Below are 60,782 nucleotides of genomic sequence, written 5' to 3' on the forward strand. Positions count from 1 at the left end.
TTTTCCATTTGTCTGTTGAATGTTTTCCGTTTTTTGCTTGTGTTTTGCTGCTTCGTCTCAGTGTTTACAGAAATTTTTCAACCGATTTCCGAGCGTATACTTTCTACTTTTTGATTTCCCAAATTATTCACAAGGTTTAGAAGTTGAAATTTTTTATCCATGAAGGATTGGACCAACATACGAATTGAACATCTCTTTACATCGAACCGCTGTTGTGCACCGTACCTTAAAATGCCATGCATGTTTTGGCTGAGTAATGTCTAAATTTCAAGCACGGAGTTTTGCATTTTTCTACATTTGCGAAATGCAGCTTTGTTTCTATAGGAGACATGCAACGTTTTTTTTTCAGAATTATAGAAGTTGATAGTGATAAGTTTTTCTTAAAATACTCAGCTTTTTTCCAAAAAAAAGTCTAAAAATTGCTCACGCTCTAATTCGATTTTTTGGGGCTTGAAATTTTCTGATTTTTCTACGCCAAGGTTCTTCGCTCGAATCCGGTCTAGCACTTGTTTGTAAACCTAAAATAATAACAATTGTAAATTGATCGGTCTATGGGCTGTCTGCTTATGGTTTGTCAGCCTAGTTCCCACATTTTTTTTTTCAATTTTACTTATGATAGAGAAATTTTCATTGAAATTGAAAATAATTTTTGATTCTTTGGTGTTATTTGTATGGTTAAAAACTCGGAGTTAATTTAATATTTCTTTGTTGATTTTTTATATTAAAAGCTTTATTCGTTCTGAACAGTCTCGGCCTATGTTTTATTGGTTGAAGGACCTATTTTTCAGTCATACGAAAAAGAAAATAGATTTTTCAACCTATTGCGTGTTTCCGAAGAAGGAGGGCCGTAAAAATTTGTAATTTCAGCTTAAAGTTTTTAAACAATAACATTTTTTACAGTTTTTTGACGCAATGGGCATTTACCTAGGTGTTCTCGGGTTTTTTTTTGCTGCTCGATTAATTTTTTTGAATACTTATTCGTTGCCAACGGCTATTTTGTTGAGTGTGCTCGTCTCAAAATGAACATCATTCGCGACAAAAACTTGGAAAATTTTGTTCATGTAAATATTGTTTTTACACAAGCAATGCTTGTTATAGTATGAACTATCTTTTTTTTTCAACCGAAGTCGCAAATATTGTTCCGACGCAAATATTGTTGTGATAAATTGTGTTCATTTTGAAAGTTTTCATTTTGATCAATAACTAGCTATTAAGTACAGCCAATGCGAAGGATTTAAACACAGACTTTTCTTGTTCCGACTTTCGTAACGAAAGTAACGGAATATTTCTGCTCGGGTGCTTTCTTCCAGACAAATTTCGACTTTTGACGGGATTTTTAAAAATCATTCAAATAGTATTGTTGTCCTGAGTTTAAATTTGGAAAAATATTTCACCTGTGATTCGCCTCTGATTTCGTGAAGTTATGGGGACATAAAAGTTGCCATTTTGGGCAATTTGGGACAACGAACGCGCGATATTTTTCTCGCTATTAACGCGTAAGCGGAGATTTAATCCGTCAAAAAAATTGTTCCAAATTGGTTGAAGGAAGCTTATTTGCCATAATTGATTTGTTACTAGGAGCGAAATTTATCACTTTGTATTTAGTATGGCGTGTGGGGGAATTATTTTCACAAAAAATCTCAAATAAAAAAAAACATTTTATTTTTGTAACATTTTTTTCATGTTATTACTGTTCCATAGGCTGCTCTATAAATTGAGGCAGTTCAGTTGGTAATTTTCTTTTTTTTTTCAAATTAGCTGGTACTGCTAATGCGTCATAATTGGAGTGCGTCACTTAAGAAATTTTGTAGACTCAAAGTTTTAGTCATTCAGTATTTCACAGTAGCGTTATCAGTCATATTTTGCGCTTGTGTATGCGAAGTGCAACTTCGCTTCTGTGTAAAAAATTTTCCCCAAGTTTTTTTGGTATCGCAAGTGGTACAAGCCCGGTTTCGCCTTTGTGTTTAGTTCAGTTATTTCTTCTTTTTGAAAAGAAAGCATACTCCCTTATCGGATAGCAAAATTGTAAATCTCATGAAAAACATGATCAACGTCTAGTTTGGACAATTGATTTTAGTTTTAAGATTTTCCAGAGGAATAAAAAATGCCTCATGATCCAAATTGATTTAATTGTATCAAAAAGTGCAAAATATTTTTTTCGAGAAATTCAAAGCTTTTTCGAGGCATACTTCGTTCTCAAAATTTTTCAGACAGCAAGCCTGTTTTCGTTGCTTGCGTTCAATGACAATTTTCCAACTGTCAGTTGGATGTATTATGCCCTTTTCCACTTTTCATACATGCGAGCTAGCGAGCGTATCGCATTATTATGACTCACAATCGCAAATAAAACTGGTCATTTGGTGACACTTTGCTATAATCACGATTTGAAGCATTGAAATTTTTGTAGCATATCATATCTTCTCCTCTTTATCTGTGGCTTGCGCTTGCTAATTCTGTGGCTTCCGCGACTGAGAGAGGAAAATCGAGAATTTAAGTCTTGAAGTCTCAGCATGGAATCCGACCCATAGCAAATTTGTTTGTTTTTGACTTATATCTTCTTTTTCTTGTTTCACTTATAGAGTTGCTTTTTCTCGCTAGTGTTTGCAAAGCGCAGCTTCGCCTCTGAGTAAGGTCGTACTCGGATTGTTTTTATATTGAAAAAGTTTGAGTTTAAAGAATGCGACGTCAAATTAAGACAGTTAGTTAGAATCTGCTGGTCGGTAAATGACGAAAATGTTTTTTTTTCTGATGAACCGTAGGAAACTGAGTTCTAACTCAGCAAAAGAGATTGGAGCCCAGTTTCGTTGTGTCAATAGTAGCCATATCCTTCCGTTTTCAGCATCAAACTTTCATTTCAGAATTTTTTTCTTAAAGTTCGTATAAGGGAGCGTACTTTTGGCGTTTTTATCTGATGCAAGGATGACAAATCTCAAAAAACGTTCGTTCTTTGAATATGCGAATTTATTGCCGCTAAGTTGTTTTTGTCCGTTTTATTGCCGAGTTATGAAAAGCCATCCAATTCCTTAATTATTTACGTAACTTAAAATTCTTATTACCCGTACAGTTATTCAACATTAAAAAGATATAGTTTTTCCAATAAAAAATTGAGTTCAAGTTTTAAATTTATCAACCGTAATTTTCTTTCTTTATTAAAAAAAAGTAGTTTTTCCATTCAAACACAGACTGTTTAACCGATTTCTTCAAAAACGATCATTCATTCTTAAACGCTTGTCGGTAGTAATATTTAATAATAGCATCTTCGATGGTAAAAGTAATCAGCCCTTTTTGCAATCGAAATTTTGAACTCAATCTGGACTCACTTATTGCGCTTTTTTGCTCTTTCTCTTACGTTTTTTAAAAATGCTTATCAATCCTATTTTTGACTCAGAATCCTGGACTTGTAGAATGATATGAACGATTCGTGCTAAAATTACTCCAGCAGTAACTAACCCGAAATCACAATGATGAACCTCTTAAACTCAATTTGGATATTTGAATTTACTGAAAATTTACCAACGTATTTACCAAAAAAATAAAGCAAAATGTTTTCGTTTTCGATCCAAATATTCGCGAAGTGATTTTAAAAAAAAAAGATAAATTCGAAAAAAATATATTCAGTAAATTCAAATATTCAAAATTGAGTTTAAGATGTTCATCATTGTGATTTCGGGTTAAGTTCTGCTGGAGTAATTTTAGCGCAAATCTGTCTCAGTCGTTAAGTCGAATGAAAAGTTGTTATCAATGACTCTCATACCTTTTCGGTTATGAAGTTAGTTTCCGCAAACAGGTGCAGCAATTTTCTTCTTGTCTCGGATATATCTAATTTGGCACCTTAAGTTTTTGCTCAAATGGAAGACTCAGAGAAGTAAACAATGCGTTGTCGAGAGAATTATCTATCTATCAAATATTCGGCTGGCTTTTTTGGCTTTCTTTGTCTATCCATTAAGTTGAAAACCGTTTTGATATAGAGTTTTCACGGAATATAAAAGGTTAGTTTTTGTGACAAAAGTAAATTGCATATGCTCTTGGGCCGTAAAAGTGGGAATTGAATTTCAATTTGTATAAAACTTTTTTCACTGTTATCGGTAAGACAGCTGCATTAAATATCTTTCAATGCTTTTTCCCTAGAAATGTCATAAGTTTTTTTTTTGAGGCTATAGCGATGGTCATATTTTTTTGGCACTAAACATTTAAATTTTTCATTTTGCCTACACTATTGTAAGTACTGCAACCAGGACCGATCTATGCTTTTCTCGAGGCGGGTGGTTTTTCAAAAAAAAATTCGGAAATATTGCCGATCGTTTGTTTAGGTCGACCAAATTGGTTTTCCCAGCTCTCCCAAAACACTATATAGACCCTATTTTGGCTAAATTTTCTGTCCCGCAGGCGAATTTAAGAAAAAAAGAACAGGTAAAATAGGGTATCAGAAAGCAATGTTGAATTAGTTTGGAGTAGTTTCGAGCTATTGCTCATCAGCATCTTAAATTCGAAACATTGAGCTTGAAAAAGCAACAAATCCATTCAAATAAAGAAAACAAAATCACAAAAAACACAATAAATCTATTCTGAGGCGAACAATATCCGCACATACAGAACAAGATGCATCGTAGTTTGATGATTAGAGGGCGCCTGCGATACTCCTCCTTGGTGTTCAAAGAAGGCTCGATTTTTTAAATGTAGAGCACTTCCAGGTTTTCCAACTTCACTGTCAATGCTTCAATCGAGAATAGACATTCGTTCGTGAGCCTGCCTCCCTCCACAATCCTGATTATGTCTAACCACTGGTTCGGCAGGCATCAGGTGCTCAGAAATTCATGTTTTGCAATGTCGAGCCGTCTGGCTGACTTAGCGAGTCTGACAACCAGAACGCTCAATTTGATAAACCACACGACTTGGCCGTTCTTTTGACATGGGTGACTTGAGGGACGGCAAACACGTCCTCAGTTTCGTAGTTGTAAATACATTGCTTATTGCACTGCATTTTCGAACACGTTTGCTCAGTTGGTCTGATATTCTCCCTCGGCATTGCAACAGCAACAGTCGACGCGTAGATCGAAGTATAACAGTCTGCGTTTCACCGTCTCTGATTATCTTCTCCAGTGTCTCCCGTAAAAAGAAGCCGATGTCTGTGGGCTCGTTGTATCAATCCGTAACACAAAAAAACCAGCACGCATTTTCGTGAAGTCAAGAAAAAGTAAAACGGGATCCTGTTCTCTCTCGATGGTAAACTCGAGATGATCAGGATCCAGCTTGCTGGCACGTTCCAAGAAGTTGTCAATCTCCAACTGTCTGGCGCTGCAAACATCGTCCATGTAACGTATAAACAGCTTGGCCGGCAAAGAAACTGCCGTCAAATTCACAGTAGACGACCCACAGCCGCAATGTCAAGAGCCCGTTGTAGCTCATCGAATCTCGGCACAGTTTATAAACCAGAACATTGTTGATGATCCCAAAAAGCCCATCGGTTGCACTGGATATAGCCACGACGAACCTTCTTACCTCACTGCCCATAATGTTCCTGCAACGCAGCCACCACGCCGTCAACTGTCTGAGGGGGTTCAACTTGTGAGTTCTCAACTTCTAGACCTGACAGACTAGATTCATAAGAGCACATCCAAATCTTAGCCAGGTAAATAGCGAGCTTTGATCACATAGCGAGCCCATCAGTTTGCGTGTACCACGTACCGTCACAGAAGAAGCAAATGATCTTCTTTGCAAACGTCGTCAGCGTGACGAAAGTGTCCTCCCCAACATTCGGGATGTTATCCCTGTATAAACAAGATGTGCCACCATCGGCCTTGAGCTTTTCACATCTAATTAATGAGTATACAAGCTTTTCACATCTAAAGAGATCTGCGCCTCGTCAGCATCCAACTTAATAGACAAAACTGTTGTCTTGATGAACACTGTTGACGTCTCAATATTGGCCTCTGTCAATGGAGACAGCCAAGAAGCGATGTCGTTTGTCAAACTTTCGTAACAGCTGCCTGGAAACGAAAGTACCAGTCGCAAAGGAACAGCTTGTGGAGTTTGGCTATACTATAGAGACTGGCAAATTGACCACCGGTGTCTCACTTTCTCATACAGTTCTTGTGAGATCTTTCCGTCACTCTGCGGCCCTTTCAAGTTTTAGTTGAAATCTGGCTGGACTTCCAACACCATGTCCTTGCGTGATCGCGGAAGCACTTTCTTGAACTGAAGACAGTTCAAAACTTTCAGAAAACTTCGGTCAGGTCAGTCAATCATAAACGGATGTCTTAAACAGTACCAAAGAAGTACCCTTTTGGTCGCCAGTTGGTCGAATCCTTGAAAGGCGTAAGCTCTCCCCGCCTTAAATCTGCTTCTGGCTGTAACCAAGAAGTTTGAAGAAGGAGTTTCTTTCCAAATAATGCTTTGGTTGAAGTTTGAAATACCGGTAACTAGGACTGCCAGGTTTTTTTTTTACATACACTCTGTTTTTTGGGCGTTCCTCTCGTGAAGCTCTTTCGTTTTGATAGTTTTCAAAGCTGAGTATGAGCATAGACTGGAAAAATATGCAAACAACCAGTTTCATTTTTGCCATAAGTGTAATCCAGGGCAGGAGCGGTCATGTCATATTTTCTTGGATTCAATGGGAGCTTTGAATGGTGTTTGAAATGCTATTCTGAAAACTTTGGCCTTTTTTTAAGGTCAACCAAATTGATTTTACGAGCGCTCCCAGAATATTATAAAGACACTCTTTGGATAAAACTTTTCGCGCGCAAGCAACTTTGTGAAAAAAAGGTCAAAAATGCCGTTTTTTTCCATTTTTTGAAAAACTTTGACCAAAAATCAGCTTTTTTTTTGGCGCGCGCTCCCCTTCAAAACTAGTAGATATTGGCGCCTCTAAAAAGTTTTCGGTTCGGTCGGCCGAAAATGTTTGTCATAATTGTGGTGAGGGGGTCGAATTCCTGAGGTGGAAGGCGACCGCGCCCATCCCCCTCCTAAATCCGTAAATCCGCCCCTGCTGGTGTCAGATCTAGTTTTGAACAAATTTCGAAACATTTTTGAGCAGATTTCGAACGTATTTAAACAATTTTAAGGCTTTTTCGAACAAATTTCGAACATATTTGAAATTCTCTGAACAAATTTCGAACATACCTGAACACTTTTTAAACTACCCTGCGGAATCAAAGATTAAGGGTTTAACCGAGAAAAGAAACCAGTTATGCGAATTTTCCCTGTGCAAGAGGCCATGCAGTGCGTTTTGGAAAAAAAATGGCTGTAGAAAATGTCTATTTTTAAAATTTTGCACGATTTTTGAGAACTCGATTTTTTTTTTCAAAACTAACCTGCTGATTCTGAGAATAGCAGATGTGGACTTCGTAAAAATCCATTTTTTGTAATTTCTACCGTTTATAGAAGTTCCATCATTTCTCTCAAAAACTAAAAGCTGAATCTGATATTAAGTGTTGAATCTAAAAATTACAGTGTGGAATTTTTCCCGGATAAGAGGCTATTACCATGCTTTAGTACAGAAAAGCTTGTAGTTTTAGGAAAAACGAAACTTTAGAGTGTCTGATTGTTTTTTGGAATCTTTTTTACTTTGTTTCGAAAACTAACCAGCGATATCTGGGATAAAGAATTCAATTGAAAGAGCGAGTAGTAGTTTTCTGCCTTAAATGAGCGGCTAAACCCCTACTCAAGCAGAGAAATCATTTGGGTTTTGTGTAAAGTCCAATTTTATGAAATTTTGAAAACCTAAACTTTTCCGTATCAGTACAGTATATAATTAATAATATTAAAACCGGCACATCCAACATTAGCTGGGCCACTAGTTTACTTCCAAGCGACCATGGCGCAGATGCGAGGACGTGCGAAACTTTGCTGCTTTGCATTAGCAATTTTATAGAAACTTTAACTGCTATATTGGTGGCTAGTGTTAGTAAAATTACAAGCGGTCGGGAACAGAAGTGAGAACCGAACACTTCTAATCTCAACAAAAATAATCTCTTAAGTGTTTTTTTAAATGTTTTCTTTTTTCTATTCCACTTTATTTTACCTGTTTAGAGCTCTTTTTTGCTTTTTCCTGGCTTGAGTTTGCCAAGCGCAGTTTCGTCTCTGTGTATTTTTTTCCTTTTTCCTTATTTCACTTTGTTTTGCCTGCCCGGGTTAACCAAAATTTCTTAACATACAATTTCCTTATATGGAAAACTTCTTACCATACAATTCCATACAATGTCATACGTACGGAAATGTGTATGAAATCTCTACGATAAACTTTTCATAAATGAAAATTGTATGATAAGTATAAATATGAATTTGATTTTTTTCTAGTTTAATTTCTTAAAATTTTTGGGTTGTTTTTTGAAACCGAACCCAAGTGACATAGACCTGGGTTTACTCAAAGCACTAAAGGTTGGACGGTCTTGCATTTACATTGCATACAAAACGCTCTGAATGAATTATCATAAACGTCCTGAACTGTCATATATGTACTACCATCATCGACTTTACGGTTAGACTTAATAGACGACGAGTTCCGCGTGGCTTGTAGATGCAGACTTGGTGCCGCCTTTACAAACACATTCAAGTTTGTTTGCGGCTCTCTGTGTGACACGGACGGTACGCACTCACTCATCTGCCCTAAATTCAAAACCCGTTTTCAGCGACATAACAACTACAACATTCACATCAAAAAGTTCTTGCTGTCAGCTGGTATGCCATCAACCCTCGAACCGTTGCGACTAGTTCGCAGAGATTAAAGACGACCCGACGGTGTCACATTGTCATCGTTGAAACGAGGAAAGCTGGTTGCATGGGACTTCACTTGCGTGAATCGGTTGGAGAAGTCCCATCAGAGACTTGCAGTTGTTGAGGGCCCCACAGTAGCCAATGATGCAGAAACTAGGAAACAATCTCATTATCCAGAACTACCCGAAGTTATCGTATTATCTTCGAGCATGTTGCTGTGGAATATCTTGATGGCGTGGGAGAAACAACGCGTGGGAGAAACAGATATTCATGCGAACCCAAGTGACAAAGACCTTGGTGTACTCAAAGCACCAATGGCTGGACGGTTTGCACTTACATTGCGTGCAAAACGACCTGAATTGTCTTAAAGCTGTCTTTCACAAATAATTTAAGGAAATTAACAAACTTTTAAGTTTTATCAAAAACTTTCAAAGATGGAACTTTTCAAAGTTTGAGTTTTTAATTTTTCATGGATCGATCTAGGGATATATAAACATGCCATACAAATGGAGCAAACGTTTTGAGCGTTTTTGAAAGAAAAATCCAGAGAAACTGAAAAAGAAATCCAACTTTTCTGTATCCAGGACTACGTTATGCACACAAAAAAATAACTTTTGCACGCAAATTTTTTTGGAAAGAGTTTGTTTTTGTACAAAACTCGTTTTGCGGTTAAAAAAAATCAAAAAAAATATAAAGTTATTTCAAAATAACTTTTGTGTCACCATATTTTTTTTGAAAATGTTTGTCACAGGTTTGTACGATAAGCAATTTTTTCAAAAAACAAAATCCTCGGTTTTTTCCTTACCAGACTGCTTCATTAGAATCAAAAGCCGCAGAAATTAGTTAATATCTTTTTTCAACCGTTTTTCGAAATTGTATGAAAAATGTATGACAAGCAGCTTTCCATACACTTAATGTATGTAATTGTATGATATGCATTTTGGTGTATGGAGGTCAACCCGTTTATTTTCTATGCGTTTATTTTGACTTAATTAACGATTCATTAGCAAGCTGTAGCGAGCGTAGTGTATATGAAAGAAACCTTTTTTCTCAGTTGCGAGCTTCAGCGAGCATAGTGTTTAGTACGAATTTTTTTTCTAAGCTAACTCGCAAATAAAAATGCTCATTTGGTGGCACTTTTGCTATAATAACGATCTGAAGCATTTGAAAGTTCATAGCATCTTGTCTCTGCTTTTTGTGGCTAGAAGTTGTGACTTGGTAAGCGTCGGAGGTTGAGTGGTTAGTGCGTGAGACTCAAAGTCTCTTGGTCGAGGCTGCTGAGTTCAATTTTGTTTCAGTACTAATTTACTGAATTTTTTTTTGCATATTTTTCTCAAAAATTAACTTCATTCAAGACAAGTGTCTAAATGTTTCGATAGACCTAATTTTTGATATTATTCCGAACAATTTTTTCACTGAAGATTTTCGCATATTTTTGATGCCGGCTAATTTCCATATTGTTTTTGAGCTGCTTCGCAAGTAGTCCGAAGCTTCGCTTCTTTTCTTTGTAGAATAGTAGAATAGTAGTTATCTAATTATAGCTGAAAACAAAAATTAATTATTAGCTTTTCAATTTAGGTTTTCATAATTTTGATGTAAATGATAGATCAATGAAGTGATTTAAGTTAAGAAACAAATTTTTTTGAAATATTGTTTTGAAATCAAATTTTGGAGTGCATGGCAAAAGGCAAATTTGAAATGGCGAAAAACTGAAATCAAGGAACATATTTAAAATTTGATGTGCGCAGTAAATTATTTCAAAGCAAGTGAAATATTTTTGATTGCATTATAGTAGTTTTTGTAAATAAGTAAATATATATATAAAAAAACAATTTTACAATAACTTGGATTTCTTTATTGAAGGATTTTCATAGTGATTTCAGTTTTTCTTCCAGCAAGTGATAATTTCCAGAGAACTGATCATCAGTTGATAAGTCAAACCGGAATCTGTTCCCAATACACATGAGTAGATCTGCTTCCGGAATGAAATTGGCTTCTGCAATCAAAGGTATAAAAGTTGTCTCCCGATTTCTGGCATATCTTATTTCACACATGCAGTTTTTGCTCTTATGGTAATCATTTGACAACAGACATAAAACAGCACATGAGTTGTCAACCGCGTTGGCCATATCATCTAGAATGTCTATTCCTTTGTGCACATTCTCTTTATCTATCCAGATATCTGTGAACCCAGACTTGCGAAGTTCTTCTAGCAATTTGAATGCTAGATCTTTTTGCTTGTGGCAGTAGCTGATCATAATATGTTTTTGTTTAGTGCTAACCACTGCTGGGGAAATGGAAATTTTATCTTCACGTTTCAACATTTTTTGCGCATTATCACTTTTACTTGTTCCGGCGACACAGTTGCATTGGTTAAAAATGTCTTTACCCATTTGTTTCTCGCCAGAGGTTTCATTTTTAGTTTGATCGTCAAAGAGGCTGTGACTATTCGCACAATTATTGTTTTTGCTGCCGTGGCTATCTTTAGAATCAGCAAGGCATTCAGCAGATGTTTTTTGACCATCGAATCCAAGATTATGAGTACTGGAACCAGAAACAAGTCCGGAAGAGCTTTCGTTCTGATTGTTAATTTTGTCAAAGTAACTAGTAGATCCCTGGTTAAGGTCTTTAAAGGGCAAACTTAATTCAATCTCTTCTATTTCAGTTTCCTTGGTTATTTTGTCAAAGCAACTAAATGATCTTTGTCTAAGGTCTTTCGGCGGCTCCTTAGTTTCCGAATGGTCCTCTTGGTCAGATTCAAAATTTTCGAACTCTTCTATTTCAGTTTGACTGCTTTCGACTTTTTCTTCGCATTCAGCATCGCTTGTATCATCTTCGTTTCTGGTAACCTGACCGGTTTCATCTGCTATGTTTTCTATCGGCAACGTCAACCCTTTGACGGTTTTAAGCTCGGTCAAATTGTCAATGCTCATTTTCTGCATACCTAAAGAAAAAAGTTGATAAAAATTTGAATTAAGCCTTGAAAATACAGTGAAGACAGGAATTTTTTGACAGGAGACTCGATGTTTATGGTCCAAAAAAAGTTTATCGTAACTTTATTAGGAAATACTGAAAAGACGTTATTTTGCCAACAAAATAGGTGCGCGGAATATTTTCGGGCAATTTTGAAAATTTTTGACCAAAACAAACGCTAAGCCCGTTGAGTCTAACCATGCACTAGTAGAAATGATCAAACAATTTCTACTGCATTTTCTTTTAAAGTCTTCAAGAATCGCATTTAAAAGTCTTCAAGAATTTTTTAAAATCAGTGAAATTTAATGTCTGACCGAAAAAGTTACACCCAAACACTCTTTGTGAAAACTACAAAAAAATAATGTAAAATGTTTGTGTGCGTTTCTAATTTATATTTTTTTGCTTTTTAATTTGAGTAGTATAGATATACGACACTGGGATCGGGGGGGTGATCCCTACAGGGATCATTGGGTATAGATTCCTAATGATCCCTATGTAAATATTTATACCTAATGATCCCTATGTAAAATATTTATACCTAATGATCCCTATGTAAAATATTTATACCTAATGATCCCCATGTAAAATATTTATACCTAATGATCCCAATGTATAATTTTTATCCCTAATGATCCCTATGTAAAATATTTATCCCTAATGATCCCTATGTAAAATATTTATCCCTAATGATCCCTATGTAAAATATTTATACCTAATGATCCCTATGTGAAAGTTGTGTTGGTTAAAACAAAATCGTACTGGCGATATATTATTTCTTTCCACCACCTATAGCTCGGCAAGCTATGTTGTATTCCAATTGAACTAAAACTTTTCATTGTGTTTTGCTGTTGAAGGTCTTTGCGAATTGGTTCTTTCAATGTTTCTACAAACGCTTTGGTCTTGGTGAAAAGAGATATGAACTGAAATGGTTGAATTATACACACAATCTTCTGAAGTAAGTGTCGGTTAAACGCACCAAAAGCAGTTTGGGGTCAATTCCAAAATGAAAACTCTCAAAACCACTCCAGATAAAATAGTAACACAAAACCAAAAGTGGATTTAAAGTAGCCCGCCATTACCTAACAGTGAACAAACGTGGAAAGTAAGTATAATACAGTACACTAATTTACAACATTAAATTTTGTATTCAACTTGAATCAAACACACAACATTAGAGTTTTTTGTTTGTTTTACGTCTTTTTGATTGCGGTGCTGAATCTTCAACTGCTTCGCGGTCGAGGTACCATTCATCATCCGACGACGAAGAAGAAGTAACTGCATTTGGATCAACCAAATCATCGCTTTCGATATCACTCTCAACAATTTCTGTGACACGAACTCTACCTGGATCTGGAGCTTCATAGCTGGTGATACTATTCAACAGGTCTCTCAACGAACGGCTCGGTTGAGTATCTAACACAAGAAAGCTATCTTCTGACAAATAATTCGTATCCTGCGTAAAGATTTCTTCTTGGTTCGAGCTCTCGTGATCCCAGTCGACTATCTCATCTTCTTCCTCGAAAAATTTCAGCCAATCGTCTAAATCTTGATCTTTGTGGTGACTGGTGCTATTAGTCTCACTCACGTTCCTTTCGCTATCATCATCATCATCATCCTGATTGCTATCGGGAAAGATAGAAGCATTTACTGTTCTATAGTGACCGTATGGCAATGTAGAGATACCATCGCTGAGGATGTATCGCTTATCATCATAGGCTGATAATGCGATTTTGTTTGCTCGAACAGTGTTCAGAATATGCCTCTCGGAGATGATGCGAGTATTTTCGGCTCGTACAAGGTTTCCAGACGCGAGAGTTTTGATGTATTTTTCATGAGTTAGCAACCGTTGAGTCACCTTAGTGATTCCTTTTGCTGAGTGCTTCCGTGTATCTATTAAAAAAATGATGCTCACTAATCATTATATATCTAAATGTTTTGTAAACTAATACTTGAAATTGAAGAAAAAAAGTATGAACGCATCCTTTTCAGAAGATCCACACCCCCCCCTCTCATTTAAAAAAAGGTGATAACCATTTAACCTATACCTCCCCCCTTACCCCCACCCACAGAAGCACCAAAAAACCTAAGTCATCTCAAAAATTTCACTCAGTAAAAAATTTTTTCACAAAAAATTTTTTTCATAAAATTTTTTTTTTCAAAATTTTTTTTTCAAAAATTTTTTTCAAAAAATTTTTTTTCAAAAAATTTTTTTTTCAATTTTTTTTTTCCAAATTTTTTTTTTGATGACAAAATTTTTTTTTCATAAAAATTTTTTTTTTCCAAAATTTTTTTCTAAAATTTTTTTTTCCAAATTTTTTTTTTGATGACAAAAAATTTTTTTTTACAAAACGTTTTTTTTAACATTTTTTTTTTAACCAAATTTTTTTTGACGAATTTTTTTTTAATTTTTTTTCCAACAAAAATTTTTGACATTTTTTTTCTTTCAAAATTTTTCAAAAAAATTTTTCGAAATTTTTTAATTTTTGAAAATAAAAAGCGCTGTTTGAACAATTTTGAGCCGGTATTATTGAAGGAAATGTACTTACTTTGCGATAGTATTGAATAAAGCTTTGGCTTCAATGCAACGAATTCTGTAATTATATCACCCGGGAATTCGTCTTTAAACTTTAAAACTGTAAGTTTGTTTTCTGCATTGTAGAGGAAGTGGTCCGATGGATAATTGGAGAAGTCAAAGTTGTCCAAAATTTCACGTTTCTCGTACAGTTTCTCATAAAAATTCGAGTTTTTTTCCGTTTTTATTTCGTACATTAGGCTGTCAGTGTCTGAGTACAAGAGGTGACAGTTGAAGTTGGGCTTCATAACCTCGTAGTGAAATTTGTACATCTCAAACTGTGCTAGCTCTAGTATACACGCTCCTACAATTGTGGGTACATCCCATCTGATTTTCGTTGGTGCTAATGTCAATGCAACCATGTCTTCGCCAAAAATTTTGTAGGTTTCAAATTCAAACTTACTTATATTTCGCATTGTTTCTTCAGCATCTCGTAAAATCTTGATTTTCATTCTCTTTCTTTTTGACTCACACATTTTTCCATAAATTGAATTGATCAATAGTTTGTACAGGGCTTCTTCAAACTTGTTTTTTGCCGCTTTTCGTTTGTTTGTATTTAGAGTTATGTACGGTTCGAGCCACAATTCTTGTTTGAACTTTACGATGCGATACAGTTTTGTAACGATAAGACCAAGCTTCACGTAGAGTTTCAGGAGTTTATAATGAATTATATAATGAGTTTTATCATGTAGAGTTTGTAAAAGTTTTTTCACTTTACCTATTGTGGGTCCACAGTTTTCATTGTTTTTCATTTGTTCTGAGATATTTGTTTGGTATCTGCTCAACCAATCTTTTTGAACAACTTCCTTAGTGGGTGCCAGTGGATAGTCACGGTGACTTTCATGCAACAATTGAGGGTATTTTAAATCAATTTCAACAATATAACCGTAGTCTGAATCGTCAGGGGTTGCTAAAATTTCTTCTATTGACATGGAATTCTCATCTTCGTTTTCTTGATTATTTCTTTCATTTCTAACTCCGATTGTCTCGAAATGACGTGCAGGCAGTTTGTGAGTTTGCATTACTCCACCGTATAAGTTGTTGGCATCAACCATGAAGGCATAGGTAGTATCTTCGCTCGAATTAAATGTTTCGTTCATTTGCCTGTTGTTTGCAGTGAACTGTCGTTTTTCAAAGATTGATGCAGTACCACCTCGCATCATTTTTTCAACCATGTCTAAATGATCTCGATCCGTTAGCAATTCAACATCAGCTTTACATACCCGCTTGAAAGCGTCACCAGCTAAATTGGAAGCGGTGAAATGATGAGCACAATCAAGGCTGTATGTTTCATAGCTGATAGAGCGGAATTCCTCAAAGACACAGGCTAGGAGCAATGTGTCACATGACAAATATAAGTCATGATAGTCGCGCAGGTTCTGACAATTGAATTGATTAAAAACTTCTTTTGCTTCAACCAAGTTATCAGCACTAATAGCAATTTTATCTCCGTCTAAACTATTCACCCACTTTTCGAGAGGCGGTAACTCTTTTTCGTCAAACTTTTTACGGTCGGTCATGTAATTATAAGGATAGAATCCTTTTCTACGTATGAGAGTTCTACAAGTTTGGCTTACGTTTTGAAAGTGGTTTTCCAGAATTGTAAATTTGTTGTCAGGCAAGTTGTCAACTAACTTTTGTAGTGATGAGTTTAGAAACTTGAAAGAATCTATAAAACGAAGATACTCATAAATGTTTTGTGTTGTTTGATCTTTTCGTGTAATGATTTTAACCACTACTCCGATAATTAGTGAAATATATTTCTCATCGGTGGATGGAATGACTTGTATTGTACTACGCGAGTCACATTCGTTCAACGCTAGACATATATGATGCATGTCATAATTCTGCAAATTGTGTCCCACGACTGGAATGTAATTTATGTTTCTTCGCGCTAAATTACATTTGTCGTGGGTCCATCCTAGAAATTTTCCCGAAGAGTGACAGTGATCCAGGCACTTTTCTTCGCTTTCACTGAAGTTTTCTTGACAAATCCAACAGGTTAAAGTTTCTTCTTTACGCAGTTGGCTGCGATCTCCCAAATAATGTGGTACTTTCCGTTTATAGATGTAAACGTCTCGGGCTAATAGATGTAACTCTTTGATAAAGTTTTCTAAACAATTTTCAGAGCTGTCAAGACTAAAGAAAAATGGTTCTGAGGACTCATGATCAATAGCAACCATTGAATACCCGGAGGGTTCATGTTTTTCTAGAACGCGAGATGAGGAAATTTGTGGGTTGTTCATACATGTTGTAACGGGATTCAGGAACGATTCGAAATCAAAATAAACAACAATAGGTGCATACCAGAGAGCTTGAAAGTTTTTAAATTTATACTTGTGGCAGCCATTTTCAGCTGTTGGCATTATCACTACAGCTGGTTCGTGATCTTTACATAATCGCTCATGCGTTTTATGATCAATTTCATTGTAATGAATTTGAAAACAGTTACGACACAACTGCAGGAAACTTCGGAATTTTTGCTTTCGAACTTCACAAACAAATCGGAGCAGGTCTTTTATCAAAACAAAGTGGTGCATTCCGGGTTCATATAACAAAAGCAGATCCATAATAAAATTATCTGAACTTTCAAACTTTGAGACAATCATTGGAATGAGATCTCCTTTTTGATATTGAAACACGTTTACTTGAACGTTATTAAGTCGCTCGAATTGAGGAATCGTGTTCAAGCTCATAGGCATAACGAAATCATCAGAAGCCTGATGCGTTCCAGGCTTTGTATAGGTGTGTGGATCTGTCTCTTCAAGTTTAGGATCAACTAACCTACCGACTATTAGATCAGGCTTATATCTAAGATGATAGGCGGCAGTGTAGCATAACAAAAAGCAATTGTGGTCGTTGTGATTACGAATATTAATTAATTGTTGCGAATTTGCTATTTTTGCAGGGAGAGGTATAAACGAAGAGCCTCTGATTGGTAACATTTTTCCGATTTTAATGTAAAGCTCATTTACACGCTGCAGAACCCAGCCGCTACCATGGGCTGAAAAATTCTGGAACACAGCTTCCATTTTTCCGAGCATTTCGAGAAATAATTCATCAGACAAACCGTTTGCATAAAGGGGAGTCATCATAGAATTAGCGAAAATTTCAATGCGTTCGTCTTCAGGTTGTTGCACGCTTTGGTCCGAAACAACAGTAGCATGCTTGATTAAAGTAAGTTTAGCCGAAAATTGTACTTTGCAGGGTCCATTACAGGTTCTATCTAATATCAAACTTTGAATCTCATTTTTTTCAAGGTCATAAATTCGATAAGATCATGTTCAATATTTTGGTTGGGAATAATAAAAGTCATTAACGTATTTTTCATGGCTGATTCATGAACTTCAATTGAAGCTGGAAAGTTATCAATATCGCTTGCTTGTGTGATTGAGCTAGAGGGGTTGCTGAGTGATGTTAGTTGTTGATCCAAAACAGGTAACCCATGCTCTGATTGCATGTGATCCTTGAAATCTTTAAGTTCACAAAAACCAAGCCGACAATACCGACATAAATTGTTAAATTTTTGATGATCTGATTCAATATGCTGCTGTAATTTTGATAGCAGTAAAGTGTTAAAATTACAATGGTAGCAAGTAAAAATGGGTAATTCTTTTTCAACAGCGTGAAAGTTTCGTTCATGACGAGATCTATTAGTTTTTATTGTAAAAACTTTGGGACAATAGTTACACTTGAAACCCATTTCGCTCTGGAACTGTTTTAAAGCGAAGCAGGAAAGGGAATGAATCCCAACCAAACGCCAAAAAGTTTAAATTACTGCGCTTCGATTCCTTTTTCCCCTTCTCGGTTTGAATTTGAATAGCTTTTCCCGCTTAACTTTGAATTTGAACTCTTTTCCCGCCGAAATTTGAATTACATTTGAATTTCCCGCCATAACTATCAAACTCAAATTCGATTGGGCGAAACAGATTAATTGCTGTTTGAATTGTTATCATTACTACAAATGATAAAAGTTAATCGAAGCAAATCAAGTTTGAGCTAAATTTTTATCCAAAATGATTTTAGAGCCAAGAGATAAAAGTTTTAGTTTTTTATTTTATCAATTCAAATTATAAGTTGAGAAAATTTTCGAAATTGCGAATAAAAGTTGAGCATGTCACAACACATGATAAATCCTAAATATCCCAATTGTCATGGGGACAGAATACTCTATAAAAATGTCAAAATTTGAATCAAAAACAGTTGAAATGATGAATAAGTAAAACAGAAACTGAAAAACTGTCAGTTTTTTAACTTTCCAGGCGCATTGTTACCAATGATGTCAATCACGGAGCGGTTGCACGGTCCATGTCATCATGAATTTGTCTCAATTGTCTTTCGATATGAAAAAAAAGTCAGAAAAAATACTTTTCTGTAAAGAAAAATGAGTTTGTTGTTTTAGGGGGGATTAAGGGGATTAGCGTTTTTCTCGAAGACTATTGAAAAAACATCTACTCCCACAATCTCATTAGTTGTGCCCCTCATTGCACTTTCATAACAACACTACTTGCTCATAATAAAAAATTGCGTCTTCTGGTTGAAAATCGCATTTTTTCGGAAAAATGAAAAAACGATGAGTCATCAATTAAAAAATTTGATTTTTATTATTTTTCTCAAATATTTAACATGATGATGAATGCTTGTATTTTTTTATAAAGATCATTTTTGGAGACAACAGTATCAATGATCATATGGTAAATCCAATTTGAAGAAAAATAAAAAATTATTGCATTTTTTTTTCCTTTTTGTAATTAAAAAATCAAATTTTTAACTAGAAAACATTTAAAAAATATTTATTTTTAACAAAAAGTTGGTTTTCAACATCTTTTATACTATTTCTTATTATACTCAATTTGTATGATAATTAAATGAATAAACAAATGACAATAAAGGTTTACAACCAAAATTATTTTTTTACAGTTTTTTGACGTTAATTATCTTTTTTTTTTTCAAAAAACGAAATTGATATTTTTTTATCTTGTTTTCAAAAAAATTAGCATAAGTATGGATGCTTTTCAATTTTTCTCAAGATCAATCATGTAAATAAGAACATCAATGTTAATATGTTAACTCCTATTTGTGGAAAAAATGAAAATTTTACGGACTTTTTTGTTTTTAATTGGAAAAAAAATAGTCAATTAATTGAAAAAAAACTGATTTTTTTAACTTCAAATTTTAAAGGCTTTTATACTAAATTTTTAATCAGAACACAATCGTGTGATAAATAATGAACAAACACAAGATATAAACTCAAACTCAATTTTAAAGTTAATTTATTATACACAATAAAAACAAACAAAAATCAATAAAACTCAACCTCAGTTTCAAAGTTATATAAGGTCCAAATACTCCTGCGCTTTCTCTAGTGTTGTTAGCTTCCGTTTTTTCTTTGGTGCAAGGCATAGAGAAGGAGTCAAATTTTCCATATGATTACTCACTGTCGCTTCGGGGGTGCGCGTTGGAGTTGAAGAATCTGGTTCATCAAGCCATGGTGACACTGTAGGAGAAGGATCAGCTTTCGGGGTAACTAATAATGGTGATTCAATCTGTTCCATTCCCCATAAACGATCAAAAAATTCAATTTCTTCAAAGTATTCTAACTGGTTTTCACACATCGGAGTAACATCACAATCGTATTTATACAAAATTTTTTTTACTGGTTTTGATAAAGTTGAAATATCAACCTGAAGAGCAAGAGGCTCGTCAGGATCCGTATATTTACCGGAATTTGTAAGGTAACTCAAATACTTTATATTCAGTATTTGAGTTTTTTAAGGAAAGTTTACTGAATAAATGTAAAAAATTTTTGGGAATCATAACGTGATGAGTACAAGTCCACTCATCAGAATTGAAACTTTTTTCTTCGTTAATTATTGCTACAAAATTACCGTGAACGGTTTCATAAAAAATGGTTCTTTCGTGATTGGAATATCCGGCAATAATATAACAAGGCATTTTTGAAGAAAAGTTGGAAGAAAAGGACAAACGTAACGCGGAGAGAAATGAAACTGAAATGAATTGTGAAAACGCCTCAAGAGATTAAAATAGGGATTGGTTCTTCTAAAATTAGAAATTTCAAGACCTCCTATGTAGTTTTTGATCAGTTTAATACGGGAGGGTGTGTAAAATATTTATTTTACCTTGCGTGGTATTCTATGTTTATCTAAATTGCATTCAAACAAATAGCTTGTATCAAAAACAACGTTTAAACATTGTGACCTTTAACACCCATTAAAATTCTTATCAGTTGTACATGCACAAAATACTTATCCATTTGAACTAAATTGCAATCCAATATCTTTGCGATATAAACTACATGTGTAGATAAATTAAAATAGATACAACGCTTTCTTTTGTAGACATATACAATCAATCGAAACCATTCATTTCTTTCTATTCAGTTTTGAATCAAAAAATTCAATTTCTTCAAAGTATTCTAACTGGTTTTCACACATCGGAGTAACATCACAATCGTATTTATACAAAATTTTTTTTACTGGTTTTGATAAAGTTGAAATATCAACCTGAAGAGCAAGAGGCTCGTCAGGATCCGTATATTTACCGGAATTTGTAAGGTAACTCAAATACTTTATATTCAGTATTTGAGTTTTTTAAGGAAAGTTTACTGAATAAATGTAAAAAATTTTTGGGAATCATAACGTGATGAGTACAAGTCCACTCATCAGAATTGAAACTTTTTTCTTCGTTAATTATTGCTACAAAATTACCGTGAACGGTTTCATAAAAAATGGTTCTTTCGTGATTGGAATATCCGGCAATAATATAACAAGGCATTTTTGAAGAAAAGTTGGAAGAAAAGGACAAACGTAACGCGGAGAGAAATGAAACTGAAATGAATTGTGAAAACGCCTCAAGAGATTAAAATAGGGATTGGTTCTTCTAAAATTAGAAATTTCAAGACCTCCTATGTAGTTTTTGATCAGTTTAATACGGGAGGGTGTGTAAAATATTTATTTTACCTTGCGTGGTATTCTATGTTTATCTAAATTGCATTCAAACAAATAGCTTGTATCAAAAACAACGTTTAAACATTGTGACCTTTAACACCCATTAAAATTCTTATCAGTTGTACATGCACAAAATACTTATCCATTTGAACTAAATTGCAATCCAATATCTTTGCGATATAAACTACATGTGTAGATAAATTAAAATAGATACAACGCTTTCTTTTGTAGACATATACAATCAATCGAAACCATTCATTTCTTTCTATTCAGTTTTGAATCAAGTTACTTTGAATTCTCACTCGTTACAATGAATAAAACAAAAACAAGCACCACAGCAAATGCAGATAAAGATTTTGGCGATTGCTATTTCGATATTTCGGAAAACAGTAAAAGATTAGTGCGTGCTACATTGAAAACATATGACCAAACTGGAACTTATGTATTCCTGAAAGTTTTCAAAAAAGCAACTGAAGGCGCTGAATTTGAATGTGTACAAAGACTTTCCTTAAGCAGTGAAGAATTTTCAAAATTACTAAAGTCGGGAAAGTCAATCCGAGCGCAAACAAGTGAAATTTCTGATACTGTTGAAAACAAAGACAAACCACAGTCTAACTGTAAACGAGCCAGGAAATCTCAACTTTCCTCAAACACAAACGATTTCAAGCACGACTCGAATTAATTTTCCTTTACAAAATGGCAGAAGCTATGTTCGAAGTTGTGTTACCTGATTATTTCAAAAAATTTCAACCAAATTTCAAATTTGTTATCACTGAAAAAATTCCTAATTTATCTACTTTTAAAAATTATGCTTTTGGAAGCCACTTCAAATCTGAATATTGCCCTTTTTCAGTCGAGAATGAAAAAAAAACTCATTACCATATATTGATTCAAGTAGATTCAGAGGAACAATTAAACCAATTTTTTCCTTCCCAAAAATGTTTCAGTGTTCCTTGTATTTTCACTTGCTTCAAATACTTAGTTTCTCCTGCTAAGGATGTCAAAGGACACGGTGAGTTATTTGACAAGCTTAAACTAGCTCTCACTTATTCAGCACAACCTGTTGCAGCCAATCTCGATTTGTTAGATTTCACTGCAATCAAAAAACGTTTACCCAATTTATTGCTTTCTACAACATCATCTAACAAACAAACTTCACCAAATCAAAACGTTTGCAAGAAATCTCCGGCCGTTGGGGGACAGAAACGAATTGATAATACAGTTACGCATGCTGCATCGTCGACGTCAAACAAATCCGTAAGAGTTTCGAATTCAGTTTCAAAGAAACATACAGAAAGCAGACATGTTCAAACAGATGAGATGAATACAGAAACTTTGAAAAGATTTGAAAGTTTAATTAATGGACCCCATTCTGCCGCATTTTGTAAAATAATGGATATTTTGACAAGTGGATATGGAAAACTTGATGTAGATACTGATGTTTTGTTTGTGAAATTTATTGTTGAAGAGAAAGTTAAGTTTTAATTGATACTTTTCATTATTCCTTTTTCATTATATTGAGTTCAGTAAACATGATTTCAACTTTCGATTTAAAACTCATTCATGAAATTTTTATAGACTTAAAATCACAATATCCAGACAAATCAGTCAGATTTCAGTATTTTTTAGCCACTTGTTTGTATTTAGATGCTGATATTAATTTGGATTTTGTTTTGAAAAACAGACCATATGGTGGTTTAATTGGAATAGACAATTCGTCGCTCGACAAACACTTGAAACATTTCAAATTTCTTAGAATACATGCTATTTTGCATGACGCAGCAGGATATTTGCAAGAAAAAAATCATACCGGTCCTGGGTACACATATGTTTTGCCTTGTCCAATAAAAAACTGTTACCTGGGTCACGTGACAGGTATTGCGTTTTGCTTATTTCTTAAAACATTCAGACCAAAGTTATTTCGTTTGTTGGAATGTTGAGTGAAAGTCATGTTTACCCAAAGAAAGAAAACTAAAAAAGTGTTTTTCAACCATCTCATTATTTTAGATATTGAAGGATTTAAATGTGGCAAGAAACCTTTGATCATAAAGGAACTTTCCGTTTGCTCTGCTAATACAATTGATACAATTCATTTTCTGCCACCAGTTCAATTCAACAATTTACCAAAAGAAGAGAAAAAAGCGTACAATTGGGTATCTAAATTTCTACACGGGCTTCGTTGGGACGAAGGTGAATACCCTTACCCATACTTGGATCAAATTTTTGACAGCATTCGTTTGAGGAACCCAAATTCCCATTTTTTTGCTAAAGGTACACAAAAATCTGTTTTATTAGCTGAATACTTGAAATTACCCGTGACCAATTTGGAAGATATTGGCTGCCCAAAGATTGAACAGTTATTGGGTCAAGAAAAACATATTTGCAAACGACATTCTCATTTACTTCCCTCGCATCAATTATTAAAGCATTGTACCCGTAGAAAATCCAAAGTTTTTTTCGATTGGTTACAAAATGAACTGTCCAATGATGCAAACAACCTTATCTCCAAATTTGGTGGTTTACGCTTCAATGACTAATCAGAGTCCTGAAAACAGTTTAACACCAAGAATTAAAGTTACTCTTACTCGGACAGGCATATTAGATTGTCAAGGAAAACCTCTCCTACAAAAATTCGAACAAATTACACTGAACGATATCGAAATTGATAATTTACGGAAATTTTTTACAGTTCTTGACTACTTTCACCTGTACAATGTCCAGACTCCAGGAATTTCGCCAGTCAATTCCGTTGTTCAATCTCAACCTGGAAGGGCTGCAACCTCAGCTGGGAGAGAGAAGACAAATCCATTTGCATGACCATCAGCTTCCAGCTGAACTGAAAGAATTAGTCAAAACTGATAACGTTGAGGAAATACATTTAGTTCAAGCCACTATCAGAGTTGCTGCTCATTTTGTTGTAAAGTTCAAATCTAATTGTAAACATGACAAATTCACAAAGTATGAGTTTTTCTTCATTGAACGAGGAGTTGATTTGCCTGTTGAACCGAAATGACGAATCACATATATATGCCAAGTTTTGTGAATCATAATAAATATAATTATTGATTGTTTTCATTTTCTTTTGATCTTGTGAGATTACTAGTTGCTAACATGTCGTGTTTGAAAATTCAAAATTTCAAAAAAATATTTTTGCCAAAAGAAAACACACAAAATGTGAGTTTAACAGGTGAGAATTTACCAAAAGAGTTATTAGACGAAATCAGTACCGGAAACGTAGAAAAAATTGTTCGGATACTTCTGACAGACAAAAACATAGCAAGATATATAATAAAATACAAACCAAACGGCAATAGATCAGAGAGAAAAAAAGGCGATTGGTATGCAGTTGTAACTATCAACCTTGATACAAATAAGCAAAAAAAGTCTTCCAGTAAACATGGAAATTGAAGAAACCACCACTGTCGAGAACAATGATTGCGACTTTGTTGACATTGGTGTTGCCGAAAAGTCTTTATCTCACGAAAACAGATCTTGGAAATTTTGTAATTCTGTTTCTCTTCCGTCTGCAGAAGTTGTCTTTTTCACGCAAGTCTGTTTCATTTTCATTTTGCTCTCTTTATCTATTTCAAAATTGTCTTTTTACAACCTTAGTTGTGATGAGACTGCCATTTGGCTTTCAATACTATCCAGTACAGTTGGTTACATGTTACCCAATCCCAAATTATAATAATGAATAAGATCATTTCAACAAAAGATCGTCTGTTTATGTCCGTTTCAGGTCCCTCAGGATCTGGCAAAACTGATTTAATTTTTCAAATGCTTCTCAAAGGTACATTCTATCCATCGTATAACAAGATATTTTATTTTTATCTTCACGATCAACCCAAATACCGTTCCTTTGTTTCTCACAACAAATTTGATATTGAATTTATAAAATTATCCAGCTTTGAAATTGTTAATAACTTACGGGATTGTATGATTGTCTTTGATGATACCTGTGAAGAAATTTTTAATGAAAAAGATTTTGTTAAATTAGCTACAGCAGGCCGACATAAAAATGTTCATGTTATTTATGTCAAGCACAATTTATTTCAGCAAAGTAAGCAATCACGTACAATAGATTTGAATACAACTCATTTAATTTTGTTCAAATCACCTCGAGACATTCAACAAATTGATTATTTAGGCAGACAGTTGAATAATGCAAAATTCCTCCGTCATGCGTATCAGTTGGCAACGAAAGAAGATTTCGGTCATCTGTTGATAGACTTGGATCCCAAAACTTCAGAATGTCTTCGTTATTCGTCAAACATAGTTCCACCATCACCAACCATTTTCTATTTACCATCCTCAAAAGCAGTTATCACATCTCTTGAAAATGAAAGAGAAAGAATTATGTATATTGAAGCAAATGCTCAATAGTCGCCATTGTAGATCAATTTTGACAGGAGCTGATTCAAATTTTATTAGATTTCTTTGCGATTGTTTTGTAAATGTTTTTCTGGGACATGTTCCAGCTAACAAGAGTTTCATCGAGAGTAAGAAAATACCATTTGGAAAAATTGTTGACCCTAAGTTTAGTATCCGAGAAAAACGAAAAGTTCTGGCAAACAATATTTCACTGGTTAAATCAATCGGAGAATCGTGTTACATTTACCTGAAAAACTAGAACCTTAAGCATGTATGCTGAAGAATTCATCCTCATTCCTCGAAAAACATATGCTCCAGATGAAAAAACTGCACCACAATCTCAAATCCTTCATAATCCATTAATTAACGACAAATCATCTCAACTCAATTACATACAACGATTTCGAGAACGAAATATCAGCCGTGACTCTCCACCACCATTAAACCCAACATCTCCTATTCCCTTAACCCCTAATAATGTAGTACCAAATCTGCACCGAAAAAGAAATTTATCTGCGACTACTAATTTCAGTGGTGATGGTGATGATGAAGCAGAAGAAAATATTGAATCATACAATTCTCAGCAGCAGACAAGTTCAAAGAGATTAGAAAAAAAGGATGAAAAAAGTTATGGAAAAACCGCTGAAGTGTTTCGAAAGATTATGGAATCCATTCAAGAGCTATTGGAAGCTAATAAATTGGAAAGGGCAAACATAGTGCTGAAGCAGTTGTTCAAAGTTGAATCCTTGACATTAGACGTTGACGGATATGTTCTAATTCAAGGAAAACCAACACTCGTTAAAATTGAATCCTTTTTGTACGATACACAGCAAAACACAAAAAAACTTGAGGGTGTTTTTTATCCACAAATTTTGAAAGAACTGAATCTTGATCCTAGCTTAGTGTCCAACACTTATGCCAAACAGATTCTCCGCTCGCTTAAGAGCGAAGCAGCTAAGCCCTTCTCAACTTCTTCCTCCTTCGTCTCCGACGACAACCCGACAACTGAGGACTCAAAGAGATCAAAACCCTCCTCTTCGAAGACTCGATCGACAACTCTCAAACCCAGAACCAAGCAATCAGACAAAAGAAAAACCCAGAAAAAAGAATTTTTCCCCAACGACGACGATGACGACGATGATAAAAACTATGAAAGCAGTAAAGAATCGTTTGCGACAACGTCAACAAAAGAATGGAAATCCTACTATCAGTGAAGAAAAGAAACTCAAATTACTCTACACGAAAGGTCCAGCTGCATTTGGTAGCGTTAAAAATTTAACAAATGCTAGTCAACTCTCACCAGAAAAAGTTGAAAAATTTCTGAGATCTCAATCATCACATACAAAGTATGGATTGTTTCGTAAAACATATCCTCGGCTAAAAGTGATTGTTAACGATATCAACGAAATTTGGTCTCTTGACTTGGCTTATGTTGATAAATTGGCTAAATATAACCGAGGGGTACGATATTTGTTAGTTGCTGTCGATTGTCTCTCTCGCTACTTACGAGTGGAACCCCTGAAGACCAAATATGCTAAGGAAACAACCGAAGCTTTCAAAAAAATGATCAAAACAAAACAACCAAAAAAAGTTTGGGTTGATAAAGGCACCGAGTTTAAAGGAGAGTTCGAAAAGTTATGTACTAAACGAGAAATCATCAAATACAATACTCATAGTGAAAAAAAATCAGCGTTTGCCGAAAGAAACATTCGATCGCTGAAAAGTATTATGTACAAATACTTGGAGTTTGAATGGACTTACAGTTATATTGAAAAATTACAAAGTTTTGTTCAAACGATTAACTCACGCGTTAATAGAGTTACAAAATTGGCTCCAAACAAGGTCACAAGAAAACATGTACCTGCTTTAGTTTCATTAATTGCAAACAGTTCATCGAAGTTGGTACAGAAACCAAAGTTTTATGTTGGTGATTATGTGCGAATAGCGAAGACTGACTTGCCTTTTAGAAAAGGTTACAAGCAGATTTTTACAGACGAAGTTTTTGAAATAGTTGCCATTCCTACTGTAAACCCTCCAACATACAGTCTCATTGATGCGGAAAAGGAAGAAATCAGCGGAAAATTTTATGAAAAAGAACTTAGTTTAATTGGAAACAAAGCTGATTATAACGAAAATGGGCAGTGATGAGTTTACTGTACATTTGATTTCAACAGCATCAATGGATTATTTCCCAGACAACACTTTGGCCAGTTTTAGAAATTTTTGTAAAGAAGAAATAGCTTTAGACGGAGATTGGAGAGTTGCTCTCTCAGAAATAATTTTCCCCACAAAATTAAACAATGTTACTGATGAGGAATTTACGTACTTCAGAGCATCCGAAGTAGTAGCCAGTAAATCCAACGCTGGCAATCCGAATACAATTTCCAGACCCTACTATGGCGAAAAAGTTTTTATCAAATCAGGAGAGTACACTTTTATAGAACAATTGATTAATGAGATAAAAACAAAACTCAAAGACAAAATTCATTTTGATGCGAGTCCTCAAGAAATCACGAATAGCATGAGCATTTGGATGAACGCAAATGAAGGAATCTCATTCCCAAGTCCCCAAATACCCAGTCTGTTAGGCTACAATGCAAAGCTTGATGAGAACGGTGAATATCACATTGGATACAAAATGATACCCTCCTTCGATGCATCTTATGAGGGAAACGAACTGTACGAATCTCATTTCCCATATGACTTATCAAGTGGGACAAGTCTAATTTTTGTCTATATTGACATTATTCAATACCAAACTGTTGGTGATGCAAAGGCCCCATTGTTACGCGTCATTGATTCAAATAGACGCATCAAAAACGGTAGTGCCTGCAGCATTGAACCTAATCATCGAAAAAACTTCACTAATTTAGACTATAAAAAATTATTCACTTCATCTGTACAATCAATATCGGTACAGTTGCGCACAGAAACTGGAAGACTAGTGCCCTTTGCAGGAACTGGTAAAGTTGTGTTGACTCTAAAATTCAAGCGCTTTGATTGAAAACCAATGGAACAATATTATGCAAAGCAAGCTTCACTTCCTCATTTCTCTGGACACTACCGACAACGCGGCAGTGGATTTGGCGCTTTGGCTGCTGGTATTGGTCGTGTTGCTATACCGTTTGCACGACGGGTTATTCTACCGGCTGCGAAAAAACTGGGCAGAGAACTTTTGATGAGTGCAGCGCCAGAACTAATTGATGTCGCTATGAAAAAGAAGTCTCCTAAACAAGCATTGAAAAACACTGTCACAAAAACTGCAAGAAAACAACTCGGTGGTGGTAGACGACGTCGTCGAAATACACCAATGAATGGATTACGAAGAAGAAGGTCAGTAGGGGCTCGAAAAAGAAAAACAATCATTCGAAGAAAAACCAGACCAGTGAGAAGTCGAGCAGATTTTTTCTCAAACATAAAAAATGATCGCTAATTTGTTACCCAATGAAGCTACCCATAGCTCTCTGGATTTGTTTGAAAAACAACCTCTTTTGATTACTTTTGAAAACGCTTTTGATCAAAAAATTGGACCTGTCTATTCACCTAATGGACCAATGCTTGAATTTGAAATCACCGGTGACCGTAATAATTTTGTTGACCTGCAAAAAATTTATTTGGAAATACGATGCAAAGTAACGCAATCAAGTGGAGCTGATCTGCGATACGACAACACTGATCCTACTGTGTCTGATTCACCGTTCCTCGTAAACAACTCCCTGTATTCCCTTTTCTCTGACTGTACCCTCTCTGCTAATGGACTCAAAATCTCAAATGCCAATAGTAATTTTGCGCATAAAAGCTTTATTGGAACAGAATTTTCTAACAGCAAAGGAGCCAAGGACTCGTGGCTTAAGTGTCAGGGATATCGTTTTGAAAACAATCCCGCTGCAATAGATGCAGCTGATTTCACACCTCAACGAGAACTGGTCCGTGAATCGAATGAAATTTGGTTCTATGGACCCGCTGGAGTTGATTTTTTCACATGTGACAAGCATTTGTTGAGCGGTGTTACCCTCAGACTTTCCTACAGACGTTCTCATGAAGACTTTCTCATTATATCGGAAGATGCTGCCAAGCATTACAAGCTGCAAATACTCGAAGCGAACCTGTATGTTAGAAAAATGACTGTGACCGACCATGTGCTCTCTGCCATTGAATCAACTTTGCTCAAAACTCCTGCGAACTACCCATATCAAGAAGAAATTACAAAAACATTTCTTGCAACAGCTGGTCAGCGCAGCTGGCAACAGGAAGATATTTTTGCTCGTGAACCGGTGAGACAAATTATCATAGCATTGAACACAAATAATGCATTTCTAGGAACAAACCGAACGAATCCTTTTCATTATCAAAAATTTGGACTGGAGCAAGTTACTTTGAGACGAAATGGTTTACCAATAGCAAGTACACCAATCAGTACACAAGATCATAAGCGTCTCTTCTTCAACACACTATCAGCGCTGGGTTTGTTGCACTGCGGGCTGGGAATCACTCTGGATAACTACCAACAGCACTTTATTATGTGTTTTGATCTCACTAGCACACAGCAGGCAGCTCATGACTTCTTGCATCCAGAACTTACTAACTGCTCAGTTTCACTCGATCTTCAATTCTCAAACGCTTTGACAGCAAACCTGGAAATTTTTGTTTGGGGTATACGCTCATCCAATGTATTTATTACCTCCGACCGCAAAGTTACAAAGAACGTCCTTCCCATTTCGACAGTCTGAAAATGGATGAAATCCAGTTGCAGGACCTCATTCAGAATTGTAAACATCTGAAATATAAGTTTTTTGGAGTATTTGCAGCCGACAATTTTCCACCTCACATCCCAAACAACATCTTTATGATTGTGAACACTTCAAAATCAGATTCTCCGGGGACACATTGGATTGTGATATGCAACAGAAGAAATGTTTTATACTTCGCTGATCCTCTCGGTCTTCCTCTTTGGCAGTACACCAATCTGTATAAACGATTGAACGAGAATTTTCATCAAGTGACTGAATTGATGACAAACTTTCCCATGCAAGACTCAAACTCTACCATGTGCGGTTCTTTTTGTATTTATATTGCACATTTGATTTTTGATAAAAACTTTAATGGTGATGCTTCTGATTTTGTTTATATAACTGATCATGTTTTGAAACGTTTCCTAACTCACATGCTTACCCATTAACTAACCATTTAATATAGCTGTTTTATACACTTTACAATTTCATTTTGAACAATACATTCTTTTAGTAATTGAAATTTTACCCAATTGTTAACTGAATAGCAGTAATTCGAGAAGTTAATTCAAAGTGAGAAAAAAGTACAAAATCGATCTATGGGGGGATATCACCATACCAGCTACTGTTGCCTCCTTTCAGTACAATTTCCGGACGGGTTTCGAAACGCCGCCTTTCGGCTGAGAGTCGAGCGCCATGCGTTTTCCTCTACTCGGACCCCAAGAAATTTTGATCCACTTCAATTTTATAGTAACAAGTTAGGTACAAGTTTTGATAATAATTCTGGGCACTTTTGGCTTTCATCAGTGTTCTCGTTTTTCAAGATCTTAACCCACTACAACTTATTAGCTCTTTCAACCTTTCTATAAAATCAAAGCTTTTGTCATAGATTTCAGACGTTTATTTTTCAGTCTTCTGTAGACACGGAAAATGGAAATGTCGAAATTTTCAAGCCAATTTCATTATTTTAGAGTTTTCAGTGTTGCAAAATTTTTCTTTGTTTTTTACTTTCATTTGGCTTAAAGAAACTTTTCATTCTTATTTCGGTCAAATTGATCATTAGCTTTTACCTAAATAGAGGTGGCGGCCGCCGCAATTGACGAATTTTCCTTTCTTTGAGATTCAGCAATAAAACATGCATTTTTGAAGGAAATCGTTCACCGCAGCCAACAGTTAAGCTACGCTGCCAAAATCTGGTGCTTTCCTATTACATATAATAGATATATAACGTCCTTTTACATGTAAACAAGCCAATACCCCCAAACTTTAGAAGGGAAAATATGCACCGACCAAAACTTAATTCCATTCCCGGTTCCACAACGTTCAGTGGGAATACTCAATAATTTACCGAAGTTTTACATAGGGATCATTAAGTATAAAAATTATACATTGGGATCATTAGGTATAAATATTATACATTGGGATCATTAGGTATAAATATTTTACATAGGGATCATTAGGTATAAATATTTTACACAGGGATCATTAGGTATAAATATTTACATAGGGATCATTAGGGATAAATATTTTACATAGGGATCATTAGGGATAAAAATTATACATTGGGATCATTAGGTATAAATATTTTACATGGGGATCATTAGGTATAAATATTTTACATAGGGATCATTAGGTATAAATATTTACATAGGGATCATTAGGGATAAAAATTATACATTGGGATCATTAGGTATAAATATTTTACATGGGGATCATTAGGTATAAATATTTTACATAGGGATCATTAGGTATAAATATTTACATAGGGATCATTAGGAATCTATACCCAATGATCCCTGTAGGGATCACCCCCCCCCCCGATCCCAGTGTCGTATATCTATACTACTAATTTGTGTTTAAGAAAACAAACCATGGCCGAACTTTCTCATGTAACTAATTTTTATCGAGTAGGCCTAAGTTCTGGGCTCTTTCAGATTTGGGTTTCTTTCTTTCACGATTTGTTGGTTGCACAGCGCAATCTTTTCAGTATATGGTTGCTTATATCTGTATTTATGAGAGCCAAAAGCTGTTTCTAAGTCCATTCGAAGTGTTCCAGGTCTGAAAATGCCATTTTTTGCAACTGCAAAAAATCTGCGGTATGAATTTTTTTTTGAAAAGGTGGATTTAAAAGGTTTTTTTTAATTGTTGATAGCAAAAACTATTGATTTCAGCTGTTGACAAATTTAAATGCATATGGTAAAAACAGGAATTCTCATTCACGCAATACACTGATACGTTCTTGAAAACACTTTTCGATTAATTCATAGAGGGTAGCTGTGATCACTTGCTCTAACTCTATATAAAATGTTTGCGCAACTTCGACGATAACTTTGGCCACTATTATCTTTCAAAACATTGAATAAAATTTGATTTTGCTGTTAGTTTTGCAAACTAGTATAGTAATTAGTCCGCTATTAGTTGCAACATGAGAGTAAATTGCAAAATTTCCTCAGCCGAACGATGCTTTTGATAAAATCTTTTCGGAGAATTCATTAAAAGTATTGATTTTCTAAAGAAAATCAGCGTCTAGAAACATTGATATACACGAAAAGAAAACAGAAAAACGCAAACGATTGTAGCTCGAATAGTGTTTATGGACAATTGGGTTTTTGAAGCAAGAGAAAGTTGCATGTCTACCGTCTATTCAGCGAACGTCAGCTACAAAATTGAGTTTAACTTTTCTCTAGCAATCGAAAATCCATCAAGGTGCGAAATTTAATTGCCGGCAATAAACGATGATGTTTCTGAAAGTGCCCCACTTTTTCAAAGGTGGAAAATGTTCTGATATTTGGGAAAATATAGACAATGAAAAGTTGAAACAACTGCCAGATGTTTTTCGTGCCAATAAAGTGACGGCCTGGAGCTGAAAAAAATACCAACATTGAACTAAGAGGCTCGCATGTTCCCCGGATGTCAACTTGTTAGAAAACGCGTATATTTTTTTTCAAAAAATTGAAAATTAACTGAAAAACATGGAGTGTAGTTTTAAAAACCTTCAAACCACTGTCACTTCCAATAACAATATTGAATCTGTTTATAAGTCATTTCCGAAGCTAGCTCATCTGGCTTATAAATATTCATGTTAAATATTATTTTTCTTTGCAATAACTTATTTGTTTTTTTTTTGGCTGTCCGTACTATTGAACAGGTTTTGATACTTGATTAGTTTTCTAATTGGTAGTTCGACAGAAACCATTTAAAACAAAACATTTTAAACTTTTTACCAAACGAAAAGAGTATTTATAGTATTTCATATTTTCGCATTTCAAAACAACAACTGAGTTTTAAAAAAAAATTCTTGGATTCAAAACGGCTTTTTTCAAACCGTAGTTGAACTTTAGTTCTGTAGGTCTCAGTAGAAATAGTATACTTAGTTCTTTGACCAGTGCATTCAATAAAATGCTGCTCTTTTTTCGTTTTTGAAAATAAGTAAAATGTTAAGACAAAATTTTAATAAATATTAAGACCAAATAAAAAACAATGAGAGCCGTTTTCTGGGCAAGTTTCACGGAAAATGCTGACCACAATAAGAAATAATTTTAATTTTTATTTTCAAATTGCGTCGTTTTTTTGAACGAGGCCAGCCGAAGCCGAAGGGATCTAAAGCAAAGACTAGAAATTTGGTAGTGACAGTAAGTTTCTTCCTTTCCACAACAGTTTTCTTCATGAAAAAATACAGAAAAATGCTCGATTTTTCCAGTTTAATTCCCTAGAAGGCGCCAAAAAAGTTTTAAATGTGCTAAACTAGTTGGAGTACAATTAAGTTTTCAAGACTTAACTTGATTTATCAGCTTGCTAATTGATGCCTTTTGTAGACTATGGTTATACTGCTCGCTCGCTTCATTCGCTCAAAATTGGAATAAAAATCAAAAACTTCAAATCTCAACAAAGAGACAACTATTTGGAAACTTAGTTGTTTTTTGGCGCCTAATTTTGCGCGAAAAACAAAAAAGGAAAAAAGTAAATCAACCCGAAAACAAAATTCCTCTCTTTTTTCAGAGGTCGGAAACAATTAGGAAAAATACATTTTTGGTACAATTTTACTAATATTTTTAAGTTGGGTAAATAATGTAATAACAGGCTATATTTTAGACAACTTGATAGTACAATTTTTGCGCTATTTTGAAACAAAAAAAAACAGCTCAAAAATTTTTTTCCATTGTGATTTTTAACTTCTTTGTTTGCTAATTTAGCTATTTTTTTTAAACACCCTAAAGTCCGTATTAAGACTGACAAAATGATGATATGATTAAAAAACTAGTTTAAAGTCAATACAGCTTCCGACAACAACCAATTAAAAATTTTGATGATCTTGATCTTAGGATAAGCATGGTTGATGCAAGCGTTTTATTTGAAGTAGCTGGTTTTAGGCGTGTGCGAAACAATCACCAAATAACAACCCAACTAATCATTTAAAGTTTTTGGTAAGTTTGTTCGAAAATTGTAAACGACTTTTCAATTTGAAATGTCAACTTTGGTTGATTCTGCTACTTTCTCACTAGTTTTTTATTAGTTTTTTTTGTATTTACCTCAAGCTAAATTTGATTGCATTTTTTGTTTTTTTTTGTCAAATTGTCAAAAGTGAACCATGTTTATATGCTTTAATATTTTTTGTTCAACGAACACTTTTTGAAAAACGATTGTTTTTGTCTAATCGGAGTTTGTATCTTTGTCACGAAAATTCAATTAACTAAATCGCTCTGAAAGTTTAGCTGGTAAACTTTTGAGTTTAGCAAGAACTATTGATACGATGTTTTTTTTTAAATCTATTTTTCTTCATTCTTCATTCTTCACTAAGAATCGCAAGACCGATTCGATTTATACAACAAGTCTTATCCTTGCTTCTTAATACTGAACCATTTAAAATTGAAAAAATAAGTGACAAGAAAAACTGGTATAAGCTTTTTGCATTTTAGTCTGAATTCAACTTTTTTTTGGCTAGATTTAAGGGCCTTATAAGCGTTATAATAACATCTGACCTGTTTCCAATTAGGTTTTGAAGTTTGATTTAGCTCTTTCTTAGCAACAATTTTTTTTAAAGTCACAAAAAAGATGCAAATTTTTTTGATTTTCGTTTTCAACTAATTATTTGAGAAAATAACTCTGAAATTAAATCTAGAGGCTTTTTTCTTTTGATACATAAGCTGTCGTTTTCACCTCGGACAAAAAATGACACAAGTTAAAAATCAAAAGAACATGATTTTTTTGGAGATTTTTTATTCAAAGTCGTGGGAAATTTTTGTGCTGCTTGCACATAAACCATCTATTTTTGTTATTATTCATCATTTTTTACTTTTTTGTTTACAGAGGTTTTTTTTCTGCTGCACACGATAAATTGCAAGTGTTATTTTGTGATTGGAGACATTTTATAAAAATGAAAATGAAAATCGTTGAAAAAAGTAGTGTAGACTTTCTCAGGTTTTTCCCTGCCTCAGGTCAAATGAAAAGCATTTTTCTATTCTTATCTGGATTGGTGATAACTGACTACTGACTTCACATTGGGGAAAAAGAATACAATAATAGTTTTCTTATTCAGTGCGGTTTCGCTCAACCAGTTAAGCAGAACTGGTAACTAACTTGATTTAGTCGCGTAGTTGCCTGACAATTAGATACCCCCAATTTTTGTTCCATTCTTGGAGTGGGGAGAAACTATGAAATTGTTTTTTTTTTCAAGCAAGGGCTGTTAAAAATGGCATCAGGTGAAATTAAGTAATTTATCATATAAATTTTTTCATTCCTCATTCAAAATTTGTAGGACGTTTTTTCTTTTTTTTTACCCTTGAAATTGGCACGGGTGATGCAACGTGGTACTAGATTTTTCCCCTAAAAGAATTTTGCTTGGGTTAAAATGTTTTCCGTGTTTCAACTGGCTTGATAAAATTTCGATCTCAATTCAATCAGCCAGAGCATCTGCCGGTGATATGTTACAATAGGTGGTAATTTTAAGTGTAGTGCATGTATTAAATTTGAGAACTATAATGCATAATATAGTCATTTCATTTTCAATCAATTATATTACTACTAAGATAGTTTTTGTAAATACATTACTCTGCCAGATGAAATGCTATTCAAAAGTTCAAAATTTACACTTTTTTTGGCAAAAAGTTTGGCTTTTGATACAAATTATAAACAATATGCGAAGTATAAAAAAAAGCGATCCAGCTATTCAAATGGAACCTACCACCTATTGTAATATATCACCCATCTGCCGTAGATGTAAGAGACCTGTTTTTTTGTAAGCTAGAAATTTTCTGCTTTTTTGGCTTATTTTTGTCCACTGAATTTCCTTTTAAAGACTCCTTTTAAAGACTTTCTTCTGAATTCTTAAATGCCATTTCTAAAAACTCATTGGTGGAAGCAACGGAGCTATTGGATTTTTTGAGATTTTTTTGTGTATGAAATTTTAAAAGAAAATTTACTGAATTTTACTGCATTCTTTGTAGAAAAAGAATTATAAAACCTTTAATTCCACCAAAAACGTATGCAAAGTTATGCGACCATTATGATTGCGGTTAGCAGCTGTTATCAATTGGGAAGATTCTTTTTCTTGTAAACAATTTATGGGCAACAGAATCACTGAACTATTTTCTCAAATCAGCCGTTCGGTCAACAAGCTGGAAAAACGTTGATCATGTCTACATTTCATATAGCTTTTCTATTCAAACAATCTTTTTTATGTTGCTTCCTCTTCTCTTTCTTATTTGTTTACTCGGCCTTAAAATTTTTTGCTTATACCGCTGATTGACCTAATATTGCTCCGTTATACGAGCGAAAAAAGTTTCTTATGCTTGTGAGTTTTTCGAGGGGGGAATATATTATTTTCAGAAGTTTTTTTCTGAAATTTTTTGGCTGTGCATTACGTGCGTCTCTTCTATAATTGTTGGGTTTTAAATTTTGTTTCCATAAAATTTTAATTTTTCTTCTAAATACTGCCCAGGACAAATTGAGACAAGGTATAAAACTTTAGTAGGTTTAGCTGTTATCGACATTTCCATTTTTTCCGACCTAGCGGCTTTCGTCTCACAACATGTTTGCTTCACTCGCCGCTGTGAAGTTAATGCTTCGAAATTTTGGCCTTTCGATCGGCGCTTGGCATATAGAGTTTATCACCAGGCGGAGGGAAGGTTTAAACAACCCTCAAGGAAACTCGATAAAAAAACCTCTAATAAAAAACCCATTTTTAAACTAAGATTTGGTCATCAATCATCTCGATTAACCATTGAAAGCACTAAAGGAACAAGTATAATCTTCACAGTTTTTCTGGAAAAACAGCTAAACTGTGCAATTAAGACCTCCCTGGCAGAAATCACTTTTAATGTTTTTAATTTCCTAAAAGCAAATAGTTTTATTACCAGCATACAAAAATCCAAAATCGAGAGCTGAGCAATTAACGCGACAAAAACGAAACAAGGATAGCAAATTGGTGTGCAAGTAACCCAAAAACCTAACCTCTTAAAAAAACTTAAAAAAAGTACTCGAAGTGAAGTTTTTTCAAAAACTGCTTCTTTATACATTCAATGCTTCACCTTCAAGCTGGATTTTTGGAACGAGTTTTGCTCAAATCAGCAGATAAGTATCATGTTTCACGATATTTTTCAGATAAAGCTGAATTTAAAGGACTATCTAAAAACCCCTCTACGTATGCTCTTTATACTCTTGGAGCTTAAATGAGCCTATTTTTTTCACAACAATTTTTTAAACTTGAAGTTGAAATTCGGTGCGAGAATTTTCCATATTATGGCTTTTAATGTTAAAAACAGCAAAATATAGGTCGCTGACCTTTGGAGGTACTTGGAAGAACATCAAATTCGCTACCAATCTCCGGAAACTCAATAGAATAGGAGATTGCGAGGTTGCTTGCATTGTTGTCATCTAAAGGTGTTTCCAAATCCTGCGACGAATTACGCGAGCTGCTTCTATTACTTTTACCATCAATGGGTCTGATTTCACTAGTTCGCTCGTTTGGTGATGCAATAATTTGCATCGACCTAATCTGGGGAAATTTCTCGATTATTTGTTCAACAGGGTCTTCATTGAATAAAAAACCCATCATTTCATGCTTGCTGAGAGTTTGTAGAAGAATTGAAGACCATTTTATAGTTGACCGAGATCTGTCTGAGTTTTTGCTCCGTTTTTCAGAAAGCAGAATTGCGTGAGCTTCCAAAAAGGAGTCACAAATCGAGATTATTCCATACTTTACGAATTCTGTGGCCGCTCTATGGTTCCGAGCAAAAATTGACAGAGCTTCTAAAATTTCATCGGACCGATATCCATCAAATGTCAAAGTGTTAGATGAACTTAAAATGTTTTGAAGGACTTGTTTGAACAGGTAATCTATGTTTTGTTTTTGGAGTTCCATTAAATGGTGGTCTGCTTCTGAACTCACGTCCACTGCATAGGCCAGGCACAAAAGAGCAGTTATCTTTGTCCTATTGTTTTGGGTGTTCATCAGATCTCTTAGGGCATGATTGAGACTGTTTCGACGAAGGTCATTTCGCAGTTCAGGACAATTGTAAAGAGTTTTGCCTAGAATGATACAAAAACTCTGCACGTAATCGTTCGTTGTTTGCTGATCTGAATCGGCGGCCAGGGTTTCGGCTTGAAAGGCCAGATTACTCTCGAGGTTTGAAGCAAGTAAATCAAAGATTTTGTTGTCGACAACACTTTTGCAGTAATCTTTACTTTGGTCCGTGAAACTGACATTCAAACTCAACACTATCTTTTTAATAGCTTCAGATCGACTTCTGCATAATAAGTCTCTAGAAAGGTCAACAAATCCCCAGTTAACCATCTCCATACAAAACTCATCTTGATTCAATTTGCTTCCCGTTTCGCATACTGTGTCAAATGTTTCTCTTATTCGCATCAACCCCGAAACTGTAGTCATCTGGTCCTCGTGATCATCCAAGACTACAAGAGCATCCCTGGCCGCGAATAGCCAGTCTTCACAATGAGTCATTTGTAACACACCCACAATGAAAATGAAAACCAGATTAGAACCAATGTAATGTTGTAGATTTTCAAACAGTTGTTTTAGCAGTAAAGAAAACAGAATCTTTCATAATGCTCGTGTCAAAGCTTTGGCTACGCGTTCAATCATGTTGTTATACCCTCAGCCGTTAGGTGAGGTATAAACTGTATAATTTCGATGTTCAAAGTCTATGCTTAATCGCTAACTAAGAATTGGAATATGAAGAGATAGAGAGAGCAACTTAAATTCAGTTTGGAACGTTAAGTCTGGTCGACGCTGACCTCGAAGCATTTGAGATACGGCGTTTCATAATAACTAATACATATGTTGTTAGGTATAGATAGATACTTATTTAATACGCAGACTTCTATATGTATTATGTAATCAGTTAGGTTTATAATATGTAAACATTACCAACTGGTAGTTTTAGCACCTAATTGTACATTGTTTATAAAGGGATGTTTTACTACAATATCCGTATGGATAACATTTCCCTCCTTGCGAGAAATTGAGTTTTCAATTTAAGGATTTTCAAGATCCTCCGCCTGGCTTGTGGACTTTTGTGTATCTCCTTCTTTTTCCCTCTGAAAGGTCATGGAATTTCCTCTGATCGGGCTGATCGATTGCAGGAAATTCATAGCGTCCTCAAAGTCTTTACTGAAGGAGTCCTCTGTGATCTTTTGTTTGTCTAGTATGTAACGTGAGCTTGTGGTTCTTGGTGGTGTAGCGGTTGTGGTTGTTTCGCGGGCGTTTTCAGGCGTATCGTTACTCATAAGAACTTCTGTACACACTATTTCCTCTGACGTTGTCACTGATGGCGATAGGCATACTGTGGTCTCTTTGTCTCTCGTGGTTTGTGCGTCGCCTATGTCGATGGTATTGGAGGTGTTAGGTTCCTTTGATGTAATGTCCTCCGTATTTGCATGTTCGATGGTTGCTACCATGCCTGACATATCTGTATTGGTAGATATGTTACCAATTGGAATTGCGTTGCCGAATTTTCCGGCTAACGTGCTTGTTCGTGCTCGCGTCGATCTTCGAATTTCCGGCGAGTTTGTTTCCGGTGTGGATTTTCGATCAATTCGTTTGGCTGCGGGTTGTTTACTTGGAGATGGGGTTTTATGGTCGAGCTCTATATCCGATGAAAGTGAAATCGAGGTGTCACAGTCGAATTCGATCGTTGCGGGGTCGGCTTTAGCTTTTTTCGATTTTGCCGGGAGGCGTTGCGTTGCTGGTTTGCTGCTGTTGCTGGCATTCTTCTGATTTCTTGATGTAAATGTTGATAATAACTTTTGTGGGCCGAGAGCTCGTCTGTTGAGTGTTTGTTGTAGGACTTCCTGAGTGGATTTTGGAGGTGGTTTTCGGGGACTTGTCGATGATTTGTCTTCTGGTTTCTTTTGTGCCCCCATGCTAGGTGACTTTGGTCCTAAAATACGCGGTTTAGCTCTTGGTAGGTGTTTATAAGCGACAAAGTCCTTTAGTGCCGCTGGTCTACATTTACCATAGACTCTTGGATCCGGTATGAATGCAAGACCGTCGTGTCTAATTAACCTAGGTTGCTTCCCGTCTTCCCTTATCCACGCAGTATGTGGGGAGTAATTCAATATTGCGCCATTTTCAATAATTTTGAATTGTGCCCCGAATGTTCCCGCATTTTTAGTTTTTCTCGCTATTGTTCCCGTTTTCCTAGCGACCTGTTCTAGACGTAGTCCTGTTTTAGGATCTATGGTATGTGCTGGACTTTTAAAACGGTCCTTCAGGAATACTAACGGAGCTCTGCGTAGATTTTCCTTTTCTTGTTTTGTTAGGAGTCTTATGGGGTTACGTGTTCTTAAGTTTTCCAAGTTATTAGATTTTTCTTTTAGGAAAGCTTCCTGGAGTGATCTGGCTTCATAAGGTTTGTTTGATAAAGGTAGATGCGCACCTATTGGGAATTTCTGGAGTAGCCTCCGGTCGAATTCCTCATCACTACTGTCGAGTGTTACTGCATCCTTGTGTGTGCGTACATCCGGTTGGTGGTGTGCGCGTCGTTTTCCAGATGTTGTGGCTGTGTCCTGATGAGCCTTGGTTGTGCTTTGTTCCGCGTTGTTTTTTTCTGGTGAAGCCGGGTTGAACGTCGGTTCTGGCACATATTGGTAATCGGATGTGGGCTTCTGCTTGTATTTGAGATCCAACTCGTCCTCGCTGTTGACTTCTCTGTTCCACATTGTTTCCGCCGACAACGCTGGTTTCGTTAGTACTTTTTCGTCTAAACATGACAGTTTCGTATTTTCCCACGAAAGGTTTGACAATTTTGACGATGTGCTAAGATTACTTAGGGGTGTATTAGCTTTTCTACCATAGTGAGATTCAAATGGTGTAACTTTTGTAGAAGTGTTAGGTGTAATACGGAGTGTTTTTATTAATTCAGCCACGTCTGATGCTAATTTATACGGACGATTTGATTTATCTATCTTCATAATTGCTAATCGCGATTTTAATGTCCGTATGAGCCTTTCGACCATACCTATAGCTCGATGGTCGTCCACCGGTGCGAAAATCAGTTTTATGTTATGCGCTTTACAATAAATGAGGAACTTTTTGGCCCTGAAACCTTGTGCTTGGTCGCGTCTGATCGCACGGGGTACGCCCTGGTTGACTATGTGGTTTTGCATAAAGTGGATGATTGTATCCGCTTTGTTATTGGTAACAACTTTTGCGTACGGAAAACGTGAGAAGCGATCGACACCCACCAATATGTAAACTTCCTTATCGTTTTCATCCGGTAAGGGTCCTGCAAAATCCAATTGGATTTCTTCATTCGGTTCTACCACCGCGTCCAATGTTGTGTAGTGTTGTTTACCCGAGATAACTTTAAAGTTCTTACCCTTTTCCCGGCAGTTTTTGCAGTTTTGAGCAGTTGCCACAATGTCTCGGTGGAGGTACGGATACCACACATGTCTTCCAGCCTCTAGCATTCCACCTTGTCCTGGATGTGTGAGGTGTAATGCATCCATTAGTGTGGGTCTGAGCTGTTTCGGTATGACGACGCGGTCGTCGTAGAGCAAGATATTTTCTCTGACTGATAGCCGATGTCTCACATTATAAAAGTAAGGACCGTAGCAGCTTTTGATCGAATCCCATTTCTCCTGTTTAACCATGGTTAAAAGCGGTGATAGATTTCTATCTCGTTTGGTAGCGGCTGCTAGGAAGTTGACGTCCATTACTTTCCGTAAGTTCTTCCGGAACATTGGGGTGTCTTCTTCTTCGATAGTGGCGATTGTTTGACTTTCTGTGTCTTGTTGTGTAGATTGACTGTTTCCGGCTTGGCATTCTGTGTCCTGTGATTGTTTGACATCATCCAGTGTCTGGCAAATTGCATCAGTCTTTTCATTCTCAATTCTGTTGAATGTGAGGCTTTCTTTTGAGGGTATGACCTGATGTGATACGTCACTGAATGTTAGTTCTGGCGGTGGTGGTTTAGATAGGAGGGCGTTAAAAGATGCGTAATTGATGGGCGAAAACGTTAGTTGAGTTTGAGCGGAATTATGAGATTTTCTTGTTATGCGACGAAAAGGAGGTAATGACATGCCTTGTTGCAGTTGTCGATTCATTTCTTTTTGTTCGTTGAAATTATGAGTGGAGTTAAATTGAGAGCGACTTGTTTTTGGCAATTGACTACGAAGAGTGAACGCAGTTTGTGTTTGAACCGAAATTGAACGTGCGAAGTTTTCGTTCCGGTCGAGCTTTTTGGTGCCTAGATAATTACTTGTTTTGACATTATTCCAAACGGAGTTTATACTACTGCTATCTTGGAATTCTACGCATTTCACCAAATCATCTATAAGTGCGACTACGAAGTTTTCGTCCCAGTACGCCGGGGGTTGCGGTTTTCCGACCGGGTGTCGCGAGATGTAGTCAATAAGACCCATTTTACTACCGGCTAGGTGGTGTATATCGAAATCGAATGGAATGAGACGATCAATCCATCTAGTTAACCTACTCTGATAGGTTTTATTGCCCCTATTACTCTGTAAGGCACTAACTAGTGCTTGATGGTCTGTTATTAAGGTAAAACGTCTACCGTAAAGATAGTACTTGAAGTGTTCAATAGCCCATACTGCGGCCAAAAGTTCGAGTTCATTTACCGAGTATTTCTGTTCGCATGAATTGAGAAACCGTGATGAATACGCTATGGTGGCCCAACCATCTGGTGTGTTTTGTTCAAGTGCCGCGCCTATTCCTTCACGGCTGGCGTCACAAACAATACGAGTGTCCCGATCACTTACAAAGTGTCTGTTTTCCGTAATATTCTTTACGGCATTTAAGATATTTTTGAACGCTTTTCCATTTTCTTCATTCCAATGGAAATTAAATTTGTTGGCTGTAGACAATAGTGGTCTTAGCGGGTTGCATAGTTGAGCAAAATTTGAAATGAACTTGTTTAGGTGATGAACCGAGCCCATGAAACTTTTCAATTGCTTGAATGTTTTTGGGTAAGGTAGATTTATTATCGCATCCGTCTTCTTATGCATAGGTGTGGTGCCGTGTTCATTTATGATAAATCCCAACCATTCTACTTCTCTACAACCGAATTTACACTTGTCGATTGAAATAGCCATGTTTTCCGTATTTAATTTGTTCAAAACATTGGTCAATTTTTCAATATGTTGCTCCTTTGTGCCATGTGATATTATTAAAATATCATCTAGAAATGCGAAAGTGTCTTTCTCATTGTTGAGGGTTAGATCGATGGCTTTCTGAAATGCTGCGGGCATATCTGTTAGCCCGTAAAAGCCAGTTTGGAACTGATATGTTCCCGTGGCCTTTCCCCCAATTATGCTGAAGTTACACTGCGTACGCGTTGTTTCATCCAATGGCAGTTGACTGTACGCATAGCGTAGATCTATTTTCGAGAAATACGTCGTACCTGGTATATTTGTACCTTCTTGTGCCGATTGTGCGATATTATCTAACAGAATGTCAATATTTGGCATCTGATACTTATTTTTATGTATCGATTTATTAATTTGTTTAGAGTCCATGGCTAATTTTATGGATCCATCTTTTTTAACAGTGATCACAATAGGGCTTATGAATTGATTGTCATTGCATTTTTCAAGTCGAGTGATGTGGCCTTGGTCAATTAATGCTCTAATTTCGTGTTCCACCTTTTCTTGTATGTGAATGGGTATTCGGCGCCCCCGTTGTTGTAAGGCTTTGAATTCAGATAAAAATTGCGTATGAACCATATGGTTTCTTGAACGTCCGATTCGTGTACACAGTCCCGGGTACGTGGTTCGGACCCACGTTGCAATTTGTGTGTCTGAGTTTTCGACACTGTTAACTTGTAGTACCGACTTACCAGCTGGGTTTTGTTCTTGATGTAGCTGGATGCCAATCAGCGGGAGAAGGTTGCGCCCCAAGATGTTCGCGCGTCTGTCGTCCACCACAATAAAAGACGCTGTTTGGATAGTCCAACCTCACGATTCAATTGGGGCAGTCAGCCTTCCAAGGGATGGGATTTTGTAGCCATTGTAGCATACCATTTTGTTAGCTTCATCGTCATCCCTCATTGTTGTTCTTACTGCTGACGTGATTGTCGTAGCCAGTAGGTTGGCTGTTTTCTCGTTTACGAACGATGTTGGTGATACTGTGTCGGCGATAAAAACGATGTTGTTTTTCCCCGAGCGCACCCGTATAAGGTGTCCTTTAAGATCTGTGTCAAGTAATTGTTCTGCCCGTCTTGGTTCAAAATTTATCCAGTTTGTGGATGTATCGTCCGGATGGATTAGTTCCCACCCCGGGATAACGTCACCCGCTTGTAGATAATTGACGTAGGCTGTCATATCGGTGCTTTGATGGTCTTGTTGTTGTTGATTCTCCTCTTGAATTGCGTTTACCTCGCTAGATTTACACAGTCTTGGGAAATGGCCCCTCTTGGTGCACTTGTTGCAAATTTTGTCACGCGCCGGACATTGGGCTACATGAGTTGCTGAAAATGCATTTCCGCATTTGAAACAATCTTTCCTCTGTCCGGCCTTTTCCGAATAGTTCCTTGGCGTTTGTCCTCCTCTGCCGCGTCCCCCTCGCTGTTGAGATTTATATCCACCCCGCTTTTGGACGAAGTTTACTGGTTCGGATTTTATATTCGGGAGTCCGGTATGACTATTTGAAGTTCCTTGTTTTCTTATGTAAACTTGGTTCTCGAGACCTTTTTCACGTTTTATTGCGTAGTCCAATGCTTGTGCGGGTGTTTTTGTTTCGGCGAGAAGGTCTTTTTGAACTTCGTCGTTTGACATGTTTGCCGTAAATAGATCTCTGACTATTTCGGACTCCAGACCTACATCGTTGCATGCCGTGCATTTGAAGTTTCCTTTTACCACAAGTTCCGTGAGTCCGCAGTGGAATTCTTCCAGGGATTCCGTTTTCCCCTGTTTGCGTGTAAACGCTTCGTACCGATCGAATGTTACGTTGCGTTCTTTAACAAACAGTCGTGTTAGGAGTGTCCAAAATTCTTTGGTGGAGGTATCTTGAATTTTAAGATTTGGGTAATATTGTGTGAGTCGTCTTTGGCCCTCCGTCCCCAAACACAAATAAATGTAACTTCGGCATTTGATATCGGCTTCCTCCCATGGTATGCCGTCGACGGTGGGACCGAGGTTATCCAAATGTTGACATTGATTCTCCCATGCTACACGTTTTTCTTGGTTACGTAGGTTTCGATCGCGTATTTGTTTGTCTGTTTCCCCATCTATATTCAGTTCATAGCCTGGTTCTTGGGGTTTCCGAACAGCTGGAGGGTTGCGTAGGAGTTTGTTCAAATTCATCCCATCTTTGGCGATGATGCCAAGAAACAGCTGCTGGTTCCATTTGTCCCACTCTACTGGTGGTTCCGCGGACGCTTTCTGCCAAAACGGCGTAATCCCCAATGGGTTCTTGGTGAGTGCTGGCTGCGCCATGTTATACCCTCAGCCGTTAGGTGAGGTATAAACTGTATAATTTCGATGTTCAAAGTCTATGCTTAATCGCTAACTAAGAATTGGAATATGAAGAGATAGAGAGAGCAACTTAAATTCAGTTTGGAACGTTAAGTCTGGTCGACGCTGACCTCGAAGCATTTGAGATACGGCGTTTCATAATAACTAATACATATGTTGTTAGGTATAGATAGATACTTATTTAATACGCAGACTTCTATATGTATTATGTAATCAGTTAGGTTTATAATATGTAAACATTACCAACTGGTAGTTTTAGCACCTCATTGTACATTGTTTATAAAGGGATGTTTTACTACAATATCCGTATGGATAACACATGTGATAGACTCGTAATTAAGTACCTCAGAAACCGTTTTGTGAACATTGCAGTTTAAAAAAGCGTTGAATGTAGATTGCAGCAACGATTTTATACTCAACGTAGTGATTTTTCTATTAGGCTAGCAACAGCTAAAATTGGACTTAGAATTTTCGATTTGAAATTATGCTTTCTTCTTTTTTGGATTCTGAAAATTATCTATAATAACTTCCACTTTTTGTTCGGTCTTGTGCAAGCGATATTTTCGCTCATATTTTAAACAACTGTTTTTTAAAGGGTTACTGAATATTTTTTTGGTAGCAAGGAGTTACTTGGTAATAAGGAGTTACTTGGTGTATCAAAATGGTGCATACAGCTGAAATGTAGTATATAAATGAGGCATTTATATCGGTTAGAAAACTATGTAGAAAGAGAGCTTTAGTTGCAGGATAGATTTTAATTGGATCTTATTTCTGATTAAAAATTAAAGAACCCGACATCATCAGAACAAACAGTTTAACATTGTGGTCGAGGCAAAGTTGTGCTGTGACATGACGAGACAGTTGTACCGCTTTCTTTCTTTCGTACCCAGTAAATTTTCTAAAACAGATCTGAAATAGTCTTTTTCAGATCTAAATTTTAGATCTGAAATAGTTTGTGAAATTTTTAAATAACGCTTGGATAATTTAAGGATTGGTTATTTCAGATCTAACTTCAGGTCTGAAATTTTTTTTCTTGGTTATTTCAGATTTGAAAAAATCTATTTCTGATCTAATTTCAGATCTGAAATTTAGTTTTCCTTGGTTATTTCAGATCTGAAAAATCAATGATTTGGACACAATTTTTGCTGCTTTTGATTTTTTTATATCTTCTGCTAGCTACTAGCAGGTACTCTTCTGCTAGCTACCTGCTAGCTACTAGCAGGTACTAGCAGGTACTATTTCAGATCTGTTTTAGAAAATTTACTGGGTTTTAGATTTCCTTATAAGCGTAGAAAAAATTATTCAGTAACCCTTTAAAAAACAGTTGTTTAAAATATTTCGGACTTGAAAAAATCTATTTCAGATCTAATTTCAGATCTGAAATTTAGTTTTCCTTGGTAATTTCAGATCTGAAAAATCAATGATTTGGACACAATTTTTGGTGCTTTTGATTTTTTTAATCTTCTACTAGCTACTAGCAGGTACTCAGCAAAGTCTCAAGTTCGAGACTGCAAAGTATGTTTCCCCAGTCATGCTATAAATACTCTAAACACGTAAGTAGAGCATGAAAATCAAATATGTTAAAAGTCTTTTAAACTTTTTATCACAGTTGAACAAGAAATTTAGTTCGAAAAAAACTGTTTGTGAAAATATTCTGAAGTTTTTCTGACCGCTAGGTAATCTAAAAATAATTGTGTATTGCAGAAACATCAAAAAATAAAAGCTCCATTTCTGCCTGAAATGCATAAATTATAATTCAACAAAGGATTTCTCAGATCTGATTTCAGGTCTAAAATTTTGTTTTTCAAGGTTACTTCAGATCTGAAATTTTCCACTTCAGATCCAAATTTCAGATCTGAAATTTTTAAATTCTTATCAAGGTCTGAAAAAAAGAATTTCAGATCTGAGAATCAACTTATGTAAGAAATAAATAATTTCAGATCTTGCACAGAAAATCCCCTGGGTAGGGTTTCATTTGTAATTACGAGACCAAATTGTGTTTTTTTGTGAAATGTTAGCGGAATCTGCAACAAACTGAAAACAGATTTTTCGCGGAACCCGAAACATTGCTTTTTTCTTTGTTCCTCTCTGCTATTTTGGATTCTATGAACGAATAGCTCAAAAACAGTTTTGCTCAAAATGCTCTAAAATCAGGCAATTTTTTGAAATCGGCATTAAAATTTGCGGAATCTGCAATAACAATTGCCAAATTGGGAACAGTTCAAGGAATCCTTAATCAAATAATAATGTATAGGTGTAGTAAAATTACGCTGTCGTGGAATCCGCAACTTTTAAAGACATCTGCAGATTGCAAGAAGAATCCTCAAATTTTAGGTGGAATCCGCATAAATTTGAGGAACCCAGTTACATTTAGAAATCTGCTTACATTTGCAGAATCCGGAACAACTAGCAGTATTCGCTCGTTGCCGAACCTGCGAAAAAACTAATGCGCTGAGAAAATTTACGTCCACGTATTTTTGTGCGGAATCCGCAGAACCTTACTAAGTGGAATCTATGTACATTGTGAAACATGATTGAATACTTGTCTCGCGATTCCAGTGATCTACAGACACCAATTTGTGCGCCTATCCAGTGCACAGTTGGCCTCGTTATGTTATCTTAATGAAAGCGCAATCAGCGCACGAGCGGAATAAGTTCGGTTTGGAGCTACAGTGGTTTGCGACTTCTTTATAACTATAAATGGCTATCAAATTATCAAGCGTTGAGGTATATTACAAAGTTTTATTCAAATAGAAAAAGTCTGGACCACTGATTTCCCCATGACTTTTTTTCTCGGAATATAGCAAGGAAGCTTTATTATGATTTTCGACAAAATTGTTTGTACTCTTTGGAGTTTCATGAGAAACATTCGATTAGTTTAGATTTCATGTTTCCCTTAAAAAGGTTTACAAATAAAAATTTAGAAATTGAAATGTGTTTTAAATCCAATGTGGTCAAGAATTTTCAAACTTTAATAGTTTCATAATCCATTGAAAATCAAGTGAAACGGATTATCATTTATTATTTTATGTATGAGTTTTAGCAAGTTATTTACAAATTGCAGATTTTTTTTACGTTTCTCAGGGCCTATTTGTTTTCTGAACCTACTAAATTTTTATTTGAAAAAAAAACATAACACTATCCGATTTTACTCACAATTTCCACATCTTCTCGCTTTAAGTGACATAGATTAACTCATTGTGAAAAAATTGGCTGTGACCAAATCTAGACATTTGACGGTCTTCACGGTCAGTTGTAGCGTATGCCATCTGAAAGAACTAAGCATTCTCTATGAGAATGAACATATTACACAAGTATCAAACAAGCGAAGTTTCAACATGGTATCAGGACGTTGATCTTTGTTTACAATTTGCTTAGATTGGATCGGGAAGTTAAAACAAAGAAAATTTAAGTTGATGTCGAGCAGAATATCAGGAAGAAGTATTGCAATAGGAATGACCACATGAAACAGGAAGGAACAGACTGAGGGAGAGGATTGAGAGACACATAAGGGAGACAGCAGTTAATTTGTACGGAAACAGAGAACGGTAACAAATCGATCGTCTGTAACAACGGAAGAATCAGAAAACCAACAGTTGGCGGTAACGAAGCAGCAAAACAGGAGATAAAGAAGTTGAAACAAAGACTAGATGAAACTGAATGTGAATTGAAAAAGAACCGGGATCCTAGAAGACAAAATCAAAAACAGATTAAGGAAGTGAATATGCCCGTGTTGAAAGTAACAATGTTGAATAATATCATTGGTGGAAGGAGACCTGTTATGGTGGCGTGGATGCACACAAACTCCCGCAAACTTGCAAGCTCCACACGAGATCATGAACAGCATAACGAATCCAGAAATTGAAGAGATTATCAAGAACATGGACAGGGATGCACATTCTGCGGAAAGGATCCGACGCTTAATAGCAGTGTTGGAGGAGTATTTACGCCGATTCCATATCTGAAACTTTCAGAGACATATATGCATTGATCACGGTGGTAAAAACTTACAAAAGAAATTACCGAAATTAATGAATCTGACATGTTAGTAAGTGATAAAATTTAATGCTCAGCACTGATGGTAGGATCAAATTTGGATGAGGCAACGAAAATAAAAAATCGACAAATTGCAAGGAGAATTTACGGAGAGAATTGCATGAAACCGAGGGTTACTCAAACTGATACTGAGTTATTTTACAATGTCTGAGAATACCACACCCAATATCCTATTCGCAGGAAAAAAAACAAAAGATGGTCATAAAAGAAAAGAAATGCAAACGTGAGAAGAAGTGGAAATCATTATGCAAATGTAGGAGCACTGTCGAAAAGAGGAAGAAATTAAAGTTCGGGGCAACGAGGTTGCTTTAGGTTGGGATCAAAGTACGATTGGATGCGAGATTGTTAATAACAGTATGGTACAAGCGGAAATCAAAAAGGGTACACGACAAAAGTGAGAAACTACAGTATTGAAGGAATTTTCGTCAAGCGACGTAATCAAAACTTCCAGACTTGACAAAACGAGGAAAGAGGAACATAGGAAGAAGTACACCAAGAAAACTATAAAAACTTGGACAAAAAAGTGGAAACATCGCTGGGGACCGAGATTGAGAAAGAGAAGAAAGTAGAGAGATTGGATTTCAAGAGCAAAATGATGAAGTAGAAGTGTATATGATAGTTGATTCTGGAGCAGCAATGTCAACTATGTCATTAGAACAATGGTTGAAGATCGAAAGATGCTTAAAACCTGAGGGTTGGAACCAATTTAAAACCAGGAAAATCAAGACAAAGGGAACATCGAAACGAAGGGAACATTTAAATGTTGTGCATCGAGGAAAATGATAAGATGAATGTTTAACTAGACTTTTTCCCAACGATTTGATGATAACGCCCGAAGAGACGCTGAAACTGAGAAAGGGAACAGGCAGACATAAAATATGAAAAGTTATTGTAGATAGACAAAAATTGAGAATAAAAGGGAGAAAGCAAGGGTTGGAAAAACGAACATTTTCGAGGAAACGAGTCAGTCATGCGAACCATAATGAAAAAGTGTCAAACATTGGCATCTAAATTTTGGCCATAGAAGCAATAAATTATTATTAAGAATGATTGAAAAGTTAGATCTGAAAGAAAACATGACGGTAAAGAAGAAAAAATGTTGAAGTGATTGACCATTTAATGGAAAATTGTAAAGCATACAATGATACAGGAAGAGTTGGGAAAATTAGGAGTCTTTCGACACACAGAAGCATAGATTTCATTGACTCCGCGGCCATTGATCTAGCTGAATGGATAGACACTAAAACGAACAGAAAACACATGCTCATGATTGATGCGGTTTCGAGATTTTTGTTTAAATCAATCGTACATTTAAAGAAACCAGTAGAAATAAAAGAAGGAATATTTAAATACTGAAATAAAGGAAAGAATCTGAACATTTTTTAAACATCGACCAATTGGCTAAATTAAACATCGACCAATTGTGTAGGATGAAAGTTGACTGCTCAGACAAAAAAAAATTTTATGTCGTTCAAATGGAAAAGAATGTTCTAAGGTTCTTGGGTCAAAATCATAAGCTAAATTTAGTATGACGCATGCAATTCGATTAGTCACAGGATATGAGCAAATGAGAAAAAAACGATATCATTCAAATTCAAATTAGGTCCGTGTGGTACGACTTGATCGGAGAGAAAATTGATTCGCGAGCTGCTTTTATTAATTTTACCATCAATGGATCGAAAACTGATAAAACAAAATATTTAGAAAACAAAATCGATAGAATCCGTTTTAATCCCCCTGAAATCAAAAATTCAGAAATCATGACTAGAAAACTTGGATTTTAGTCAATTTAAATCAATTTTTTCTCGACCGTTTTTGCTGGGATCTAAGATAATTTGAAATCAGTCTTAAATTGATTCAAATCAACCTATAGTATCTGAGTTTAATATAAAAATTTTTTTTTTCATGCTAAAATTGATCTTAATATAATTTTTCAGTGCCCGTCACTGAAGTCTTTACAGAAATCAACAGTCGATCAAAAATGTATGTCGTAAAAAAGTGCCAAAGGTGGACACTAAGGGTGGTCAGTAGGTCGAATCTTTGAAGGACTCCATCCAACCATACCTACCCCCACTTAAATCCGGGAATCTGCTACTGCTGACAAGTATATTGATTTGACAAGTTTAAAATAGCTGTTTTAATCTGCCGTTTCAACCTGATTTTGTTGTCCGTTACTTCTTGTTATCATACCAAAGTTAATTTTCGGGAGTGTATTGGCCAGCAAGTGGTTCAATTAGCATGCTCTATCTGAGGTGACGTGTCAATCGAGACATCATAAGAGCAAGGGTTTGTTTTTTTTTTTTCTCAAAACCAACACTGACGCGGCTTTGAAGTTATTATTAGGCTGAACACTTTTCAATTCAGGTCACATAAACATGCAATGAGGTGAGACTCTGCTATATGATGCGGTAGCTTTCAATAATTATTACTCTACCTCATTTGAAATTGGGTTAACGGGTTTGTTTATTCATCGAAAAAGGGCGAAGTAATGATTTTTTGAAAGGCATTCATTCGACGAATATCTTTTCAACTGGTTTATAAAATTTTGAGAGATTTAAAAGGCCCAATCGCAATAATGTCTGAGATTACAAAAGACGAATTCAAAGAACACTTTGAATCGGTAAGTTGATCCGCATCAATTCTTCTGCTCTCGGAAATTATGCTCATATTTACATAATATCGCAATATTCGAAAATGCTCAAATTTCTTTGAACCGAAATGTTTTGAATAGCTTAAAGTTTTTTTTCGAGCAAAAAAACCAAAAAACAAAACGCTTTCCAGGAAACATATATAGAAGAGATATGGCCCCGCAAACCGTCCCTTCTCAGTTTTTTGCACCCCGCAACTATACACATCCCCGCCCATCCTCTTTGTAGTCAGTAACTCAGAGATGATCTCAAAGTATAGCGAGCAAGCGAAGATATTATCTTAACTTAACAAATTACTTCATCAACATCTTTCTAGGTGCTGAATGCGATTCTAAGTTCCGATGTGCTGTCTACTGACAACAAACTGGCGGATATCTTGGGAAGAGCGAGGCATCTTCTAAACTACACAGTTTCAGACGGCAAACTGAATAGAGGTTTATTAAGATAATGTTTCATGGAATTTAAAATACTCTGTTTCAAATTGCTTTTAAGATTTATGAAAATTTTTGTATGGTTTATATGGGATTTGAATTGAGACTAGTAGCTGATTTAGCAGGCGAAGTGGGGGGGGGGGGGGGGGTGGGGGGTGGTAAACGGTTTCCTTTTTCAGAGATTCGAGTGGGAGCCCGCTCCGAAAAACGCAATATTTCGGTCAAAACCTTCCAAATTAGTGACAAAATAGGGTTTTCGTTTTATATTGATTTGTAGAGCTCGGAAAACGAGTTTGGTTGTCCTAAAGAAAAGGTTGATAAAACTTTTGTTGGAAAAGTTGTTAAAAATCAAACACCCCCCCCCCCCCCCCCCCGAGAAAATCTTAGATCCGCCCTTGACTGAGTCGATTATCTTTCTTTTTCTGCTATTTTGACTAGTTTGAAAATAAAAACTATTATTTTTGAGTTTTAAAATTCTGTTTTTAACATTATTTTAAAAAGTTGTTTCTGATATAAAAAGAGTTAATTTTGATCTTTTTAGGTCTGGCACTGGTCCAAACATACCAGGGATCTTTTTAACTATTTCCTCACCTGCCCATCATATGGTACCCGGTAAGGAATTTCCACCCATCTAAAGAACTAAATGAACAGTTAAGGACATCTAAGTTTTCTACTTTGTAGCAAATTTTAAACCTTTAGCAATAAATTTTAAAAGATAGTTTTCTAAAAGGCAGCAGACTTGAATTTTTTTTACACCACTCCTAATGAAAAATTCTCATCATGGAAGAACACTAAAAAGCAATTTAGCTACCTATCGATTGGCATCTTCGTCAGGGGTAATAGAGGGAGAGGAAAAAGTTAACAAAGATCCATACCAGCTAATCGAGAATTCGAGAAGAAATACTTCCGATGATGTTGATGCGAGACACTTATTAACAGAACAGGCTATATATCTAGGATGGGCAGTTGAAATATTGCAGGTAAAGAATAGCCGCTTTAAACTGAACACATTTTATTTGGCTGAAAAATTAGATTTTTTGATGGTTGGTAAATAAGAAACAATCTTTCAAAAACACTTGAAGAAATTGTTCAGTACGCGATTAAGTATTTAAAGCGTAAAAGTTTTGCAAAAAAACAAACAATTGCAGACAACATTTACAAATTAATAAGTCCGGCTCTTCTTTTAGCGAAGAACCGTTGCCAACCACGTTTTTATTACTACATTTACTTCATCAAGTTTAAAACTGAAAAAATGATCATAATAATCATAATAATAACGATGATGATGATGCTGATCATAATTTTAATCATAATAATCATAATAATAATCACAATATTAATCATAAAAATCATCATAAAAATTGTAATCATAATCATAATAATCTTGATAAAAATCGTATTAAAAATAACCTTAATAATCATAATAATCATAATAATTATAATCATAATAAGAATCATAATAATTACTATAATCATAATATTAATTATAATATTAAACATAATAACAACCATAATAATAATCATGGTAATAATCATAACAAAAGTAACATTAATAATCTTAATAATAATCATAATCTTAATCATAATAATCATTAAGAAAATAACAAAAATAATCATATTAATCATAATAATAAGCATAATAGTCATAATCATAATCAGAATCATAATAATAAACATAATAACAATCATAATAATAATCATAATCATAATAATAATCATACTAATATTCATAATAACAAGAATCATAATCATGATCGTAATAATCATAATAACAGTAATAATCCTAATAATCATAATCATAATAATCATCGTAACCATAATAAAAATAATCATAATAATAATCAAAAAAGTAATAATCAGAAAAGTAATAATAAACATAAGAATCATAATCGTATTAATCATAACAATAATAATCATAAAAATAATCAGAATAATCCTTATAATCATAACAACTATAAAATTTTTCATAACAATCATAATAATCATAATAATAATCATAATAATCATAATAATAGTCATAACAATCATAATAATAAAAATCATAATCATGATAATAAGAATAATAATCAGAATCATCATCATAATAATCACAATAATCATTGTAATCATAATAATCATATTACCCGCACTGAAGTTTCATGGATAATAATCGGTTATATTGGATTTTCATTGCCAGTCTTTATAAAATAACAAAAATAATCGGTTATAATCGATTGAAAATGGATTATAATGATAATATTTTTTAGGCAATAAAATCCCAGTATAATGGATTATAATCAATTTTGATCAATGTTTTTTCAAAAAATTTTATCAAAAGAAAAATAATCCATTTTAATTGATTATAATGGATTATAATCTATTTATTCAAATTTTTTTGTGTGTTCTTTTCATTTTTTCATAATTTTGTTAAACTTAAGTTAGTTATTTTGTTCTCTCGCCTAATTTCTCTTTTTCCTATTTTCAATCGTGTTCATTTTCATGGATTTTATGGATTAAAAAATAATCAAATAATAATATTGAAAACAAAAATTGATTGTAATCGATTATAATGGATTATAATGGATTTAAATTTTTCCAAAATAGTCGATTATAATCGATTAAAAATCGATTACGCGGTCTAATTTTGCCATGATAATCGATTAAATAGACAACATTTTAGTCAATGAAAATCCATTATAATCGATTATTACCCATGAAACTTCGGTGCGGATAATAATTATCATAATAATAATAATAATAATAATCATAATCATTAATATTAATAATAATAATAATAATCATAATCATAATAGTAAGCATTTTATAAAAATATTAATAACCATATTAATCTTAATAATAACAATTTTAATGAGGATAATTAGTTCGCTTTACTAATAGTATATTGGAAATACGATCAAGTAACGTCCTCTACTCTCCTACTAACAGATCGCAGCTTCAAATCATCCATCAAACAAAACTTTTTTCACCAAGGATGCACTACTAAAGCATACTTGATTCTGATGCGAGAAATAATCCATCTTCCCCTTTACTAAGTTGATTTTTTCTGAGTGGTCACTTTTTTCACACAGGCGTTCTTTCTGGTTGCGGATGACATCATGGATCACTCTGAGCTGAGGAGAGGCAAGCCCTGTTGGTACAAAGTGGAATCTGTTGGACTTGATGCTATAAATGACACTCTCTTCTTAGAGCAGATTGTCTACAAGCTGATCAAAGGGCTCTTTTCTCAGTTTTAATTCTTTATTTCGTCGCAATGAACTTAAAAATTTTTTCAGAGCCGAGAAGAACCCGTCTGATTAAAAAAAAACGATTCAGTTTCAATTCGGTGCTAAGTAAAAACTCAAATCAGCTTCTCTCCCCCCGCCTTTGTGAACAATCTAAACACCCCCCTTCCACTAAGTAGACCAAGTGAACAATCTCCCTCCTAAAATTAAATGACAATTCCAAGCAGTATAACCTGAAAAATAATTATTTCAAGCAAATAGACACCCCCCCCCCCCCTAATTTGATTAAGGGTGGAGATTGTTCACTTGGTCCCTGAAAAGTTACAAAAGGTTCAATTTTGGGAGAAATTTGAAATAAGAAAAGAGTCGATAACAGCAAAGTGCCACCAACTACCTTGCTACTTGAAGCTCATCGAAGTATTTCAGGAAATAGTCTACAGAACGACAATAGGCCAAACAATGGATTTGGTGACAGCGCCAGTCGGAAAACCGAATCTGGATAACTTTTCGGAGGAGCGTTATATCAGTATAGCGACTTACAAAACGGCATTTTATTCAATTTATCTCCCAATTGTATGTGCAGTTTTGCTGAGCGGTCTTGACTCCGAAAAGATGCTCAAGGATATTGAAGATGTATCAATAGATATAGGTTTGAATCATGCATTCATTTTAATAGTTACCCCATTTTTTAAAAGTCAGATTCCTTAAAATTCAGTTCAAGATCCAAAAAAAAAATGCGCAGCAAGCAAATTTTCAAATTTTTAGGGGTATCTTTGGGTCGGCAGTTGGTCGAATCCCTGAGAAAGAAGAGGTGTCCGCCTTTTCCCTCCCTAAACCTTCCTCTGAATATTAGTGAGAAGCTGAGAAGCTTCAAAGAAAAACTCTTTTCATAACCATATTTTTGATTTTATGAATCATATACAAAAAATGAAATGGTACGCACAAGACAGCTTTGTTTTTTTTTGGACAATCAAACCAACCAAGTTCAAGTTACAATTTTTCTTAACACAGAAATTAAAGCAACTGTTTTAACTGTCATTTTTGGACGCAAAAAATGGTGTTGGAAAAAAACGTCTGTTAATGTAAGCAAAAAATCGCCTGACTTTAAAAACAGACTAGTTTTTTTCTAGAAAAAAAAACAGCTCATCTTCAAAAACTTTCTTGCGAACAACTTTGAATAGTTTTTGTTGAGCAACGTGAGCATTGCTTGTAAAGCAAGAATAACTTGTAAGCAAAAATAACTTGTAAGCAATTCAGGGTATGCTAAAAGGTGGTCGTGAGTTGAAACTGGCGCGGGTCGGACAAAAAATAGAGTAGAAAAACTATTGTAATTAATCATTCGAATGTTCAGGCGTGTATTTCCAAATACAAGATGACTTTCTTGACTTATATGGAGATCCAGCAGTAACTGGAAAGATCGGCACTGATATCCAAGATAACAAATGTTCTTGGCTAGTTGTACAAGCTCTGAAGCATTGCAATGATGAACAAAAACAACTGCTTGCAGAAAACTATGGCTATTTCGACGAATCAAAAATCGCAAAAGTGAAGAATGTTTTCGACCAGCTCGATTTGATGTCAAAATTCTACCATTACGAAGCAACGAGCTATGAGAAAATAATGCTCAAAATTTCAAAATTTGATCACAAAGGGGTTCAAAAAGCATTTGAAACCCTAATAGCCAAGCTCTATAAACGTTGCAAGTAAATTATGACGGAACGTACAAAATTATTGATATAATATCTGCCCAAATCTATGATTTAAAACAAATTAAATCAAAACAATTGTTTCCATGGTACTTTTTTCCAACTCAGATCTGGAGAAAGAAAATTTAATCTAGTCAAAACCCAAAATTTTTTATGTGGAATGAGAAAAGTTGACCGCATCTATGATTAAATAGGAAAACGAAATAATTGAGAAACAAAACTGGAATAGTTGGTTACTGTCCACTGCCCAAGTAGCTCAGAAGGCTCCGACCACTTTCAAATTAGCCGAAAAAAACTCAAAGAAAATAGTTTGCTTTAGATAAATCATAAAAAAATCAACACCATAAAAACCACTCTTTGCCATTGGGAAAGTTTTAAAAATCAATTCGAAATATGATACATTATTTGGCCCAGTCTTGCATTCAGAAGTACATCAATTTGACTAGCTAAAAATTTGAAGTTTGCATCTCATGAAGTTAATAAGCGCTGGTCTGGTTGATGATTTTTCGTAAGCGATATCATTTAAATAAGTCTTGTTAACCCCCCCCCCCCCCCACCCACTTTTTTCCATAAGGGGATTCGATACAAGATTCAAAATTTGTCTATGCTTAACCATTGGTTCCATTGTGAGAGAGGTAGTGTTAATTGTTAACAAGGTCAAATTTAAGCACCAGAGAAGAGATTGTTCAAAGTTATTCTTCCCATTTGTTTATATATCATCAAACATTTGAATAAATAAACTGCTTGTTTCTTCTTTTTTTCTAAATACTCGGATCATTCATTATTCCCTGAAACAACACAATTCCACTTTTCGGTTGATATACGAAGTACACGAATGGCGAATTTACGTGGAACCTCTCGATGAGTTGCATCGTAGCCGGCGATCGAGTTGAAATCGTAAGTGAGGTTGCAGCTGCGGCCTCCGTTCCTTCTTCGTCAATTTGGATGAAGCATTTCTGAGTAGCTTTGCTAAGATGTAGTTTAGAAGTGAAGGCACTGAAAAAATCAATTGAAAATACATCATGTTTCAGATTTCTACAATAATTAGAAGTGCATATAAATTTCAAAATACTTTTTCTTAATTGAAAGTTTCAAACACGACTTCACCACTTTTATTTGATTTATTCAGGAGCTTGAAGAGATTTGAAACCTTCTTAAGGTTCCCTAAAATTAAGGAGTTTGCGATTCTTTTTGGTTTTCTTTCAATTACCAGATGAATTCTTAAAAATGAGCTGGGTTAAAAAAAAAGAGAATAATACCTCATTCCTGAGAAGTCTGCTTGATCTGGATCGAACACCTCTCGTATCCCAAATACATCTTTCAGGACTGCCCCCAAATCAACTGAAGTCTCGATTTTACACTTGGGCAATTTCACGTCCAAGTTTCTCATTTCACATCTTGATCTCAGTTTTTCCAGCGCGTCTGCTCTCAAATATCCCAACATAGTCGTGGGATTCACGCTAGGATCTGTTTTAACTACTCCCAATTCCCAGGAGTTTTCTAGATTTAAATTCTGATACGGAAAGAATGCCAAAGCGCATTTGTTTCCCTCTAAGTACAGAAACTTTCCGGTTTGGCGCATCATTGGAATCTTGACATAACGACTTGGAGTTACAAACGCGCCTATGGTTGTCAACTCTTTATCAAAAGGCTGAACCCATTTAGCTTTCATGTAAATTGCGTTTACGAGTGCGACTTTGTCGTCAATGGACTTTCTTTCTAGAATATTCTGAATCGCCCCATTGGTTTTTTCTGCGACCCAATCATTGACTATTTTTTCACCATCCTTTGAACCGAATTGCACCGATTTTACGCTCGCACCGAAATTGTTCAACAAATGTAGAACAAAGTTTGGAAAAAGTCTAAAATTTTCATGAACAAATAGGCCGTTTGCTGTTTTCAAGGTAAATTCAGTGCCAGAAGATTCATTTAAAGCATTGATAATCTGCTTAGCAACGTTTTTGGTCACTGGATTTTTAATTCCCAACGCGGACTCAATTTCTTTTTTAGTTGAACCTCCTAGACCCCGTTTCAGCATCCACAGACAGATATATACACCAATTGGAACAATTACTGGATTTTCATCTCTGGATTTACAAAGATAGCCAGTTGCTAGTTCGTGGCAAAATGTTTCAGCTGCATTGAATGAAGAATCTGTGTCTGACATTTTGTTTGAAAGTTGCTGCTTAGGATTTGTGTTAGAGATGAAATAAATATTTGATGATTTGCCCGTTAAGTTTTGTTATATAAGGATTTTCTAAAGTCTCAGGCGATTAACTCAAAACAATGAACAACAAGAACGGGAGGGTCAACTTTGAGCCTATTCATTCATCTTTTGTCCCAAGGCTGTCAAAACACTGACTCATGATATCGTGAATTCAATTGAAACTTGGGATCAATTGTTCAGATGCGCAAGTCTTAGGGGGAAGAGCAGATGATGGAA

General features: G+C 35.3%; 3 protein-coding genes across 3 annotated transcripts; 1 reads left to right on the forward strand and 2 right to left on the reverse strand.

Moving 5' to 3' along the window:
- Window positions 1–10,460: 10,460 nt before the first annotated feature.
- On the reverse strand, window positions 10,461–38,453 carry LOC134853302 (uncharacterized). The gene is made up of 2 exons (XM_063869275.1): window positions 38,106–38,453; window positions 10,461–11,656 (listed from the first exon to the last, which is right to left on the reverse strand). Exons 1-2 carry the CDS (start codon window positions 38,377–38,379, stop codon window positions 10,581–10,583), a joined length of 1,350 nt encoding a protein of 449 aa, XP_063725345.1. The 5' UTR covers window positions 38,380–38,453; the 3' UTR covers window positions 10,461–10,580.
- A 14,455-nt stretch (window positions 38,454–52,908) lies between these two features.
- LOC134853513 (farnesyl pyrophosphate synthase-like) lies at window positions 52,909–58,340 on the forward strand. Its single transcript, XM_063869512.1, has 6 exons — window positions 52,909–52,953; window positions 53,298–53,415; window positions 54,247–54,392; window positions 56,481–56,635; window positions 57,020–57,282; window positions 57,985–58,340. Exons 1-6 carry the CDS (start codon window positions 52,909–52,911, stop codon window positions 58,338–58,340), a joined length of 1,083 nt encoding a protein of 360 aa, XP_063725582.1.
- A 760-nt stretch (window positions 58,341–59,100) lies between these two features.
- On the reverse strand, window positions 59,101–60,377 carry LOC134853515 (leukocyte elastase inhibitor-like). Its single transcript, XM_063869513.1, has 2 exons — window positions 59,599–60,377; window positions 59,101–59,335 (listed from the first exon to the last, which is right to left on the reverse strand). The coding sequence occupies exons 1-2, from the start codon at window positions 60,375–60,377 to the stop codon at window positions 59,101–59,103; spliced, it is 1,014 nt and encodes a 337-aa protein (XP_063725583.1).
- Window positions 60,378–60,782: the final 405 nt, after the last annotated feature.

This window comes from Symsagittifera roscoffensis, chromosome 8, assembly GCF_963678635.1.
Source record: "Symsagittifera roscoffensis chromosome 8, txSymRosc1.1, whole genome shotgun sequence".
Lineage (NCBI taxonomy): Eukaryota > Metazoa > Xenacoelomorpha > Acoela > Convolutidae > Symsagittifera > Symsagittifera roscoffensis.

Bases quoted from the DNA above. Each gene is read 5' to 3' on its own strand.
- LOC134853513 (XM_063869512.1), top strand. From the start codon at position 52,909: ATGTCTGAGATTACAAAAGACGAATTCAAAGAACACTTTGAATCG. The intron at 52,954-53,297 runs GTAAGTTGATCC...ACATCTTTCTAG, and splicing joins TCAAAGAACACTTTGAATCG to GTGCTGAATGCGATTCTAAG. The intron at 54,393-56,480 runs GTAAAGAATAGC...TTTTTCACACAG, and splicing joins GGGCAGTTGAAATATTGCAG to GCGTTCTTTCTGGTTGCGGA.
- LOC134853515 (XM_063869513.1), bottom strand. From the start codon at position 60,377: ATGCTGAAACGGGGTCTAGGAGGTTCAACTAAAAAAGAAATTGAGTCC. The intron at 59,336-59,598 runs GTATTATTCTCT...TGATTTTTTCAG, and splicing joins GCAGACTTCTCAGGAATGAG to TGCCTTCACTTCTAAACTAC.
- LOC134853302 (XM_063869275.1), bottom strand. From the start codon at position 38,379: ATGATGGGTTTTTTATTCAATGAAGACCCTGTTGAACAAATAATCGAG. The intron at 11,657-38,105 runs GTCAGCGACCTA...TTTTTTCTTTAG, and splicing joins TCTTCCAAGTACCTCCAAAG to GTATGCAGAAAATGAGCATT.